At 28.6% G+C, this 72,089-nt stretch overlaps 1 protein-coding gene across 4 annotated transcripts; it reads left to right on the forward strand.

Moving 5' to 3' along the window:
• The first annotated feature begins 18,635 nt into the window (after nucleotides 1-18,635).
• On the forward strand, nucleotides 18,636-51,438 carry LOC105843519 (quinolone resistance protein NorA). Of its 4 annotated transcripts, none has more exons than XM_065795312.1 (2): nucleotides 18,636-18,725; nucleotides 49,964-51,438. In XM_065795312.1, exons 1-2 carry the CDS (start codon nucleotides 18,723-18,725, stop codon nucleotides 51,395-51,397), a joined length of 1,437 nt encoding a protein of 478 aa, XP_065651384.1. In that variant the 5' UTR covers nucleotides 18,636-18,722; the 3' UTR covers nucleotides 51,398-51,438. The 4 variants fall into 4 exon arrangements, 3 of the variants coding, with proteins under 3 accessions (XP_065651384.1, XP_065651383.1, XP_065651385.1); XR_010637987.1 differs by lacking the exon at nucleotides 49,964-51,438 and adding an exon at nucleotides 31,823-32,033 and having other exon boundaries at nucleotides 18,637-18,725; XM_065795311.1 differs by lacking the exon at nucleotides 18,636-18,725 and adding an exon at nucleotides 35,060-35,201.
• Nucleotides 51,439-72,089: the final 20,651 nt, after the last annotated feature.

Below are 72,089 nucleotides of genomic sequence, written 5' to 3' on the forward strand. Positions count from 1 at the left end.
CAGTCGCCACAAAAGAAGGCTTACTTTAATCCAAAATATGTATCTGAAGTGGATGTATTATTTCAATAAATAAAAAAAATAGTAATAGGATAAACTATATCTTTATTTTACGTTTTCATTTTAATTAGTATGTTTTTATACTAAAATTTAAAAAAAAATGCGTAATTTTATGTTTACAGTCAAGCGTACATTGTTGTTCTTATAGGTAACTGCCTTACATTGAATCTCACAACTTCAGCGTCAATGCGGCACGTGTTAATATTAACCGATTGAGCTGAAATTTGGTATATTTTCATGTCTTATTTAAAGGTACATTCTGACAAATAATTTCAAAACAATTCGAAAAAATTTTTTTACTTATAAATAAGGACCACCCTAATATAGATATATAGATATATATATATATATATATATATATATATATAAATATATTTAAATATATATATATATATATATATATATATATATATATATATATATATATATATATATATATATATATATATATATATATATATATATATATATATATATATATATATATATAGTATTTTGTTAAACAAAGTATAGTCTTAACATTAAGTTAGTATAATATCTTTCTTTTTTATTTCTTTTTTTAAATAAATATAAATAAATAAGATAAAACTTTTTATTTAAAGTTATTAAAAAATAGTTCATTTAACATTAGTAAAAAACAATTAAGAAACTAATATTATACATAGAACCTGGTAGTTAACCTATTAGTGGAAGTCAAAAATAAATAAGAACCTAGTATTAATCCAAATTAACATCTTCCAACCAACTTTCAAATAATTATTTTGAATTAAAAAAAAAAGATGAAATAACTTTAATCAATTTGTTTATTTATTTACTTTCTTTTAATTTTAGTTTAACTATAAATTAACTGTTTAATATTGTTTATAATACAATTTATGCACCTTTTAGTTCTTTACTACCCAATGCTGTGTGCTAGAAGGTTAATAACACAACTGCATGGTAGACAGCTAATATTTTCAAATAGATATCACATATTTACAAATGCTGCATAAACTCTGTGAGTACACACAACTCAGGGGTTCCTTCAAGAATTTTTACATATAACTATTTGTATTTTATTTTCTATTTGGTTGTACTTTAGTACTTTAACTAAAATCACTAAACATATATATATATAATATTATATATATATATATATATATATATATATATATATATATATATATATATATATATATATATATATATATATATATATGTATATATATATATATATATATATATATATATATATATATATATATATATATATATATATATATATATATAATCATTAATAAAAAAAACATTGATTTTTAAATAAGTTAAGTTTTGTCAATTGCTTCCGAAGCTTTTTTCCAGTAAGTTTGTCGGTTTGTTCTTTTCCAAGGTGATAAAGGCGTATTTTTACATAGTTTTCTGAAATGAGTTGAACCAGCGAAAATAAATGGTTATCACTTATTGCTGAGTATTACATATGAGAAGCTAGTTCAGTGAAAATTTTAGAGAAATCCACTTATCTCAAAAATGCACTTGCAACTGCTTTTTAATTCCTATTTCATTTGGAAGGCCATCTGTTGAAGCAAGCAATCTTTGGAAACACTTTTCAATTTCTTTGCATATGATAATAACGCTTGTGTTTGGTTAAATAAAACCTCCTCTGTCTTTGAATTTTAAAAAGCTATTTTGTTTTAAATGAAAAGGGAATACTAGTGCATTTTGACATTTAATGCGGATAATTTTTTTTAAGTCATTTTAGCCACATATCCAGCAATATATGAAATTGAAGCTTTTTTGTATTCAGATAGGTTGCTGAAATTCGGAATATCTTCATAATCATGATCACTAATAATTGATTTTCTCTAAATCAAATCGCATTTTCTTATTAATTCAATTTCGGTCAAATATATTTTAGAGCTGGAGTCAGAAAAAGAATTGTATAAAACATATAATATATGTGTTTTATCTCTGATGCTGCAGTTATCATTTGAACATTGAATGCTACTTCGCATCAAGAGTCATTTATATGAGGCTGTGAATTGTTGGCAACTGAGATTGTTGTCAAACATTCCTGCAGATTATACAGCACCAAAAAAAAAGTCTAGATTGTCTTGACTGAGCTTATATGTTAACAAACATTTTAGTAGTGAGCCTTCTTTTTCAAACCAGTCAAGAAATAAACCTTGAACAGACTTAATTGCTACCAAAAATCCAATAAAACCAGTTTTTCTACTAGACAAGATCATTTGCATACCAGTAGTATCTTTAAGACTAATGATATAATTATATGCTTTTTCAAGAAATGGAAACCAAAGTGCCTTGTTACATGTACGCAATGCTGACTAGTACCCTTTGGCAAATGGGTTTCTTGAATTTAATATGTCATACAATCGATCTATTATGCGAATAAACTCAACGGTAGCACCACATCCTTCAAACTGTGACAGTTTAAGATTTTCTGAGCAATAAAGTAAAGCATCAGCAACACTTGAACTGAATATTTGAGCAGCTAGGTTTACTTTCATTTATTGCAGTCTAAATTCTATATGGGGTAATTTTAACTTATTTTTCTTTCTAATTTGGATTGCAATTTTTCAAGTTCAACTAAATAATGCCACCCAATTCTATTATTATTGCTGTCCGCAACAATACTAAGATCTGGCAGTGTATTTCTGAGAAGTTTTAATATGTAACATACATCTAACAATACATACACTTTTTCACATGACTTACTTGGATTGGGAAAACTGGGTAATAAATTACTTGGTTTTAAAATTGCACCAAGTTCAGAAAGTATTGCAAAGGTGTATGATGGACCATCACAAGTTAGCGAAATAACTTTTACACCAACATCAAAAAGTTTCTTCAAACAATATTTAACTAAATTGGCACGTTCCACTCCATTAAGTCCATCAATAAAAAAAGAACCAAATGGTACTTTCCAATTACTATTTATTGACACTATTAGAAAAAGTACATCTCTTGCCAATGGTAAAGAATCATCATTATCAATCCCATTTTTAAAATCAACAAATCCTCTAAATTTCTTTCCATCCCACTGTACCTGCTTCTTTTTTGCCATCTCATCAAGCATAAGGGAGCACAAAATCTCACGACTTATTTTTTTTGAGGCACATACAGCAGCTTGCAGAGCAATAAAAGCAGCTTTAGTGAATTCAAGTTCGGTTGGTACTTTGGTGTACCAACAATTTATTTGAGATTGATGTGGTAGTGCCAATTGAAAAGTCTTTCGAACAATCTCGTAAACTTTAAAGGAATAAAATTGCTAAGTCATTGCAAAAGATCGCAGTTCGTCTGGAAATTTATTTCTGATACAATGTTGATTTTTTATTGATGAAACTCTTTTCATAATTTCTAGAGGTACTGAAATTGTTGTTGTAAGCATTTCTTCACATTAAGATGAAATTAAGTTATTACTTTTGAGGCATTGAGCAACCTTCTTTAAAGACTTGACTATTGATTTCAGGCGGCGATTATTTTGCTGTGCACTTTGTAATTTTGATTTAAAATTTCGAATATTATTCTCTTGCACTTTAAATGGTGAAAAGTTTCTATTCACACCAATTAATAAACTTTCAACACCTTCATTTTCCAGAGAAGCTAAACTTAAAAATGGTGCTTTTCTTTTTCTGTTTACCTGGCGATCCAATATAAAAATTATGCAAACTAATTGTGATTTTAAAGAATGGGAATAATTTTGTTGACAATATTACAATTTATTAGAAAAAAATAGTTGAGTTATTTTTGATTATAAGTTAACTTATACAAACCTTTAAAGATTGTTTTGGAAATGCAAATCTGTTGACTCAGAATTTTGCTTCAAACGAATTGTCTGTCCAGTCTTATCAAAACAAGATTTTTTAAAATGTTCTGAGCAAAGTGAGACATTAGAAGAGGGTATGTAATTTTCTTGCCCAATATTATGTATCCTTTTTTTTCTTTTTTATATCTTTTCGAAATCTAAAGTCATGAGTATTTATATTATTAAACATTTATATTTGAAAAAAATTATTTATACACATAAAAGTTTGACTTACTTGTGAAAAAAAAACTTTTCATTTAAATTGTTTTTTGATCCAGTTTTATTTGTACATTCAAAGACACAGCAACTTGGCATGTTTATAAATTTATTTAACTGCTACTTTACAGCTCATTAATATAAATAAGTCAACAAACCATAATATATAATCACAATAATTAACAGCAGGTAAACAGTATGTATAACTTTAGGTAAGAAGATATTTCAAAGGAATGTTTTGAATATTTCTATATTAAAATTTAATAAATACACTTTTGCAAACAGTGGGAAAGTGACACTTTAGAATATTTAATAAATAATTTATGCAATAATAACATTCAAGTATAATATAATCCTAGAAGGAACCCTGAGTTTGTGTGTACTCACAGCACTCAGTAAATAGTTCAAAATTGTACAAAATTGTACAATCTTGTTAAAAAAAAATTGAGAATATAAAATTGTAGGTAGACATGATTGCCGCTTACCATGCTGATATGTTATTAACCTTCTAGAATACAGCATTGGGTTACTAAGAACTAAAGGGTACATAATTTATACAAAAAAATTAATAAATTTGTAAATTTCTCTAATGTCATTTAATATTAAATTTAATTATTCAAAAAGATAACTTCTTTTTTATCTAATAAATTTGTAAAAATTACAAAAAAAATTACAAAAAAAAATTTTTTTTTTTGTAATTTTTACAAGTTTATCAGCCTTACTTATTTTTTTCTTTGTATTTCGGTAAAGCCGACATAGAATGTTTATTGATTTTAACAGCTAGGAATTAAAATCGCCGCCATCTCGGGAGGCTAATTTTGGCTTCAACTTTTTTTGGAAAAAACAATAGAATCCGCTATTTAGTTATAATTTGAGATCAGTTCTGAAATTTAGTTTCAAGTTTTAATTTTAAATAATATATGCCGACGCAAATGTACGAAACAGTTTTTTTATCCTACTCGATTTTTCTAACGCACGTTTAAGCATATAAGTTTTTAAGTAAATAAAGTTTTTAATAATTATTTTAAAGTTTCGAGGAAGGTTTCATTCTTCAAATATAACAATGGTTAAATAGACTTATTACATTTTTATTAAAATAGCATTTATTACATATCAGAATTTAAATTATTTTTTCATGATGTGAAAAAGCAATAAAATATTTTTTACAATGGAAATAAAAAAAAAATATGCCTATTGTATTAAATTATTATTTATAAAATGGCTAACTATTCAAATATTTTTTCATACTATTCGTCAAACAGTTAAAAAACAAGTTGATCTTATTTAAAAAAAGTATAAAACAACCTTCCAAACCGTACCAATTTTTGTGACATCAAGCAGCTGGTTCAGCATCTTAAAGTCTAAAGATGAAAATGTTTTGTTTAAACATTTAAGTAAAGTTAAAACATGATACCCAGACATCAATTTTTATTTAAGTAGTAATTTTACTTCAGATGTTGAAAATTTTTTAATTAAAAGATTCAAGTTTAGCTAATGGTAATGTTAATAACATTGGATAAAAGTCAAATGAATACGTTTCATCATCGCTCTGATGATCAAAATTAAAATATTTTTTCTACTGAAATCAATTAAATGCTTTTTGATTGGTGTTTGCAATATAAGATAAGTTGGCACTTGCACCATTTCTATGCATTTTTAAACCATATTTTTCACAATGTAAGGAAATATGGTTTAAGAATAGAAGTTATGTAAGAAGTATAATGCATAAAAATGGTGCAAGGGCCACATGAGTTGCAAAGACCTATTGCCAAATATGTTATTGAATTAAATGTGTAAGTTAAATAAATATTATATTTAAAATTTGAATTCTTCTTTACTTAAATGTTTATTAAAATTTTTTTTAAGTTATTTAAAAAAATAGATTGCGCTTTTATGAACTTTATTAATGACAACTCAGTAACAATTACACCATTGATGTGAACTGTCAGTGTGAGTTTATATTACTGGCTTCCTTATTTTGTAAGTGGATTAAAAAGTTCATTACATTTAAATTAACTTTGATTAACAATACATTTAATGTATCGAATAATGTTAACCAAGGTAAATCATCTTGCTCAAATTGGAGGAACGAATATTTTAGATACAACACGCAGGTTATTGAGAACAGTTTTCTTAAAAGGACTGATCTTTGCAGTTATAAGCTATTATAGTTATAAAGTATATATAGTTACTATAATAACTACATAGTTATAACTATGATATTTATAAAATATATATAGTTATATTATAGTTATAAAGTTATTAAACTTTGCTGGAAGGAGTGGAAAGGTTGGAATCAGCAACTCAAAAATAACTTTTCTTATTGTCAGTAAATAATTTTTTTTTCTTTAACCTGATTTCTCATATAAGAAACTACTTGTTAGTGTACACTTATTTTTTTGACATTGGCGAAAAAGGTATCAAATTTCCTTGTATGGTATGATTTTACATGCAGATTGGTATCAACAATGGTGCTTTCAATGTTTGTTGATGATGCTATATTTCAATAATAACACAGTAATAAAAAACGCCACCATATGTTTTCTGAAATAAAACATTTTGAGGAAAAATTTGTTCTGTCAAGCCATTTGCTGAACGAATTTTTTTTAAAAACCACTCTTCATTTAGCAATAAATAAGAAAAGGTCTTCCCAGCGGGCATACGACGTTGGAATAACGTTGAAATAACGTTGATCAACGTCGATCAACGTCAATCAACGTTATTTCAACGTTATTCCAACGTCGTGTGCCCGCTAGGTTTTTTTGTAGGAACCTTTCTTAAAGTTGTAAACATTTACTTCGAAATGATCAATACATATTCTAGAAATTTAGATGGTTTTCAAATAATTTTTTTTATAAACTTAATCCGGGAGCACAAACTGAGGGAAAATTAAATACTGTTTTAGTTATAAAACCTTCTTCGGTATCGATGTTTTTTTTCTTTTTGTAACCGCTTCTGCAAACAAGTACACAACACTACTTAGACATTTTGTAAGACAAACAAATAATATAAAAATAAAAAAAACAAAACTTTGTTTTTGTTCCAATAACTATAGTTACAATCATTTTGAGAATCACTTTTTGAAAACTAAGAACTCGACTAAAAACTAGCCTACCAATTATCGGACTTAAAAGCAACAAGTCCGCGTATTTAAGTAGGCCATTGTGTGACGACTTGATTGTAATTTTCAGAACTAACCTATTTAGCTTCGTTTGCAGCTAAACAGTTTTTTCCACAGAGGCACCAATATGAATTTTCAACAAAGTGGAAGCATGGTAATGCTTTATAGACAGTTCAGCTGTCCCTTTATAATTACATCGATTTTAGTTATATTTGTGTAATTTGTCTTTTCGGGCTGTCGGACAAAGGATCATGCTTTAGGAACACAGAATAAAAAGTATTTGAGACTGTTAATTACTAAATTAGTATCAAATATCCAAGTAGTTTAGACTGAGTCTTGCGGCTCACGGCAATTCACAATTTTAAAATAAGTGCACTGCCATTTTTGACCAATTATTCATTAAATTGCTACCTTAATTAGAGCAAGGATCATTTAAACTAATAAATTTTTTTTGTGTGAGCTGGCTCTATTATTAGGAAGGTTGGTATAAAATGTCAGTTCTAAATAATGAAAATTTCTCATGATAACATCTTTTGAAATATGATATGGTTTCTTTTCAAGTCCCAGTTTTTACTGTTTTTAATTGTATATTTATCTAAAATTTATCTTAAATACTCATTAATATATTTTAATACATAATACGTTTTATAACACATAAAAAATTTAGTTTAATGTCTCTTATAAAAAGTTAAACTTTTTTTTCCTTCAAAACTAGTAAAACACCTTGCAACTTTTCCTCTTTAATTGTTAAATGAACAAAGTCTTTTACCATTTTAATAGCTTCTTTTGCAACAGTCATCGACACAGACTAATTATTTTATTAACCTTTTTTTTTATAACCAAAATAATGCATATGCACCTACACAGCAAGACACAATTTTAGACCAGAATTCACTTTTACTGGACAAAACTAATCGTCGCTAATACTGGACAAAACTCGTCATATAAAGATGATTTAAGGACTATTTTTGCACAGTTTACGGATTTAAGGGTTTCTGTTTCAATGGAAAACCAAAGCCTGATTTAGGAGGAAAATCGAGCCCAGACTCAGGTGGAGCAAAGCCAGACCCAAACAGAGGTAGAGGCAAGCCCAACCAAAAACCGTATTGAATGAAAAGCAGAGATGGTAAGAAGCCAGAGAAGAGACACACTGCAACAACTTGCAAATGCATAAAATGGCTGGCTTTAAAACGCGGCAATTAAATTCCTTTAATTAGCGCTGTATTGCTATGTTATATAAAACAATGGGTAACGTTGCTTAACGGCATAGCGATAAATTATAAATCTTGCTTGTTATTAATTATAAATCTTGCTTTATTATTAATTAAAATGATTAATAAGTATAATAAAAGTGGAGTTAGAAATAGGCGCCGATAAAATATATAATTACATGAATTAAGCCGAATTGTACAGGATGGAAGAACATGAGCAATTGAAATAATAAATCCGGCTGCTGGGCATATTCCAGAAGTACAGAGAAAAAGGACTCTGTTCTGCAGGGTACAGAGTCTTGTCAGAGTCCACTCGGGTTTACACTATTTACATCTTGGAAACCCAGCCGGCTGTTAGATTAACAATTGTAGGTTAAACAGGAGTAGATCAAGAAGCACAGATTGAGTTCGCATTAGTTCCTGAAACTTATATCCAACGACTAAAAAACCTAGATAACCAAAAAGTTTTGAGCGATATCAGGCTATTCTTTCTGTTCAACTTCAACATTAAATTTCAAGTTTTTTGCCGCAGAACAGTATCTCTTGTCGAGTGTTCTTGCTTTAAGACTTATCCAACGCGTAAGTACAGCTTTTGGGCTAAAAGTAACCATGAGCGAGATCTCGTCTCGTTCTCGTTTCTCGTAAGAAATGGGACTTCTCGTGAGAAACAAGAAATTCTCGCGAGAAGTAGAACGAGACTTAATTATTATATTATTTTCCAAATTAAAAATTATTATAATTTACAAAATGCTTAATAATTTGTTTTTTTATTTATTAATTTTAAAAAAATTTAATTTTTAAATATTTTGACTCCGTAATTTTAATAAATCTAATTAAATTTTAATTAGATTTAAAAAAAAAATCTAATTAAAAATTTAATTTAAAATCTAATTAAAAATTTAATTTGTTTTTGACAAAAACAAATTAAATTTTTAATTAGATTCTTAATTAGATTTTTTTTTTAAATCTAATTAAAAAATTTTAATTAGATTTTAAATATTTCTAATTAGATTTTAAATACAAAATTTTTTTGTATAAAATGGTGCACTTTCGACTTAATTTTATTAGTTTACCAGTGAAATTCAACTTGACACATATTGTTCATATTGAAAAGAAATATTCTTGCCTCATTTCAACGATCAAAAATGTCACCAAGGAAAAACAAAATCTCGAGATATTTTCAGAAAACAAGTGACGGTGCTGAATGCAAGGCGTGAAAACGTCTTTGAAAACAAAAGATGGAAACACAAGCGGACTTCATCGTCACTTCGAAAAAAAAACAGCCAAGATTACGTTGAGTATTCTGAAAACTGACAACTGTCTTCTTCCTCCTCCTAAGAAGAAACAACGAACCATGGTCGAAATGCTTGAAACAAAGTCCAAATATGACAAAGACAATTTCATTTAAAAACAGTTTGACTCTGCAATGCTGGATTACTTTTGCACTGATCTGGCATCCTTTTCAGCAGTCGAAGGAAGAGGTTTCAAGAAGTTGTTTGACATTGCAAACCCTAAACTGAGCCTTTATCACGGAACAACATATTCAAGAAAGCTTTCAATTCGGTCAAGAGAAGTTCAAGCTGGAATGAAGAGCATAATAACGGAGATTAAGCTAAATCTAAAAAGTGCTGCATTAACTTCTGACCTTTGGACTTCTAGAGTTCAGGACAGCTAAATCTCTTGAACTTTTCATGCTATTGACGAAAATTGGAGACTACATCACTGGACACCCCATGTCCAACAGTTCCCAGGTAGACACACAGGTATCTTAATTGAAGGAAATCTGGATTCTTTCTTAGAAGAACTAAATTTGCCTGCTGATTTGCCAATGTACTGCTTAAACGACAAGGCAAGAAACATGAAACTTGCAGTCAAATTGTCAAAATGCCTCGACCAATACTTGTGCAACAATCATATTTTGCAATGTGCAGTTCGAGACTCATTTGGAATGAGTGCTGGAATGGATGATGCGTTGCAAACATGCAAAGATTTGGCTTCTTTAACTCACCAGTCAACAGTTGCAGCTGAGTTGCTTGAATCAGAATGAGACGCTCAAGGAATCAATTTTAGACAGTTACGCCAATCTGTTGACAAAAGATGGAATAGTGAACTGGATTGCATGGCTTCTGTCCTACATCTAAAGAGTGCAATTATCAGCTTATGTGCAAATGAAGATACTTTTTCTTCAAAGACCATCAGTGCATCACAGTGGAAATCAATCGAGGGAGCAATAAAAAATTTGGCACCACTTAAAGAAGCTACAGAAACGTGGTCGGCTGAGTCTATTCCAACAATTAACACTGTCGCCAATTCTCTTTATTTAATCCACGACAAAATTGATCAATTTATTGAGACGGATGGAAAAAATGGCTACGGTGTCTTGTATGCAAAAAACTTGAAAAGCTGTATTGAGAAAAGATTTCCTCTTTGTCACACTTGAAACTTATTGAGTGCTGCAGCAAACTACTTAAATCCTGCTTTAAAGGGACTTCACTTGAAGCTCTTCAAAAAATTTCAAACAACAAAAGAATGGTTAGCCTCACAGGTTAAGGATAATGTTGAGTGTCAACCTGCTGCCAGAGTCCTTTCAGCAGATTTGTCCCCTAATTCAAAACTGAAGCGCAAGTTAAACGTCAGACTTGAAACACAAGAGCCAACATCTGAACTGAATCCTATTTTGAGCGAAATGAGCCAATATGAATATCTCCCTGATGCCAAAAAAGACTTTCCGATTCTTGATTGGTGGAAATTGCATTCAAATGCATTGCCAGAACTCTCTTCATTAGCTAGACAAATTTTAGCTATTCCAGCAAGTTCAACTAAATCAGAGAGAGTTTTTAGCTCAGGTGGAAATGTCGTCTGATCATCCAGGCACAACTTACACCCAGAAAAGGTAGAAAAAATCATCTTAATCAGAGAAAACATTGTCTTTTCAGAAAAGTTTGGCAAAAAAATTCTGAATTAATATTTGAAAAAGTTGTTTACATTTGACAAATGTCATTTGTTTCTATTTGTCAAAACCATGTTTACATTTTTATTTTTACTTGGGTTTTAATAAATTTGTTTTCAAAAATTGTTAAATTTCTCGTCTCGTCTCGTTCTCGTTCTCACGAGAAGTACTAACTTCTGGTCTCGGTCTCGTCTCGGTTTGAAAAAACCTAGTCTCGCTCATGGTTAGCTAAAATCAATTTTTTGTTTATTATATATTTTCACTTCCAAAAAGGCTGCAAACAACCGCTATTAGAGTTACAATGAAATAGAAGAGAAAGATAAAGCTTATGAAGCAATATAACGATTATCAGACAACTTAAAAGATTTATATGAATCAGGAAAGCGAGATGAAGGAGGCAAATTTCAAGGAACTGATGTTGGAAGAAAAAAACTAGACGAATAAGAATTTTTGGAGCACTTATAACAATCACAGTAAAAGAATAAGACTTAATTAAATGACGAGTAACACAAGACTAAATAAGAAGATGGCACAAAAGATGCTAGCTCCTTAGAGTAGTATCTATTATAGTATTTATAGAAAAGAAAAAGAGAAGCAATATTGCGACAATTTAACAATAGGTAAAGGTTTGTTTAAAGAGCAGGTCCAACTATGTTTACAATGCGTTTTTGCACCTTGTCTAAAAGAAAAAGGGCATCACTCTAAGATCAACTTCAGATAGGATAAAATTATTACATTTAAGGACAAATTTAAGATTTATAGAGATAAAGAACATAATCCGGAGTGAGCAAGTGGCGAGCGCAAAAAAGAGATGCAACCATAGCAGATGCTAACTTTACAATCCATTTATTATATGATTTCCAAGAGGGATCGGAAGTAAGAGTTAATCCTAAAAGAAGAAGGATAGATGACTAAAAAGAACGATAATGTACTCATAAAGTAAATTATCGTTCAAAAATATAGAAGATCTAGATTGTTGCGATAACGATTAGTTGAAAAAAGTTTAGTTTTATCTGAATTCAAGTTCACCAGGAAATAAGAACCTCACGCTGTAGCAGAAGTAAGATCCGCTTAAATATCTTCTCCAAGTAATCAGAGTGTGTTGGTTTCCTATCAAGACAAGAATAAATGGTAGTATTATCAAAAAATACCATCTTAAGTGTGAGAATTTCTGGGAGATTGTTAATGTGAATTAAAAAAAAGTATACGGCTAATGATAGAACCTTGAGGAACCCCTGAAGTTACAGGAAATTATGAAGAATACTGTTCCACTAGGACAACCTTTATACTACAATCGGTAAGAATGGATTCAATAACTTTATGGAGAAGACTAGCATGTCAAACTTTATAAAAAGATTTAGAAATGTCGAGAGCAATAGCCTTAACCTCTCCACATTCATCTGATGCACGATAAAACTTATTAGTTATTTCTATTTTCAAATCAGCAGTAGAACAAGATGATCAAAACCCATATTCATGATCGAAAAGTAAGTTATCAGATTCAAGATGAGAGAATAAGTGTTTGTTAATTAAAGATTCAAAAACCTAACTTATGATAGAAAAAAAACTATTGGGATGGTAGTTAGAAGAGTTAGATTGCTCTCTAAAATTATTAAAAATAAGAATAACAGATGCTGCTTTCCAGCGGGCTGAAAAACAAGACTCTGATAAGTTGATGAAAAGTTCTCAGCAAACAGTTCAGCTTTGTCTTTAGGTAAGGTAACAGAATATGAACCATGCAAGAGAGGTGGAAAATTTAGATTTGCTCTTATAATAAACTCTGTTAAAGATTCTCTAGAAGTCTCTGGTGGAGACGTGCTGGAACCAGTTAATTTATTGTTAAATAATTGCTAATATGCGCTAGTTAATCAAAAGTTATTGAAAATAAAAGATTGAGAGTAACAGAAAATTGCAAAATAAAAAAAAAATAAAAAAATAGAGCTTCTCGACTGCAGTGTAAATAAAATAAAAAAATATTTTAAGTGAGACATGTCTACATTGAGTAAATAGGGCTTTGTGGTTATAGACAGCATAACACTTTTAGACTTACATCAAGAAGTTTATTGATTAAAGTTAAAACTAAAAGCAATCCTGTTAATAATATTTCGACACAATTTAAACATATAGTTACAGCATTTAAGATAAATGTTTATCAAAAAAATTTTTTAAGTTACCCAATGCTGGGTACTGCAAAAAAATGGCCGATTTTGGGTACCCGTAAAAACAGCCGAGTTACCTGGTCTTCAGGTCCGAACCGGGTACCCGGCCCATCACTAGTCTCTGTTTTTTGGAAAATTGTTTTGGAAATAGGAAATGAGGAGGTAATTGTAATAATCGGAAATTGAAGCAGTGCAATGAGAGGAAAACCATGAAGAAGAGTAAGGCTTGATTTGGAATCGTCGAGAGGGAATTTCATGCTAGTCTAAATCCAAGAAGTTACATAAGAAGCAAATTTGTCAGCAGGAAAACGAAAGATTTCTACCCAAGGCCCATCACAAAGAAAATCACAGAAAGCGTCCCAGTCAGCTTTTAGGTAGTTTTAAGAGGTACAACAGCAGGAGGATTCTGATGAAGAAAAATGAGATATTAGTTTTAGAGATCAAACCGTAATCAGAAACACCTTAGTGTGAATAAAGAGAAACATAGCCCTGACTAGGATCAGAAACAAGACATAAGTCGATTTGAGAAGGTAAATGATTCAGATTATCTAAAAAGCAAATTCAAAAGTTGACTACTTTTGATAGAGATTGAAAAAGGCAAAAATTGTGAGCCTTAACACCTTCAGAGTCACTGACACAAGAGCCAAGAAATTTAGTGTTATGAGAATTAAACTCACCAACAACAATAGTATTAGCAGAAGAATAAAGAGAAATGTCTTGATCAATTTGATCAGAATAATATCGAAAAGCACATAAAAGAATATCCTGTGGATTCAAACCTATTTTTCCGACAAATGGGTGAATTTTTACGAATGTAAGTGCCTAGGCCAAGCATATGATCATTAGTTTTTTTACGAACTAAAGGAAGATAACTATCAACTCTAAGATAACTAAATAAGACAGCTGAACTCAAATTAGTCTCACAAAGAGCAAGTAGGTCCGTTGAACTTTTTAGAAGGTAAGACAGATGAAAAATTATTTCGAAGACCGCGAATATTAGTGAATATTAGATTTAGAGAACTTGGTAATGACAACGGTTTTTTGTGTTTTGCAGTTTTTAATACTTTTGTTATTTTTTTAATTGATTAAAGAACTTGAATTAAAACAGGATAAGACTCAGTACACTATATAATAGTCTAAGCAACTACCTCATTACTATTAATATACCCTGAGTCCTAAAAAAAGACTCCATATGTGGCCTCAACAACGCACACCAACAGTACAAACAGGTACAACATATATGGACAATATTGCTCTGTTGGTACGCAGATATTTTACAGCTGTTGATGGAATCAGCCTCTATGAGAGCTACTATAGAGTTCGGAAAACCTGATTAATAGCCGGCCTCAGTACCATAAAACCAAGTTTTAGAGCTGTACCCTCATTTGGAGATTATTGAATGAGTTGCCTAGTCATAAAAACAGAGACATTAGCAAAATCTATTTAATGAGTCAAGAAGATCCTGCATTCAACACCTTAATACTAACAATAATGGAACAAAAAAGAAAGAGACAGATAGCAGCGGAATAACAAAGTGGACGAAAGTGGTAAGAAACAAAAAGATTGAAAAGAGGTATAAAGCCAGAAGAAGACGGTAAGAATTCATACGAAAGTAGTACGATAAAGTCCATAGACACATTTACCGACGCAAGCAATTACTCAAAAGAGCTTAAGGCTGTTGTAATAGCTAGAGGTGTCATTATTGCTCCATGGTATCCTATTAGATATGCAATCTCTTAGACGCATAGATAACTAAAACATCCAAACATCGAAAAAATGATTTCGCTTTTTCTCCTTATTTATGCAAGATTTTTTTGATTTTTAAATTATGTTATTTGAAAACATAATCCAAAATTTAAAAGTTAAATTTGTGAAAGAAATTATTTGAAAAATATTTTTACAAAACTACAACTCCTACGTGACAGTGTGGCTTGGCAGAAAGTTGTAGCTTAGTGTTCAAGAAGCCCAGAGTTTTAACTGGAGTAACCATGGCAACCATCACAATGCAACCATCATTACACGTCGTTGTATTATTAGCGATTAAAGCGAGCGACGTCAAAAACCTTTTTCGGTGTGTGTGACTGGCAACGACATTAGGCAAACTCCAAACGTTTATATATTTATGCTCTTATTAGCTGAAGATACTTTTCATTCAAATTTTTTGAATTCGGTAAGTAACATAAACAGATGACATATTGGTTGATTCAACATGCTAGATTAAATGTTAAATTGCCTTTTTAAAAGTTTTTAAAAGTCTTTATATATAAATAATATGAGTTGAACAATATACTGATTTATTAACCGAACTCCTTTGAGTATCTAAAAGAATGATAAAAATTAATACAATAGTAATGGCAACAGCAAATTTTAAAGAAAGTGTTATTTTTGACGCAAAAATCTAAACAAGTTATAAAAAAGCAGAAATTTTTTTTTATAAAATTCAAATTGTTAAAAGGTTATGCTTAGCTTTTGCTAAAATTTTAAGAATATTTTTTGCTAGAAAAAAATATGTTTATTTTTCGGTTTTAGTCTCGGATTATATTACTTTGACTTTAAATAAATATCATTTTTTAAGTATCAATCTTCTGATAACATATAAGCATTAATAAATATTGTTCATTAAAAACTTGGACAGTGACAGTACTAAGCTATGTGACCCAGTAAACCAAGAGCAAGCAATTCATTTAAGCGATTCATTTATAAAATTAGAAGTGGGAAAATGAGCATTTCCAATAACGGACTCTCAGCGTCATGACTTAATTCCTAACAGTCCCCATTAAAATCTAGAGAAATCTAATAAAAGTTACCCCGAAGACGCAAAAAAACCGACATTTTCCCTTGGCCTGGAAAATAGTAGAAACATTGGTAATTTTATAGACTTATTTGAGTTGTTAATAAATTTGTTTATCCAAATACGATCTGACGCTAAAGGAGCACTTACAAAAAATTAATGAAAAGTAAATTGCTCAAAATTATCTGAGCCACGATATTCAAAATGTTATTTACATCGATGTTTAAAACATTTATTGATGAAAGTATACAGAGAGTTAAACAAATAATATATTACTGTCTTTTTGCTCGATTGTACCAGAGATGCAAGTCATGTTGAATAAATGTCAATAATGTTAAAACTTTGCAATTCCTCAATTGGAGCGATAGAGGAACATTTTGTTGGTTTTATTGCCGTTACGGAAACTACTGGAAAGCAGGACCGTTCCAATGAGATTTTAGAGGAAGGAGGGGTGAAGTATCTGTTTTATGCCAAATAAGACCTAAAAAAACAAATTTACCGACTAAGATCTGTAAAAAAAAAATTTTCTAAATTTGCAGACTAATTAATTTCCTAGGGAAGGAGGGGGGGTTAGACAACCCCTAAGAACTAGTATACTCAACATTAATCCTAGAGCATTCTTCACACCGCGCGGATGGTGTTGGTGGAATTTAATTTCAATAGATGTGGCTAATTCTTCTACAACAGCTAAAACATTTTTCGGCTTTATTAACAAAACCTACGTGCTCTTTTAAATAACACAAAAAAATTTTTTAAAGACGTGATGGGAGAGTAGAATAGGAACAGTAAAAGCTATAGTTTTGCCATTTGATAAAACTATCGATGCAGACATTATCTATTGACAAACATAAAAGTCTGAATGGATATCGGACTTCCTAAGACATCTGGACGTCCACTCGCCATCCGTCAGACATCTTAGACTCCAATATCCACCGAGGTAATATAATACATTCAAGGATAATAAAAATGTATTGAATCGACATAATAAAATACATAGTACCAGCTGGAGCCATTGAAAACAAAATGGGGATAAAAAAACTTTTGATGTATTTATATAATTAATTATATTTTATTGGTAGTACAAAAAAAGTCAATTCTGAAATTTTTAAATAAATTACAGATATTAAATTAGATAATGAATTGTTATTTTTCCGAACATCTTTAAGTTGGGCGCAATAGTCTATTAAAACCACTACTACTGTTGCCATGGATGATCGCAGTTTTCAGTAAAGAGGTTTGCAGGTTTACTTACATCGTGTTTATGGAGATAATATTCACTTGGTGAAACTGTATTGATAGCTTCTTTGTTCAATAAATCTTCTAGCATGCATGGGTTAATAAAATTTCTCTAAAATATGCTTTGAAGATTTTAAGTTTGCGATGACATTTGCTTGTTTTATTTGACATATTCAAGTTTGCAATAGCATGCTTTCACGAGCAGATAATTTATCATTTGATTGTGGTTTAAAAATCTTATAATATTTTTCTCCTTCGTGTATTGATACATTACAGTAGCTGCGCTAATATTTTTTCCGTGAACCTATACTTAAAAAAGAAAGAAATTAGATATAGCTCATACCTATATGTTTAAGGTATGATCTATACATAAAACTTGTAATTTTAGGTTTTATAAAATAAATAAAAAGATATTTGTGAGCACATTAAGAATAATGTATACTATATATTTTTGCAACTAGAGAACCAAAACATTTTAGTTGAAAATAAATAAATAAATATGATGACATTCGCTACAATTTAGAAAGAACTAATTATAACATTTATATTTAGGCAAAATAAATTTCCTAAATAATGATAACAATTTCGTTGAGCAAAACCATAATCGACGGTTTCCCAAATTTTCTTATCGGCAAGGTAAAAAGAGGTCTTTTTTTAGCTTCCTTCATTTTGTTTTTATTGAAAATATTTTTAAACGGCGATAAGGCAGTCATAATAAACAAAAAAGACAAACTTGAATGCATGTTTTATAAAATGACGTCAGCCAATACCTTTAAATTTATTTGAAGGGCTTATTGTGAAACAATGACAAGCCACAAAAACAAATATTTGAGAAAAATGACTTTTAAGTTTTATTTAAATCTATAAAATCAGTGCTTACGTATTATTCTCTCAAATTTATACATCATAATGGGTATTATATATTGGACAAAAAAATAAATAAAAATTGCGTATACTATTTATGATTATAAAAATGATAACTCATTTTTGAAAAAAGTTTGACTTGCCATTGTTTCACAATAAGCCCTTCATTTTTGTTTGCTTAAGTTTGGTTTGAAAAATATTTTTTCTCAAAATCAACTGTAAATAGTTATTTTTGTTGACTTTTTTAATTTTTTATTTAAATAGATTGATTTAAAAAAGCAGAATATTTTCAATGGTTGTTTCCTAATCAAGAAAATGGTAAAAAATAAGTTTAAAAATTTTAATAATATTTTAAGTGTTGATGTTATAATAATTATTATTATATTGTTTTAAGAATAGCGCTTTTTTTAATTTAAATATTTTTGATTCAAGTAACACGAGATAATTTATATTTTTAGAATCAGCACCTAACAACATAGTTACGTAACATAAACTCATCTTATATGAAGATTTTTTAACATTTAAATTAAAAAAAAAAATAAGGAACATAAGAGACATATAGCTTACAGAACTGTATCAAATTATACAATTATATCAAAGCGTAATTTTAAAACTTAGTTAACCATCAAGCAAAAAATTATTGGAACAAAACGGAAATGTTTTTTTTAAATGAACTATTTAGTTGATTAAAGTAGCCGTGGCGCAGTGGTAGCGCACTCAGAAACGTAAGATCCCTAGTTCAAACCCCACCTCCTGGTAAGTTTCGCAACATCGGTTGGGGAAAAGGCATGAACTTCCCATTAAATGCTCTTCCCCGGTGCCCTGTGATAAGACCGTAAGGACTTCTTGGGGCACCAAATATTAAAAAATATATACATTTTTTATCAAAGTTCGATTATAAAATAAAAAGAATAATAAAATTAAAAAGTTTTATACGACAACACAACTATATAAAACAGATCACTTTTAAATATATTAAAAAATAAAAGGACCAGTATTAAACATTTTAAAGAATAAAAGGGCCACTTATTTATTTACTTAAGTATATCAAACAACAATAAACCTCTTATAAATGTATCAAACAATAAAAGGACAATTTATAAATATACCAATAAAATATGGATAACATAGATATATAAATTAAATAAAAGAAAACGTTGTGTACACTAAAAAATAAAAACTATTTAAAAATAATAATATTTTTTAGTAGGTTAAGATGGTACAACATTGAAAAAAAAACAAGAAAAACTAAATTTTTTTGAATTTTTTATTTTTATGTGGAATATATATAATAAGTTTATTAAAAAGCGTTTATTCAAAGTTTCAGAGCTTTTCTTTTCTTAGCGAAAAATATCTCAAGATATGAGCTCTCTGACCCTTTTTTTCTTAGCAACGGAGAAACTAAATTTTTAACTAGGTTACTCTCCCAAAAAAAAATTTCAATTATATAGCAGTTTTCAAATCTTGGATACTTTTTATTTCTTGATACTATATCTATATTTTAGGGTTTTATAGTTTTTCGAAGATATTTTTTTTCAGGTCATATTTATTTGCTTTCTCGCAAACTTTAAAACACAATTTTTTAGATTACCTTTATTGGCTGAAAATTGAAAGTCTAAAAATTTTAGTGCTTGATCAAAATACCTATTAAATTCATTTAACAGATGGATTTTTTTTAATGGTCTATAAACCTTTATTTTTCGATTTCAATCTCTGCAAACCTCAAAACTTATTATTTAGTTAGATATTAATAAGTAGGGAGAGTGGGGAGAAATGGTCCACCATTTTTACTTTTTTACTAAAAGTTACATAAAAACATAAATAAAAACAACTCAGGGATGTTTGTTATATTTCTCAATAGAGTGACCATTTATTTCAAAATATAGTCTACAAAAAAAATTAAAATTATCATACATAAGAAAAAATAAAAAATAAAAAACACCACCCCAATATGGGGAGAAATGGACCACGCAGGGCATTTTATGTTATTCACTGCAGCCATTTCAAGGGAAAGAGCACGAACACTTTTTGTTGTTAGGCCATAAAACATATTTGAGCACCTGGCCAGGTATGTTGCTAAACAATTTTTTTGCTCTGCAGTAAATATCAGGCTGTGCTGATATTTACTGCAGAGCAAAAAAATTGGCTAGTTTGGTTACTTTTTGCCTTTTTAATGTTGTTAATCAGTGTTGATCGGGCAACGTTAAATTCTTTTGCCGCTTGTCGAACTGTCATGCCCTTCTCAACAGCAGTTACAGCATCTATCATAACTGACTCTTGAACTTTGCCTTTGTCAGTCTTCCTTATTAAACTTGAGGCATTATAAAACGGAAAAAGAAAAAATATATATTTGTCATTAACTATGTTTTGACTTTTAAAAATCTAGATTAGATCTAGAGCTAGATCTACTTAAAATAGAACCAGCATTAATAATTAACAAATTTATTACAGTAAAGATAAGACATACATCTATATAGATTCAAAGTGCTAATTATAAGCATATCATCCCTATAGAAATCTACTGCCGTTCATGAGTCAAATGAATGGATAGAAGCGGACCTCTTGTGGACCATTTCTCCTCACTGGTACCTGAATTGGTTAAAACACTATAAAATTTTTATTTATTGAATTTGTAAGGCAAAAGTTATAAATTATTATAAACAAATGTTGGTTTTACAACAATACAAACTTATCTTGAATTCTGATGTAGATCCAATGAAATATAGACGTTCAAATTGGTTAAGAAAATACTTGTTTTGTGACTGAAAAATTTCCGTATGCAAATAAAAAACGTGCATAAGAATTAAGGAAAAGGAAATGGTTTTTTAAAAACATCTCATGTTACTGAAGTTTTTTTATTCTGGTCCATAACAATATAGTGTTTAAAAATTAGCTTTAAAAATAGTTTACTTACTTTAAAAATAGTTTACTTACTTTAAAAATTTAACAATATAGTGTTTAAAAACACTAGCTTTAAAAATAGCAGGGGGTATCCATTTCTCCCCGCTGTCCATTTCTCCCCACTCTCCCCTAAGTGTTCAAAATAATAAACCATGTTGTAATGACTAACTCAAAATTAACTCAATTTTGAAAAATAATCTATAAGGTATATTTTGAGGTAGTTTTTCGTAATTATGAATTTAATAATAATTAATTTTGATTTTTTTTTTGATTTTTTAGTTAAAATTCTTTGGGGTAATCATTATTTAAAAGAATTATGTTATTTTGGGAGTTGTACCACTTTAAATAATTTTATTCTAATATTGTGATTATATGAGACAGATTAAGAAAACATTGCAAAAAATAATTATTGCTACCAATAAATACATATTAGGAGCAGCAGTTATGGCGTAGTGGTTAGAGTTCTAGTTAAGAGCCAAGTGGATCGTGGTTGGATGCAAGGCTCTAGCCCAATAGGTGACATTTGTAAGGAAGAAGGCGAGAACTTCTTGGTTATATTCTGCTCCACGGTTAATTTCTTCTCTGTGATAAAACTGATATATCTTCTTGGAGCACCTTAGTAAAATTAAAAAAAAAAGTTTTGCATATATATGATGCAGATTTTCTAACACCTTACATATTTAGGTCTTATTTGGGAATATTAAATATTCAACTAAGACCTTTTAAATTTTTTTTAAAGAAGTGCCAAGCGACTAGTTATCTTTTTTGATGAAAATCTATAAAGTAAGCTTCACAAAGCGGAACTCATAAAAAGAAATAGAATTTAAAAAAAAATTTTCTAAATATATTTAGATCCCTTGAGATCAATCTTGACAATGTAAAAAAGGAATTTTATGACATAAATAATATTAGAAAGATATACAGCTACTTTGGGACTGAAATAGTACTAAATATTATTGACTATTCTTTTTAGGAAATGCAAACGTTTAATTTTATTATTTAGTTTTGTTAAAGATTTCAAAAAATAAAAGAGGAAATTACAAAAATTTAAAAATCAAATTAAATAAATTAGTTACAGATTACGGATAAAATTATCCCTGATTACTTATTACGGATGAAATATCTCCTGCACATTGCACGCTATTGCACAAACCGTCTCTGAAATTATTGAGAAAATCTTTTTTATAAATTTTTAACTTCTTATTTAAATAAGATGCCTTTTCTGAGCAACTAGCATAGCTAACTCCTAAATACAAAGTGTTTATTTCCATACTTTCTTCTTTTTTCAAAAGTACTAAAATGCGTTATGTACAACAGGATATACAATTATTTTAAAAAATATGTATGTTATTTATGTTAAACAGTTTTAAAAAAGTCACTTTAAAGAAAACTGTTTGATCTTACCAATGATATATTTAACGGTTTAAAAAAAATTTGGCTGAAAATTGTAATGCACAACTAGGGAGTGCTGCGCTTTAACTTAAAATTGTTGTTGTGTTATCTAAAAAATTGTAAAAAAGGAATACCTTATAATTTAATTGCCTGAGAATATAATCAAAAAACTCACGGTGTTCCCCGGATCAATATTTAAACCAATAATCAATATTTATTTATTAGTTGTTTTTTATCTAATCGTCTGAGCTGTTCTTAATCAACTTAACAAAATGATTGAAGTTTACATTGCTTCAAAGTTATGTAATTACACTTTTTTTGATGACGTTGTCTTTTCGATTTCAAATATAAAAAAGATGTAAATAATGGGTCTTAATAATTGGTTTATAGAAAAAAAAACTTTTCTTGAATATTGATAAAACAAAGTTTTTTAAATGTTATATTTTAATTTTACATAATCTTAGAAATCTGAAAAAATATTTACCATAATCAATATTAAAATAAAAACTTTATTTACAAAAAAAATATTTAGTTTTTTTTTACAAACATTTTATTCAAAATAATCAAGTTATTGAAAAACAAAATTTCAAAAAATTCGAATTTATATAGAAAACAAAACATCTTATGCATATAAATATGTATATAAATGTAAATAATGTGTATATCATGCAGATAAATGTGTTTGAGCGCTCGATAAAGTTTAAACGCCGTTCAGAAAAATTCAACTAAAAAAAATCGGCGAAAAACATAACAAAATAAACAAACGAGAAAACAACTATTTTTAAACTTTATTTTTTTGTAGGTTAAAAAAGATTAAAAGCAGTTTAATGATTTTAATGCACAACTGTTGCGTGATAGGACCATGGTCATCTCCTAGAATAAATACTCAATCATCTAAAACATAACCACCAACATCATCTACATCAACATTGCCATCAGAACTGAAGTTTTAATAAAAATTAAAATAAAAAATTCCAAATTATCATACTAGGAAATATATTTGTATTAAATAATATTGTATATAATTTTTAAATTAAAGTTATCGTGCCTTCATCAAATAAACTGTCATTGCTGGAACTTAAAAATTCTTCGCTGGTACAACTTTCGTCATCCTTACAACTTTCTTCACTGTCGGTCATTTTCAATGCCAAATATATAAAAACAATATACCAAAAGATAGAGAAAAAAAGTGCTCTATTTAATGCTACCATTTTTAATGAACAAACAGCGGTATTTTGCTGTAAATAGTCATAGTTTCAAGGACCATTTTTAAAGCTACGATCGTGGCTCTTCGCGCTCTGACGGTATAGCCACGATCGTGGCTCGTCGCGCTCAAAGGGTTAAAAATTCTTTTCGTTAATACATCATCATATTAACTAATATAGTTTTTCCCTTAATCCTTCCGCTAAAAAATATAATTATGTAAATAAATTTATACTAATCAAAACAAACATGTCAGCTAGTGTAGGGTGCAGGTGGACACGTTTATATATTTTTGGCTTTAAATTTTCAATTCAAAAGCATTTTTAATAAAAAAAAACCAAACAACAATTATTAGTGTCAGGAATACCGGGATCCTGGTATTGGGAACAATTTAGACTTGCCGAAATGCCGGTATTGAAAATGTCGAATACCGTTATTTCGGTATTCGAAATAATCTGACCATTCGAAATAATTTTACCAATATAATGCAATGTAATTTTACCAATATAACGTTTTCTATGATTTTTACAATAAAAAGGTATTTGCATTATTATTTCTTAATGAGAAAAAACAACAATCTAGTATTCAATGAAATATTTAAAAGTTTAATCAGAGTATGAGTTTTACATTTTATTACCGTGTTTCTAACTTTTTAAAAATTAGTATTTTATACCGATAGGAATATTCAAGATTTTGAGGAGCATTCCAAACCAAATGATAAAAATTTACCAAGGCTTTATTTTCTAAGAGAAATAGCAGAAAAGTGTGCTAAGTGCAAGTTGTGTAAGAGAATAATAAAACACATGGAGGTTCTACAAGCGGTTTTCATAACCATTTAAAAACAATTCATGAAATCAATTTACTGAAAAGAGATGTAGGTGGCACCACTTTTTTATTGTCGGTATTACCACTGATGGCGCTACAATTATGATAAAGGTTGGCAGGTTAATTGAAACACATCAACATCAAGCTATATTTAGCGCATGGAATTTAGTTGGCTGTTATCAGCGTAGTCTACAAAAAATCTATCAATGAAGTTAGCCTGCATAATGAAGAAGTCATTGTTACATCAGTACATCGTTACATCAATACCCAGATTTGTAAAAATGCATGATTTCACAAATAGCAACAAATTAATTGATGAAGATTACGAAAATGAATCGGTATTTTCTCATAATCTCCACTAAAAATAGTTCTTTTTTTCCTGGTAGATCAGCAATTAATACCATTAATTAAGAAAGTTCGTATTGTGGTCAAAATATTTCAAACATCGCCTACAAAAAATATAAATAAGAGTTTGGGAAAAAATTGTCTCTGGTTTCAAGACTCAAAAACTCGATGGAATCGTTTGGTGTCTATAATAGAACGTTTCAACAAGTTAAAAAGTTGTATTAAAAAGAGTCTAATAGATTTAAAATCACCTATTTTGTTTTCAGATGTCAAAATTTGAAATGTTGTTGGATATCCATTCAGTTTTACTTCCCATCAAGTCTACAGTTGAAGCAGCCTGCCGACGCAACTTTGTTATCTGCAGATGCTCCCATTCAATTCATGATGAAATCGATAACTGAATATTCATGTTCATTAAGTTATGAATTAAAAGCAGCTATAAGTACGTATTCTTGAAAGATGAATACGTGTTGAAAGAAATATCACGTGTTTTGCAATATTTACACAATGCAAACTGCAAGAAAAATCTAAACAATAATAAAGCCAATAGATATTATAAACTATTTTCAATCATTACCGAAGCTGCAATTCTAAAAGCTATTGTTCTACAGACACAACGTCTAGTAGTGACGGATCCAGGATTTTTTGATGTTTGAAATAGCTAACTCCCAGACATAAAGCAAACTCCAAACATTTGTATGTTTAGACTTATGTCAAATAATAAGGCTTTGCGAAAACGAACAAAAAAGCCCTTTAACTTTATCCCCTTCCCCCCCCCACTCACACACCCTAAACGTGAGGGGCAACAAGTTGATAAAATATTTTTTGTACTATTCTCAATTAGACTTATTTTATTGATAAATATTAAATTTCTTAGTATCATAGTATTATCTCTCCGCGTTCAAAAACTATGACCATATAAAGTTTAAACTCTCCTCAATTTTTAGGGGTTTCAAATTTTATATGGTCATAGTTTTTGAACGCTGAGAGATAATACTATGAAACTTAAAAATTATGGGTGAGTATAGGTCTAGTTATAGAGAATAGTACAAAAAATATTTTACCAACTTGTGGCCCCTCACGTTTGGAGTGTATGGGGAGGGGGATAAAATCAAAGAGTTTTTTCGTTCCCAGCCTCCAATCATCGCAATCTTTTATAAAGCCTCATTATTTGACATTAGTATTTACATACAAATGTTTGGAGTTAGCTTCATTCTAGAAGTTAGCTATCAACCACCAATAAATCCTGGATTCGTCACTGATGTCTGGTTGTGGTCAACTTGCATTATGAAGCTGCACCTGTAGCAATATCATCTACTTCAGCAAACGTTTCAAATAAAGATACAAACATGATATTCAATGTTGATGATGATAAAGATGATCAAAGAAATAAAATACCTCTGACTTTACAAGGAAAGTTGGAGAGGGCAACAAACAATTTGCACCAAATTACCTGAAAGTGAAATTAACCAAAATAAAAATGGTCTCACACGCTTAATAAAAAATAAAATGTCATTTTTTGGCAAATGGCATTAGAGGCAAAGACTTAACTTTATTATATAATTGTTTATTAAGTATTTAACCAACCAGTGTAAAATCGGAGAGAGCTTTTTCGGCAGCTGGCTTAATCTGAACCAGAATTCCGTCAAGGATGAGAGATAATTCGCTCAACAATATATATTTTCTGAGGTTTTATATCAACAACCAACTGGAGAAAAAGTAGAACCTTAAAATTTTATGTTTTCTTCCTTTTTTTTATAATTAATATATAACTAACATTTTACTGAGTTTTATGTCCTTATTTTTTATTCTTTAAATAAATAAATTTAGTTTTTTAAATTGCCAAACCATTTTTTAGTTAAATTATTTATTCATTTGTTTTATGATAAGAAAAAAAGTGGTACCGGTACTAATACCAGAATCCCAGTAGATTAAAAATTTTCAATACCGAAATAACTGTACTTGATTTTTGTTCCGGTATTCCCAACCGTAATAATATGTTTGCTGATGGTTTTAACTTATTTCTTACTTATAATAACATTATGACACTATTTAAACATAAAACTAGTCAAAAATTTTAATTGTTTTTAGATAAAATAAACTATCGTTAAAAACTTATAAAACTAAATGAACTTTTTTCCATCTTTATGGCAATAGATACCTACTGCCAATTATTGTCTTTTCGTTTTAACAATAATGTGCTTCTTAAAAAAGAGTTATATTGATTTTTAGATGTCTACATCTTATCTGGAATAAAAACATTGTTTTCTTGTGCGTAGTTATTTTAAATGGTATAGGTAGTAAACGTAACTTAAGTACGTTATTTACGTAAACGTTTTTTCTAAAACAAATCTTACAAAACTTACGAAACAACGTATTACCTTATTTTACTTCTCTTTAATTCATCGTCATATTGTTTATGCAATCGCTTTTTGGGTTAGCAATAATGTTACCTTGTAAACCCCAATGATTTCACAAGTCTTTTGTGGTCTTATAATTTTTAATAACCGTTTTGCTCATGCGAAGCCTTTTTTTGTATGAAATGAAAGCTCGCAGTATATTGGACCTTAATGCTTTTTGTTTCACGTATAAATGTAAATTATACCACCGCCCATTTCCTCAAAACATTAAGAAGATTTAAATTTTATTTTTTTATGTTTTTGTAGCAGAATTTTTTAACAGACTTAAAAATAAAGTTTTGTTAAGGTGACAGTACCCCAAAAAATGGGCAAAAAACTTTCAAAATTAAAACAATCAAGGATATCAAGCAAAATATATTCAGAATAAATATTCACACAAAAATTCTTTTTTAAAAAAAATGAAAGAGTGTATGTATTATTTAAATTAAGTTAGTAATTGTTTATAGTTCTTTTTAATATATCAATAGATCTTATATTTTACGTATTTGTGTCAAGAATCGAGTACCACAAGAGTGGCCTCTAACATGTCAGATTTTATAACTGATCTTAATAGAATGTAGTAATTACTTACAGCGTGTTTTGTTTCATATTTATGATTAATTAAGGACAACTACTTCATAATTGCGTAGTTTGTAATTAAGAATGTGGATGACATTATCAAATGCATTAGAAAATTTCCGGTGTATAACTATTGTTTTCAAAATCATTCAAAACTTGATTAGCAAGAATAATTGTTGCATGGATCGTGGAACGATTTATTTGGAAGCCAAACTGTTTATGATAATGAGAGTTTTATAAGAAATTTTTTTATAATAACTGTACAGCTCTTGAATTTTGGATATATATAATTGTCTGTAGTTTGATTATATATAATTATCGCTTTCATCTCTTTTATCTTTTATCGCCTCTTTTATATATTCTAATTATTTTTGCTAATTTTTACTGCTCAGAAAACATGCCGTTTTTAGGAGAAAGATTACAAATTATAAAAAGAGGCTTTTTAAAAATATCAGAGAACTCTTTTACACCATCAAAGTTTATTTCATCAAGACCCGTACTAATTTTTTTTCAGCATACTAAATGCTAACCTACTCTCATCAAAGAAATTTTAAAAACATGTCACTTTTTTCTATTTTTTTGTGATAGGCCTAATTTTATTTTTAAGGTATTAAAAAACAAAAAAGTTAAAATCATTGCAGCGTGTAACAAAAATATATGTTGAAATTTATGGAATTTAAATGTTGATTAGATAAGTTTGAATACTCAGGGTTGTTCTTTAACTTGTCTTTAATGAAGTCAACAATAAATTATCTTTTGGTAAATTTTATTAAAGAAGATTACTGACCAGTAGTCATACAAGCAGTTTGTAAATAAACATTAAAGAGTCTGGATGATCGTATCATTCTTGCAAATATAGTTCGGCTAAATGCTATATTTAGCCGAACTATATTTGCATTTCTTCAACAGAAAAGATAAAAGTATAATGTGCTTGGAAAAGTTTACAACGATGGAATAACAAATGGTTATTATACTTTTAATCAAGTTTTCCGAGTTTTTAAAACGATTACAAATAACTTGAGCCTCAGTGTGGCACTCATTGCAACCGATTTACCGGATATGCTATCATTTTCAAAAATTCCTTGTCGTTATATACTTAAATGTCCACATCATTTGAACAATAAAGTTTCAGGTAATTTAGAAATATTTTGGGGAAATTTATCCTAATATTAAAAAATTTGAAAAATAAATATATCGAAAAAGAGAAAAATCTGTTAATTGCAAAAAACGTTTGAAGAATGTTAGTATTTATGTTATGAATACAGGTAGGTGATTGTCGCGAAGATTAATTTTATTTGAAACTACGGTTGTTGATAAAAGTACAAAAATAAGCCGTCTTATATTTACAGAAGAATACCCTAATAATTTAAAAAAGTCCTCACAACAGTCCTCAATCAATTACAATGCACAGTGTGCCCAAAATGTGATTTTTTGTAAAAAATTTATAACTTCGTTAATTTTTTTTTTTAATTTCAAAAATTTAGTAAATTACTTTTTTGGGTCTATAATTCTGATTCTGAGGTTAAGTTTTACGTGTGTGCACTCTGACCCAGGGAATGGGGGGACGGTGGGGGAGGGAGGGGCGCCAAGTGTCATGGCCCCACTTTTCTAGATTTTTTAAATAAAATTGAAAATATAATTTAAAAGAATATATTTTTTTAAAAACTTGTCTCCAGCCGCTCCCACCCCATATAACAAATAGCGCCGGGATCCTTTTGACCAACAAGCTATTAGCAGGCTAAGTTGCTATAGGAGCACTTACATGATTCTGGCATGTGGTATGACTAAGATATGGGTAATCACTGACTTTTTGGAAAAAGATATCGTATCATATTTTGAGTTTAAAGTAGTTTAATATTAAACACAAATATGAAACATAATAAACACAAATATACACAGATTATTAGTCTTATTGATTATCTACATTCTTAAGTTACCATATTTTCATCAACTAAGTACGTTGTTCTTATCTACTTTACACCCTCTCGCGATATGTCTAACATTTTTTAGCATTTTCGACATTGCAAAAGTCTTTCTTAACTGGCTTTTTATCTCTATTGAATGCGTTCTTAATAAGTCTAAAGCAAATGCATTTACTTCAGATTAAATATTAAAGTAAATTCATTTACTTCAGAATAAATACACATGACATGTCACCTGTATTTATTTTCAATTTTATCTGTCTTTCCTTACAACTTGTTCATGATTTTTAAGTTTTTATCTATGGTGAACCCATAAAGTATGTATGCTAGGTCATTAGTATATTTCTGAAACGATTGCAGTAGTGGCAAAAAGCTCCAAAATCACCTACCAACAAATCTACTATTTTGCCATCAACCATACGCATCTCTAATTTTAAAATTATTTGTAAACCATTTTCTAAAAGAATAGGCTGAGTTTCATTTTTAGATAGTTAAGTCAGAGTTGTTTTAAAATACTCCTTTACAATATCCCTAGTTTTTTTTTGCTTTCACCAGAGTAAGGTCTGCCAAAATACTGGTATACGTGTACTGGTATTGTTGGAAGTTTTACTCCTTCCTCCTTCCCACATTTTTTTTCACAAGTTGGGACAAGTGATCTGACTTATCTACTCCCTGATTCCCTGATCATTTGTAGGTTTTAACAAGATTTATTGTAGGTACGTTTTTCGGGTTTTTCGGGTCACTGAATTAAATGATAATGTATTGCAAAAAAGTAAGAAAAAAAGATACTTGAAAAATTCAAACAAAGTCAACACCTCAATTTTTACCATTTTTATCTTCCGTGCTCCTTTAGCTTGTGTAATGGTGATAATGATGCTGGTGCAGGTTTCCCTGGTAGTTTTATCCTAGCTTCCTTTCTTTTTTTGACCACAAATTGATCGCAAGTTTATTTTGTTTCAACTTTGAATATTTTTGTCTTTCGATTTGCTTCAAAATTTTTTAGATGTTTTTTTTTTTTTTTTTTTATCTCCTAGAGTTAGATTCTATCTCACTTTGATTGTTTTTAGAATTAACTTTGATTTTTCCAATGAACATAATTTGATGTTCAAAGTTATTAAAATTCCTTTTAACCCTCTTTTTTTATCAATAACATTTTGACATAAGTTATCAATAGGTATTCTTGAATCATCCGTAAAAATTGATTTTCAAAATCACGCCGGACTGTGGAACTTTTACTCATGAAAATAGAAAGTCTATATTATATGAAATAACTGAGTTTATTTGCAGCCTTCTGTGGTCATTTTTTCCCCGTCATTTTGTTTATAATCAAAGAAATATATTTTCACATAATTTAGAATTTCAAGTCCAAACAAACCATACACAAAATATATGTTTATAGTTTAATTTTGTTTTTTATAATTCACAAACTAAATATCATTTCCAGATCCTGATAGAAATTTTTTTTTAAATTCATGGACTAGTTTTTATTGTATATCACTTCAAAGTTATTGTTAAAAAACCGTAGTGGTGCCATTTTAGGATATTTTGCTTGTAAGACAAATTATCATGTATGATGCCTAATTTTTTGTTTTATTTATAACCACACATAATGGTTATGCATTTTATTGATAAAACGAAAACAAAAATGTTTACCATAAATTCTGTTTTGTTTATATTTAACAATAATAATGGTTTCATTTAATTTAAAAATTGATTGTTTGTCAAAATAATCATTTTTATTGAAATTAAAGAAGAAGTACAGTCTTCTATAATAACAGGCTTTGATATCGCGGTAAAAACTATTAAATTTTCACTTTTACTTTTATTTATATGTCTTTATATTGGGTAGGGTGTAATGGCAGTCTACGTTTTCTAATAAATATCTTTAATAAAGACGAATATAAAAGGAAAACCAAAAATTGTTAAAAGATAATTATATTTTTCGTATTTCAAATTTCATTAAGAATATTAATGTAATATTAAATAGTATCAATAACAAGGAGAACCATAACCATAAAGTATATATCTATATATTAGAAAGATAACTGTACTTTTTTTTTGTTTTGCTTACAGAAAAATAACTTAAAAAAAAGGTAACAATAAAAAACACCAACAAAAATTGATTCACGCAATAAAAAGGTTTAATCAAAATATTTTAACAGAGTAAATATTTATAAATTTAAACATATTCATAAACAAAAAGGCTAAATTTCACATAAATTATGATAGTTTTAGTATTTTCGTTTTAGATTTCTTTAGCAAAATATTAGAATATATTCTGCATTGTTTTTTTGTGTTTTGAATTTATATTTAGCTGCTATGAATTGAAATTGAGTAACACAAAATGTTCTGCATAAAGGGCCAGATGCAACTTGAAAAAAAAAGGAATTTTGAGTCTGCCTCTGTTTAGGCTGTTCAGATAACTTCCAAATTTATAATAATAATTGGTAGCGTCATCGTAAATTTTTATTTTGCTTTTTTTTGCACATAGCCAGCTACGTAAACTATAGCCACTAATGTTGATAAATTAACTGAACTTTTAAGATCTTGTATATTATCCAGCAGTTCTTTTTCATCAGTAGAAATATCTCTACAACCTGTGTTACAAGTATGATCATCGATACCATCAACAGAAATGTCAGGAATTCAACATGCAAAGTTGTAATATCAACTTAGTATGTTGAATACTAATTTGTTCAATTACAGATCTAGGGTTATAAAGTAAGTACCTCCAGATCCCTGAAAAAAAGCTTTTTCAAGTAGATCTATTGAAAAGCTTTTTCAAGTAGATCTATTGAAAACCAACCTAATAAGACATACTTTGCTCCATTACTCAACAAAGTTTCTACAAGATCAATGAAGCCATAACATGTATGCATTGCTATGCAATGAAGCCATAACATGTATGCATTGCTAGTATCTAGCGTAAGCTGTTTTACACGCTTACCTTTAGGTTTCATAAAGTTTGACAGTTCCGCAATATCTCGTAGCAGTTGTAATTGTTGATCATCAACTGAGTGGATTTCTCCACATAATTTATTTCTAAACCGAATACCAGCACCAGGTGCTTTGACATTAACAACATTCCAAAAAGAAATAATTTTTTCAATAAATACAGCAGTACCTTCAAATGTTTTATTTTCAATCTCTGGATGTGTTCTTAATGCAGCTACTGTTTCTTTGCAAAAAACAGACAAACAAAACTTTACATATTGTCACTCTATTTGTTTTGGATAAACTGATTTAGGTGTAAGCTTAGAGAGTTTAAAAAGATTATTGCACTCAGCTTTATATAAAGTTTCTCAATCACTCCACTTTGTCAAAGCCACTTCCCATTGTTCAAAAATTAAAGCTCGCCAATCTTTTCTGTCAACCAATTGTTTCGTATAGATTTAATAGAGTCCTTAAGAAAACTGTGACTTATTTCGAAATATTTCGTTCGGTCAACGGCATTTTATTTATAATAATTTCACATAATACCAATCGCGTTTGAAAGTGTCTAGACTTGACATTTTAAATGATAAAAATAATAAATTCGATCATCAATTACTTATTTTGTGAGTAAAAGTGTGGTGTCTGCGATATCAATTTTTTAAAATTAAATTTGGTTGGTATTTAGAAAAAACAAATAAAAGTTGAGGTTCGGGTTTTTAAAAAAAATATCCATAACTTTGATAAAAATGCGATGTTAGAAAACTAACAGTGTTTTCAATAGAAGAAACTTTAAAGAAAACTCAAAAAATTTTAATTAAAAGAAACGCACTACAATAAAGCTAAACTATTCGACTAATAAAAAAAAAACACATACGAAATTTTTTAGTCCCTGTGTAATAAGGACAGTAAAAACAAATATATATTAAATTTATCTAAAAAATATCTTATTAATTAGTTATTATATTTTATCGTTACGATGGAAAAGAAAAATTGTCATGATTTTAAAAACAAAAACGATGCAAATAACAAAATAAGTAAATCGATTATATCAATAAACATAGTTCGCGATATATTTCAAGAAATGTTTGCCAAACAACAGAAAGACATCTTCAACCTCATAAGCGGAAATCTAAAATTAACAAATGATAGAATTGACGAAGTACTTAAAGAAGCAACTAAATATAAAGAAAGAAAGGAAATGATAGATAAGGAGAACCGAAAATTTAAAGCTGAGTTAAAAAAAATTAATGAGAGAATAAAAAATTTAGAACATATTAATAAAGATATTAAGTGAACTGGAAATAATGATAAAAAGTAAAAATAATAACGTTATCGATGATGGAGGTAAAAAAAAATTAAGACAGTAGGAGGACAGACTAACAAGAAAAATATTCGGATTGATGGAGTTATTGAAAACAAACTTTAAAATTGGGATGATGAAAGAAAAGTTCAAAATTTGTTCTAGAGTAGTCTATGTCTTGGCAATATCAACATAGAAAGAATTCAGAGAACGGGAAGAAAATGAGGAAAACAAGACCAGAACCATAGTTGTCAAATTACTTCGCTATAAGGACAAAGTAAAGGAGTTACAGGCAGCAAATAAACTCAAAGGATCGGGAATCTGTATAAATGTAGATTTTTCCAGCGTAACACGTGAAGTAGGAAAAAATTTACTAAACAAGATGGAAGAACACAGAAAGAATGGTAAATATTCTGTTATTACTTACGATAAGCTCATTGCGAAAGATTTTAGGAGAAAGCAAACCAGCGCTTTCTCGCATTTTCTACTTTTAACCTATAAATAAACACATTTTATTATACTTAATAAAATAATTACATTATTATTATTATTATTTTTTTTTTTTTATTTGATACATTTATCCTTACAATGAGTTAAAATACTATTTTCCAAAACACTGAATTTAAATCAATTCTAAATAAAAAAACAATATTATTGAATAAAGATTCTGATCTTGATATTAACTATTATAAAGAACAAATTAAAATTTCAATCCATTATACTATGATATTGATATAATATGATATGATAGAATTGGAAAACCTTATTGAATGTTTGGATATTAATTATTTTTCACTTTTGCACTTAAACATAAGAAGCTTACAAAAAAATTTTGAATTATTTAAGCAGTTTTTGTATAAAAGCAAAATTGATTTTAAAGTTATTTGTCTTAGCGAAACTTGGTGTCACAATGTTAATATTGAGAATGATTCAAATTATCAGTTACAAAGTTACAAAGCAAAAATTCATCAGTTTAGGAACTCTGAGAAGACAGGTGGGTAATTATGTATTTTTATAAATAACTTATTGTCATATATATGTAAAAAAGAATTATGCTCAACCACAAATCGCAAACAAAGCCTTAAAAATATTATTGTCTACGTTATATACAGGCCACCTTCTGGAACAATGAAACTATTTAAAGATTACGTAGAAAAGATATTGATAATATTAGTGCCCAAAAAATGAAAAGAACAACTAGATTAATAAATTAAACTAATATAAACTACTTTCATAACCAATTATCTTTTATAAATTGGAATCATCTTTTAAAAATTACAAACGTTAATAAAGTATATGAAATGTTCCTTAAAAAGTTTATAACAAAGTTTTTCCGGAGACTAAAAAATTTGTCAAAACAAAAACGCTACTAAATCCTTGGATAACAAAAGGTATTCTAAAGTCGTCCAAAAAAGAACAACGTTATATAATAAATTTATCAAAAAAAGAACACTTGAAAATGAAACCAACAATAAAAACTATAAGCGTCTTTTTGAATCAATTTTAAGACATTCTAAAAAATATTATTATTCTGAACAGTTAAGTAACCACAAAAATGAAATGCAAAAGATCTGGAACATAATTAAAGAAGTAATTGGAAAAAAAATCTTGATTGTAATAGCCTTCCAACCAATCTTAAATCAAATAATGAACTTATTACAGATAAATCTTTAATTGCAGAACAATTTAATTAGTACTTTGGTAATGTAGGTTCTAACTTAGCATCAAAAATAGAAAACACAAAAGTAAAATTCGAATCTTTTTTAAATTCTAATAATACCAATGTAATGGACAATAATGAACATACGGAAAGAGAACTGTTGGATGCAATGTTTTTGTTAAAACCTAAAAAAAATTTAGGATATGATGATACCAGTGGTCGCATCATTATAAAATCAATAAAATATATAACTATTCCACTATTGCGCATTTTTAATCTATCTTTAAAACAAGGCATTTGTCCTGAAAAACCTAAAATTGCAAAAGTTGTACCAGTTTTAAAATCTGGTGATGTTTCAAACGTTGTAAACTATAGGCCGATCTCAATTCTTCCTTGTTTCTCAAAAATACTAAAAAGAATTATGTACAATAGACTTTATTCCTTTCTAAATAGTAATAACACTCTTTACAACAAACAGTTCGGATTCAAGTCAAGACATTCCACTGACCATGTTATTATTCACCTTATTCATGACACAATTAAAGCGTTTGATGAAAAAAAATATACAGTAGGAGTATTTATAGATCTCAGCAAAACGTTTGACACAGTTGATCATAACATTCTTCTAGCTAAACTAAAACATTATGGCATAAAAAACTCAAACATTGATTGGTTTAAAAGTAACTAAACAAATAGAAAACAATATATATCGTATAACGAAGGAAAATCAAAATATACGACAGTCACATGTGGTGTTCCTCAAGGATCAATACTTGGACAATTACTCTTTCTTGCGTATACAAACAACTTACATAGGTTTTCTAATATTTTAACTTAAATTTTATTCGCCGATGACACAAACTTGTTTTACTCTAATAGTAACATCGATTTCTCATTTGAAGCAGTCAATAAGGAACTCACAAATTTAACTGAATGATTCAAGTCGAATAAACTATCCTTAAATATAATTAAAACCAAATACACTCTTTTTCATAGACTCCACAAAAAAAAATTATTTCATTAAAACTTCCCTATATTTGTATTGATAATTCTATTATAAAAAGAGAGCACTCGTGCGCGTTCTTAGGAATATTGCTAGACGAAAATCTTTCATGGCGTGAACACATAAGTATAATAGAAAACAAAATAACAAAAAATATTGGCTTATTATATAAAGCTAAAAAGTTTTTAGACTAAAACTGTTTAAAAAACATATGCTTTTCTTTTATTCACAGCTACCTTAATTATGGGATCATTGCTTGGTGCAGCACCAACGCAACCAAGATAAAAAAACTACTCAGTAAACAAAAACATGCTAAATGAATTATTTCAAACGTAAACAGTTTAACGCCCTCAAAAGGTTTATTTAAAAAACTAAATATACTCAATGTTTATCAACTAAATATATTTCTCAGATACTTACTTTTATGTACAAAGTTGATAATAAAATGACACATCTAATATTTAATACCTTTTTTAACAAAATAAATCATGTTTACTCTACTAGATTTTTAAATCAAAACTACATTCAACCCAAAACCTATTACGGCCACCAAATTCTCTTTTGCAAATAGAGGACCCAAATTATGGAATTCTAAATTTAAAAACGACATCAAAACTACTACTTCTTTTCACAAATTTAAAATAAAACTTAAAAAAAAATTCTTACTATTGACAATAAATTAAGTTATTTCTAAAATTTTTTGTTTTTTTGTTTTTAACTTTCTTTTTATCTTCTTTATTATTATTATTATCTGGTTTTCATATTATTTTATTTATCTTTTAAATTTCCGTATGCGAACAAGCCACCTGGTTTGCTTTTTTCTGTTCTTGTTATTATTAACTTAAACAGTGTAAAAAATAACTCTTAATCCTATTAATAATTATTGATTAACAATCAATAAAATTATTTCAACGAATAGTTCTTTCTATAACTTTATTTCAAATCAGCTCTTACATATAATTTTGTTTTGTTTTGTTTTTTGTACACCTTGAGGTTTTTATTGTCATTCTTTTTTTGTTGTTGTTTTTTGGCTTTTGTTAATTAAATAAAAATATATTTCAATTAATTTTTAACGGCATAATAAAATAGTGATCTTATAAAACTACTGCTTTATAATGTAAAAATACGATGTAAACTACTAATAAAGTTTGAAAAACGTGGTACGGAACTCAAAAAGAAATCGAAGAAATCGATATCGTAAAACATTTATACACACATACTTACATACTGCTGTATAGTCTAACAATAAAATCAGTTCTTGCGATTACATCATTCCATCTTTTTGTCTCCTCTGGATTCTTTGGGAATTTATAAATTGATATTTTTGTAGTAGTTGATTGATAGTTCGACTTACAAAGAGGTACACAGCTTTTTAAAGGTATTTTAATTAATAAAATATCTTATTGTTAGTTCGACCTTACAATGTTAAATTTTACCTCTTGAAGTTGCGCTATCAAATTTATAAACCAATCGAATTTAAAAGATTTATTAAAAAAGCGCAAATACAAACTTTCGTCTCATGTTAAAAGATGAAAATGTAAACACAGTATTAGAAATCGGCCTTCAGTTAAACATCTTTATGGCGCGATGTCAAGGCCTGTTATTATAGAAGGCCGTGAGTAGAAGGCATTTAAGGAGTTTAAAATCAAAATTCAAAATTAAAGAAGGAATTTAAGTAACTTAAAATCAGCATAAAAATTAAATAAGAAAAAACGGTTAAACTACACAAAACCTAGAAAAAGTAAGTTTTGAAAATAAGTATGATTGAAATAAACTTTTTAACAATGCCTTTGCTAAAGAAGTTCACATTGAATATATATAGATGAGAAATATATAATTATTCCCATGGTCATCTATTACTTGTAATAAGAAATACATAACCAATTCTAGACCTCTGTGGTGATTGGAAGTGCGCGGATATATAACATTTTGCAAAAAAAACATGTTCTTCGCGACATGTTTTTGAAAAACATGCCGCCGACCGAAAGAAGTAAAACGTTTTATTCGATAAAAGCTTTTTGTCATTATGGGATGTTGCTATGTTTCTTTCGAAGAGTTTTTCAATTTTTGTTTGTTTTGTGGACTCTTGGTTTTTTATAATCATTGGTATTTCATACATAAATTAAAATTATGTTCATTTATCTAAATAAAGATGCTTCGTAAAGCAAACAAAGTCAAGAAGCTTTTTTCTAAAAAGCTTTTTTCTAAAAACCTTAGGTGAAACAGCTAATTCATGCAGTTGCAAATATTGTGGAAAAGGTTATTCAAAGAATACACATAATTTACTTATTCATGTTCATAAGTTCAGCAAAATGCCAAAAGAGTTAAGAAACGCTGTTATGAAAGAAAAAATAGCAAGAAAAAAAACAAAAATAAAAACTGATAAAGCTACATTTAAGCGGTCTAAAAAAATTCTATTTTTTCGCTTGTTGCGCTCTCGCCAGTAGAGGCTTTTTTAACATTAGGAACAATAATTGAAATAATTACAGAAAGGTTGTTACCCCATGCTGAATCCTCAGTCGATGTAGCGGCATTTCCTTATAGCAACAGGCTATGAGACAGTTGATGTAGCAAAACTTGTTTTGGACCAACAAAGGACCAACAAGCTTGTAACAAACAACTTGTTGGTCCTTGAGGGTGTCTTTCATTCGCAATTTATACAAATTTGTCATTAATATTTTTTAGACTTTTTATTGAATTTATACATAGAAATAAAGTGTTCTAAAAATAGAGTTATTAAATATTGATTTTGTATTTATCACTTGCATGTCCTCTTTTTCTTTTTTCTTTTTTCCATCAATTGTTTTGTTTTTTCTTAAATATTTTACAATATTAGTCGTTTTCACAATTGTAATAATTTTAATAGTATAATAAAATGATTACAAGATTAATTAAGTTTGTAAGAGGAAGAACGCGGGATCTCATAGAAGACCTCAAGAACCGCTTTGTTTTTCAACTACATCGTTACATTTATTGAGTTAAATATATATATTTTCGTCGAAAGTAAAAATAAATAAACGTTGAAGATATATAACATTCATATATGTAAATACTAAGAATTGAATTTTAAAAACTTTACTTTATGAAAATTAAAATTATAAGAGTATGTTATCGATAGATAAAATGTTTAAGTTTTCTTTTGAATGTGTTGTAATTCCACTGTTGAGTAAAATCAAAATATTTTAAAACTTTTTTGTTCAATAAAAAAGCTCCTCGATAAGAGAACTACCAAAATTTGTATGCGAAAAAGGTTGTTGGATAAAGTTTTCATTTTGAAGATAGTGTTTGTTTGTTTTTTTGTTTGTTAGTTTTACATTTGTACATAAAGCAAAGAATATTATATACCTTATGTTGATATACATTAAGAATATTCATTTTTAGTAAAAGAGGCCTGGCATGAGTAAAACGGTCTTTAAAGTTTATAAGACGTGCAATAGAAAGAAGTTCTAGTGTACTTTTATTTACACCACCCCATGCAGGATTACAATAATTAATATGGCAATGAATAAATGTGTAATATAATTGGAATAAAGTATATTTATTTAAAAAAGGTCTAGATTTTTATAGCATTCCTATACTTCTAGCAATTTTATTGTTTAAGTTGTTAACATGATTTTTTCATGTGAGATTTTTATCAATGTAAACACCCAAGAAATTAGTAACTTTAGCTGTCTTTATCTCAGTATTATCAATATACGAGGAAGCTATATTCGAAAGTTTTTTTTTGAAGCTAGGTAAAAGAGGATTCATTTAGTTTTTTCGATATTTATTGATGGTTTGTTTGACTTAAACCAGTTAGATATTTTAATGATTTAACTATTCATTTTGTAGAATAATGTTGTTAAGTTATTGTCAGTTAAAAAAAGATTTGTGTCAAAGTTGTTGCAAAATTTGTTGCTTTATAAAGATCATTAACATAAATCAAAAAAAGCAAAGGTCCTAGTATGGATCCTTGTGGAACTCCGCATGATATATTTAATAAATTTGATGAGGTTGAATCTGTTTTAACAAACTGTTTCCAATTTTTTAAATAGTTTTTTAATAATAATAATACATTCCCTGTGATTCCATAGTTTTTCAAAAAGTATTTGTGATCAATAGTGTCAAAAGCTTTTGATAAGTCTATGAAGATGCCTAGAACATTTTGTGATTTTTCAAATGAATTTGCAATACTTCTAGTAATTTGAAGTATTGCATGTTCAGCAGAATTATTTTTTTTGAATCCTAACCTATTGTTGTTTAATATTTTCTTATAGTTAGATTTAGTTATATATTCTATTATACAAAATTCTTTCCAAAATTTTTGAAAAAAGAGCGAAAACTGAAATAATTATTGAGTTTATTTAGTTCATCTCCTTTAAAGATTGGAGTTACTCCAGCTATTTTGAGAGCATCTGGAAATACTGCTTGTTTAATTATGTAACTAAAAATCTTAAAAAGAATATTTTTAATGATGTCATAAGAACCAATAACAATATTTCCATTGATATCGTCTGATCCAATCGCTTTATTAAGTTTAATCATTTAGTAGGCCAATTCAAATTCTTCAAATATTGTTTCAAAAATATTTAGAGAAGAGTTTAAAAAAGAGGGAATGTCACTTGCTAAATTAATGACAATAGGGATATTTTTAGCTAAGTTGGTTCAACTGATACGAAATACTTATTTATTTTGCTTGCTATTGGAATAGGATTATTTAAGAGTTTGCCATTTATTTCAATAACTTTGGGCCGAGAGCATATTTTTATTTCATGATTACTGATGATTTCATTTAAACATTTCCATGTTTTTTTAGAATCATTTTTGTATTTTTCAAATAAATTGGTGTAGTAATTTCTTAAAAGACTTTTTCTTTGTTTTTCGAATTTTTTTGCCTTAGTTTTTTAGAGTTATTAGTTGTTTTACTATTACTTGATTTTGTAGAGGTAACAATTCAGTAGTTCTATTAATAAAGAAAAAAATGGGAAATTGATCAGATGAATCACTTTTAATAATTCCATTTTGAGCAGTTTATTTGAAGTATCGGTTGTAAAAATATTGTCTATTAGTGAAGCTGGTTTTGTTGTTACCCTTGTAGGTTTATTTATTAAAAGAATTGCTCCATTTTCAAACAAATCACTATAAAAATTTTTAATGTTGTTATTTATGTAATAGTCAAAAAAGAAGTTTCTATGAAAAAAATTTTTTTTTTCATAGAAACCTTTTTTATGATATCATTAATTAAAAAATTATTTAAACTTTTAATTGCGCCTAATGGTGGGCGATAGCAGCAGCTTAAATGTCTCTCATTAACAGTTTTGAACCTACATATTTATATGTATATATATATATATATATATATATATATATATATATATATATATATATATATATATATATATATATATATATATATATATATATATATATATATATATATATATATATATATATATATATATATATATATATATATATATATAATTTTTGTTAAGCGATTTTCTACTAATTATATATATATATATATATATATATATATATATATATATATATATATATATATATATATATATATATATATATATATGTGTGTGTGTATATATTTATATGTAGTTGATAAAACTAGTTTTAAAGAAGTAACTTGGTACATCAAACCAATTGTTTTATTAACTTTTGATAAAACTTTTGTAGGAAAGTCACGATAATATTTACTTATAAAGAATTCATAAAATTTTAAACGCACGACTTTTTTAAAATTAGTTTATCATTTAAAATTAGGTAAATTAATAACTTTAATTGCTTTAAAAGCAAGAGTTCGATACGAGCTCTGGACATATTTTGCGTCATCAGTAAGAACGGAATTCCGTTCTTACTGATGACGCAAAATATGTCCAGAAGAATACAATACCGTGTTAAATATATAAAATCTAGATGGCTGGGCTTAAAAGTAGACAGTGTTTGCCTCATCACTACTCCCCGACGTGCTCTCATCAACAAGCGTGCACAACCATTAAGAGATAAACATGCAATTACTTTGTACCATTTAATAATTATATATAAGTATTCATAGGTATGTTAAGATTATTACTAAATGTTAAGATTGGTTACTAATCTATAATCGAAAGTAAATAGTAAAAATAAATAAAAAAATTATCAACTCTAAAAACTTGAGGAAGGGGAGGGTGGGTAGGAGTGAGCCAAGGGTAGGAGTGAATTGTTGATCCTACAGCTAAAACGGGAAATTAAAAAGTTTCAAAATTTTCACCAAGCACTTACATACAAATTGTTGTTAACACGATCCAATTTTTTTACCACTTCTTGGTGCGGGTGTCTCCGTTAACGTTGTCATCCACTTTTTTCTGTGCAAAAGTAAATTTTTTGTATTTTTAGAAACTTCTTTAATGAGCATACCGGCTGTTTCGAGACATTAGATAGTAGTTGAAAATTTACTAATAAACAATGCAGTTTTTAGAACAAAGTATTTTACATGCATAAACCACGTACTTATTGCACATTTAATGTTTTAATCCAGTTGCACAGCTTGGGGAGGAATGAGCCATTCCTTCACGGGTGGGATTGAACCGCAGCTCACTAATACTTCACGTTAAAAAAGTTTTGACTTCAGCGTAAAAACATATTTACATTTTATATCTTAGTATATCATTAGAAAACTCATGTGCAACATTATATTTATTTTTACCATATGTTATAATGATTCGAGTCTATAAAAGAACCACTTCGAAAGCAAAAACTTCCAGTAAAGATATGAAAGATGCATCACATTTAATTGAAAACGGAAAAAGTATTAGAGAAACTGCAATAACTTCCAAAATACCCTATCCAACGCTTCGTCGTTATTGGAAAAATTTTTTGCTTGATGAAAATACAAGACTTACCCCGAATTATTATGTTAAAAGAATATTTACAGACAAGCAGGAATTAGAATTAAAGGAATATATTTTGACTTGTTCAAGAATGTTCTATGGCCTTCCAATTAAAGAATGTCGGTGTATAGCTTTTGAGATGGCAACCATTAATAAAATTAGTATTCCACAGAGGTGGCACAAAGACTCAATGGCAGGTATTGATTGGATGAATAATTTTAGAAAGCGACATCCAGATTTGTCTCTTAGAACACCAGAAAGATGTTCTCTCTCTAGGGCAACATCATTTAATGCATATAATGTAAATATATTTTTTGATAAATTAAAAAAACTTTTTGCTAGATCACCAGCATTTGCAAATAAAACTCGAATTTTTAACCTTGATGGAACTATTACCGCGCAGAACCCACAAAAGGTATGTTAATCTTCAATAATAAGTATATTTTTCATGACATATTTATTTCTTACATAAAACATCTAAATATTTAGGTTCTTGCAAAGAAAGGTGTGAAGAGTGTCTGCAAAGTCACCAGTGCTGAAAGAGGAACCCTTGTCACAACTTGTATAATAATCAGTGCTTCTGGACAATATATTCCACCAGTAATTATTTTTCCAAGAGTGCATTTCAAGGAGCATATTTTGTCAGGAGCTCCTTCTGGATCTCTTGGACTCGCATGTAAAACAGGCTGGATAAACGGTGAATTTTTTTTAGATGTTATGAATCACTTTATCAAGTTTTCGTCTAGTACGAAAGAAAATCCATCATTATTAATATACGACAATTTCGAAGCGCACTAATATATAGCAGTGTTAAATTTAGCAAAGGAGCATGGAGTGACCATTTTGATATTACCGCCTCATTCCACGCACAAGTTACAACCACTTGATGTGGGAGTTATGGAGCCATTTAAAACTGCATGTAATGCAGCAATTAATTTATGGATGCTCGACAATCCTGGAAAGCCATTTACAATTTACCAAGTGGCTGCATCTGTAGGGCTTGCTTTTCTGAAAGCCGTAACACCTTCTAACATTGTAGCTGCTTTTAAAAATACAGGTATACTTCCTTATGACAGGAACACGTTTACAGATATCAATTTTATGTGCAGCTTTGTGACAAACAGAACTTTTGATGTCAACAATACTTGCATAAAAAATCATGTAAGCATTACTTCTGATAATTTTTTTTAACCCTCATGTGTCATCAAATGCAGACCCCACTACCCCTACTATTATAGATATAATAATAATGCCATCTCCGCTAACTATAGATACAAACAAACTAGTTACCAATGATAAAATGGTTGATTTGTCTACATCATCAGATTCTTTTATCAGCTATAAACAGTTCAGAGTTTTTCCTAAATCTGGAGAAAAAAACAGTAAAAGAAAGGAAAGGAAGAAGGGTTACTCTATGATTACCTCAGACACTCCTGAGAGAGACCGATCGAGAAAAGGCTCTGCATTAAAAAGTTAGTCAAACTTACAAAAGAATTAAAAGCAAATTTACAGAATATTAACAAAAAATTACTTAAAAAAGAAGATTCTGTATTGGAACATTTGACAATCACAAATGAGAAAGGTTTAATAATCCTAGAAGATGATTTGGGTGCTTGTGATATATATCCTAAAGAAGATGATTTTGTATTGGTTAAATTTGGAACAGCAAAAAAAAAATGTTCTATGTTGGTAAGGTATTATGTGTAAACTCTGTAAAAGAAGAAGTTAGAATTAGTTTTTTTTGGAAAAAAAGTGATATTTTTAAGATGCCTAATTCACTAGATATTGTGACCATCCCTAGAATGGATGTTAAATTATTGCTACCTCGGCCAACTTTTTCTGGAACAAGTAAAAGGGAGCATTTCCATTACAAATTTGAGGTTGTGTTTGACTATATCAGTATTTGCTAAATATTATTTTTATTGCCAATATACTATATGCCAATATACTACTTTCATTACATATATATACTTTTATTATATCTTAATATTTGGAAATAATCATTTGTCATGGCAGAATTTATTGTTATTTATGTTACATTATTAATTAATTATGTTATGTTTAATTATAATGTATTTATTACTTACTTAATTTTCAATAAATTAGTTAAAGAAAATATCTAATTTTAGTTTTCTAGTAATCAAAGATAATGGCTCACTCCTACCATTTGCTTGGTTCACTCCTACCCATTCATGGGTAGGAGTGAACCAGTAGCAACACCTGCGTTATTGTTCAAGTTATTAAAAATCTGAAGATATTTTGATATTTCATGTATTACTATATCAAACCTAATACATTAGGCTACTTTAGGCTCCTTATCCTATACTTTTTCAACTTTTGGTTTTCTTGATATAATCGATTTAAAAAAAAGTTGCTCACTCTTGGCCATCCTCCCCTAAGTTACAAGGATAGTTTTAAGAAAATTTAGAGACAAGTTAATAAGATAGTTGTTAAAAATAAGAAAAAATTTATATAATTGGAATAAAGAAAAAAAAAAATTTAATTTAATTCAATAACATCATTTACAAGTATTTGTTTGAGTTTTTGTTTAATAGGAAAACAGTTAAATGTTCTTCCGCGGTGCTCTGTGACAAGACCGTTGGAACTTCTTTGGGCACCTAAAACAAAAAACAATTAAAAAAAAAAAAATACTTTTTGCTTTATGCAGAATGAGTGTTTATTTGATTTTAACAAATTATTAACATTAAATAATTTAAAATTTATGCTAAAATAAAGTGTTAAAAGTAAAATGTTCAAAATTTTAAGGTTTACTCATTTTAATTATAAAGAGTTTTAGGTAAATTTCATTTAAATGTTTTTTTTTAAATTTAAGTAAATTTTGAGTAAAAAATATTTGATTCTAACAAAATGTTTGTTGTAAATTATTGAAAATAATTATAAATATCTGATAATATTATTATTTCTGAAAATTGAGTATACCTGTGCCCAAGATTTTATAAAAACATTTATCAATTTGTTTGAACTATTGTTTTTATAAACTTCAGTTTCGAAAATGATCTATTAGCTGTAGTTACTATGACAAAAATTGGTGACGTTTGCGTTCTTTGTCTTTATTATTTAATATTTTTTATTATTTATTTTTTTATTTTTCAGGTTTGAAATTTCTTTTTTGTTTAATAATAATATTCAAATTAATCTTGTTGCTTATTAATAACAAACGCAGCGCTACCGTTTATTTTGGTGTTTGAGATGGCACCACTATTTTTTCGTGTTTTTCTGAGATTTTAAAACAGTAATTTTGAAATCTCAAAATTACGAACATCTAGACATACAGCAAACTTAAAACAATTTTATGTTCATTTTTATGTCAAATAAGGTGCTCTACAACTGACTAGGATGATTGGAAACTGGGAACCAAAAAGCTTATGAAACATTTTTTTTAACACATATATCGAAAAGGCAGCCAATATCATTGCAAAAATGGAGTGCACTAAAACTGCATAGAAAAAGTTTAATTGTTTTAGTAAAATTGATATACTTTTAAACTCTTTAACTTTAAGATAAACTTTTGCCAAAAGTAAATCAAAAAACAATTAAAAAATTAAAGAACCAGATTTGCCAGACCACAAGTTAAATTTCCTGATAATATTTTGAATTCTATTTCAATGAATGCTTCACTAAACTACAAGTTGGATTACAAGTGCTTTGATATTCTGCAGTTTGATATTCTGCATTTTGATATTCTGCAATTTGATACTCTGCAGGATCTATAAGATTTCACTTCTTTAGACGTTGTGACAAAAGCCCTTCACCAAGTTAAATACTTAATGAGTCATCAATTTCTTATTAACTAAAAATATTAATGAATTTTGATCCTCAAACTCAATATCATCTTCCAGTTTTTTTTCAAGGGGTATTAAAATGACATACACATGTGCATCATTAAGAAAGGGTAGAAACAGGAAGTTAATTATTATGTAAAACTGGAACAACGTGAGGACGTATGGGTAGTAAATAGTTAACCTTTACGTTACTTTTCATACTTTGAAATAACTCCTGAATACAAAAATCATCATAATGGTTAATTGTTTCTCTGAAATTCTTGAAATAGCAAATGGTATTTGTGCAGCCGTGGCGCAGTGGTTAGAGCGCTTGCTTTCAAAGCAGGAGATCCAGGTTCGGAACGAGCTCTGGACAAATTTTCGCGTCACGGTAAGGAAGGAGGCGTGAACTTCCTGGTTAAATGCACTTTCGCGGTGCTCTGTGATAAGACCATTAGGACTTCTTGGGGCACCTAAAAAAAAAAAAAAAAAAAAAAATTGTCTTTAAGTTCCACTCAGACAACTCGGTAGAGTTTATCTGTTGCTGTTATTAGTCTTGTTTGATTTTTAAATTTCATGTCAAATAGTTTTATGTCAATTATTTTGAGTATTACAAAATATGCATTATAAACTGAATAGATTTTTGTTCCAGCGGCATTTTTCTTTTATTGACAAAAATCCTCCTGACAACGCTATTACCGACAGCGTTTTTACTCTTTGACTTGAACCAGTTTCAAAATTAAGAGCTTAAGTTGGGGTGCAGGATATAAAGCTCTGCATTCATGAGTGCTGGCTCTAGTCAAAGTGTAAACAAGCGTTTTCAGTAGTATGAGCTTAAACCACAAACTTAAAAAATATTTTAAGCATGATTAACTTTTAAAAAATTAACTAAATTAAAATATTTACTTTAATAAAATATGATTTTAATTCAACCGTAACCATTTTTGTTGAATAGTCAACGACTTAGTTTACGTACAAAACTAAAATGCGTTACCTTTTTTTCCAAATCTAGATTCCGTATCCGATTTTTATTATTTTGGGATCGCATCTACATTTTTAAACTTTTTAAAAAGAATCCTAGATCCTCAATGATTTTTGTATCCTTTTTTTTTACTTCTGGCTATTAAGATGCTTTAATAAGTAGACCAAAAAATATCTGAAAAACATTTTGTAAGAAATTTTATGGCTTTTTTTTTTTAGCGATGTTTTCTTGCTTTCTAAAGTAATATAAAAAGATCTTATGAGTATGGAGGCTGAATCCGGATTCACTTTTTTCTTATTATACTCATTACCTCACTTTAATGTATATTTTTATTTTGTTTTCAAATAAAGATAAGTTTCTGTTATATTTTACTATTAGTTGCATCTTATTATTTCTTATATCTTCATTTTTTTTTATTGAATTAAAATTAAATTCATTAAAGTAAATGATGTCAGCTGCAGAAGAAATTGGCTTTTCTGCAATAAGACAGCAACACAACATTAAATGTAAAATATGTTATATGTATATTAGTTATTATTATTTTTGATAACGCCTCATTCACTCAGTCTACTAACTCTTTGATAGATAAAGGTTTTTTATTGTCTGAACCTTTTTTGTAACCTTGCAGTTGTGCTTCCAAAATGAAACCTTTTCTTATCTGAGCTTGAGACAAGAGCTTAAATTAAAAACGAGATCTAAAAGAAACGATTAAACTAAAGCTTGCTGCTGGTGAAGTATTATAACTAATTGAAACTTCTGTAATATGACTAACTGACTGGTATATGACTACCTGGCTGGCATATGACCATTTTCTGGCAACTGACATTTTTTTTGATCATTATATTAAGATTCTTTTTTTTAATCTTTTTGCTAAGATTTAAATTTAAAAAAACATTTAACAACATTTGAAAGCTTTTCTCTTTTATTTTCTGATTTCTTCTCTACCCTGACTTAATGATGATGATTTTCTTTTAAAATTACTATTTAATTTTTTTTTTTACTTTTGAACTGATTTTATTGATTTGATCTATTTTTAAAGAAACATTTGTAATCCAATGTGTGTGTAATAAGCACTTTTTTAAATTGAGTTTTACTGTTTGATTTTTTCTTTTTCAAGTTTAACTGTTTAATTTTTTTTTTTTTCTGAAATTAAGTTTTTTTCTGAAATTAAGTTCTGAAATAAAGTCTTTAAAGTGTTTCCACAAAAAAGGCCCGGGATTCTGAATTGAATTACTCTGACAACAACAACAACAACAACAACAACAACAACAACAACAACAACAACAACAACAACAACTACAATAACAACAATGCCAATAACAACAAGGACGACGACAACAAAAATAATTATATCAAAAATAGTAACAATAACAACAATTATCAATATCATTATTTTTACTGTTGTTTTTATTATTACAATTAATATTATTATTATTTTGTTTTTTATCAGTACTAAAATCATTTAGATAATGCAGGAAGATTCAGAGCAAGCTTTACAAGTTTCTTTTCAGAAGAAAAAATGGATTTTTAAAAGAAAACTCACTATTATTGCATTTTCAATTCAAAGTATAATTTTAGGAATGGAATACAGTCTTACATTTTTAACTCTATGGTTATACATTAAAGAGATGATAAACACTAGTTATCCTAAATTTTATTATACTTTGGTGTCTATATCGTATTTGTTTTCGTCAGCAATTATTACTCCCATTATTGGTAGAATAGTTGATAAAACTCGCCTTGTTTGTTTAACTTTTGTAATTTGTAACTTATTTTTGGTTGTTGGAAACGTATTATACAGCATGCATTTCTCTCCGTGGTTTTTAGTTGCGGGAAGATTTTTGTCTGGGTGTGCTGGTTTGAGATCTGTTATGTGCGGAGAAATAGTTCGTAGTTATCCAGTTGACGAAACAAATTATAATTTAGCCCTACTATCAATTACTTATAACGCTGGATTTATTTTCGGTCCTGGAATTAACTTTTTATTTACGTACATCGATTTTTCTCTGGGAGTTTGGCATTTAAAAACCGTAAATTTTATTGGAGTTTTTATGGCTATTTTAAGTGTTGTCATGTTACTTTTAAGTGTGACCATGGTTCACAATTTATCGAAAGAATTTGACTTAAAGGCACACGAAGAAAAAAAAATTAAAGCAGAGGTTTACGATAGATCTGAAACCAAGCCACCAACATTATCTGATACTTCTAATGAAAATGTGCCATTAGTTGGCTATACAAAACAATCTCAGAAAATATATCTTGCATCATCGCAATCACACATCAGCGTATTTAAAGTCCTCAAATTATTGCTGACATCATTCGATGCTGTTTTAATACTTGTTTGCACGTTTGCTATTATATTTTTTATTGTCACTTTTGATATGTGGTTGCCATTACTAATTATAGATACATTACATCTCACTATTCTAGAACTAAATGTTTGCGTATTTGGCACTGGAGCCACTAGTGTTGTTATTTTATTTATATACATGTGGAGACCCGTATCAGAAGTAAAACTGTTTTTAGCTGTCATATATGGTTTAGTTGGTATTTGTTTAGTGGACGCAAGTTTTATTTTATTGAAGTATATTAATATTAGAGTGCTTAATATATTTTTCGGCGTTTTGTATATGATTTGTTTTGCTGGAGCAGGAATTATTCCTGATGTATACCTAACGAACACATTATCAAAGCTTGTTAACTCAAAGGTGCAAACTTTCGTTGACAGTATTCGCAATTGTATGTACTCTGCTGGAGCATTGGTAGCATTGTCAAGTGCGGCGTTCACTTTTGAATATGTTGAAGTATTTGCTGGAGTTTATATTGGATTAACATTATTGTGTATTTACTTACTTATTGTAAGAAAAAAGAATTTGTTAAAACCAAAGTTAATATTTTAAGTATTATGTAAACCAAATTTTTAAAAACATATTTTATTCTATGTTGTTTTTTATTAAACTTTATTCATAGTAAAATAAAGTGCTTTGAATTAAAAAGTTCCCGCTGAAAACCTTAAACACATCATGAAGACTATTTTTTTAGTTTAAACAGTTCAGGTTGATTCTTTGAACTAAAAAATAAGTAATGCAAGTATCTAAAAAATAACCGTGATTATGTCAATGTTCATTAACATGAGCGGAAAGAAAAAAGCCTTGTGACAGATATTAGAGCAACCATTACGCAGCAGTTTGAGAGCAGCCGTAGGGTGAGTGTTTATAGCGCTTGTTTGAGATAAGAAGTATGATATGTCCTTACAATTCTTGTAAAAAGGTATAATAAAAGATAACCTTTTGGTTTTTTATTCAACCGCTTGTCACTGCTAAAACTTGAAATATGTTTATATTTTTGCTTTTGTGAAAAAATAGCTGAAGGAAGAGTTCGATCAAAAAGTGTTAAAGAGTACATTGCTGGTTTTCTTTCATTTAGATAAGGACTAAAAAAGTATTGAAAATTACTTTACTCTTTTTTGTTTACTGAATATAGTGCTCAAAAAGTATTGCAGAAAACTTTGCTGTTTCTTTTTCACTTAGAATAACGCCCTAAAAGTGTTAGTTATTAAATTTTATAAAAGTCTTTTAACTTTTTGGTGAAAAGTAACAATCTTATTGTTTTTTAAGTGATAGCTTAAAGTGATATCTTAAAGTGATACCTAGGCTTTCTTTAAAATGTTTAGAAGATATTTGATAAATGGATCATGATGGCTCATTGATTCTTTTATGCCAAAAAAAATACTATTTACTGCAAACCCAAAAGCATAATTTTTTTTCTCTACATTTCAAAGTTCCTCTCGTTTCCCCTCTTTTTCTCTACATTTCAAAGTTCCGCCTCGAAAAAATTATTATCTAAAATTCCGCCTTGAACCTGTTTCCAGAACGATGCTTGTTTCCTAATTATTCGCATCAATACATAATATGAAATTAGTCAAGCGGAGCTTCGACTTGAGTAAAACTTATGTCAAAATTTTGGTTTAATTTTGGTTCGATTTTGACATAAGTACTACTATGTAATACATAGTAGTACTTATGTCAAAATCGATTTTTCAATGGCGGGGTGAACTTTTTTCAAAAGATAAGCAAATAATAGTTCATTTTGTGCTTTTTATATAAAAGTTCATTAAACTACAGTACAGGAGCATGGGGTTGAAAAAAGTCATAACCCTAGTGTATATGCAAGTCTTTTGATCACAGAGAATATTTCTTTTTTAGATTTATTTTTTGGATTTTTTAGTATAATTATACATTAAGATGTATTGAAATGTATTTACTTGTATGCAGTGGTGGGATTTAAATGTTTCAGGAACCGGTTCTTAAATATGAGAACTACAATCGTTTTTTGGTGCATGATGCATCCAAGTACTACAGATTTGCAAATGTATGTATATGCATAGAAAAAAATAAAAATAAAACAAATACAGCCCTTGAAACAAATACACATATTTATTTCAAGTCATTTCAAATAGCAGCTTGAGTTTCATTGCAGATTTTCAACTTTTTTTTGTTATGGGTTCTACCAAGTTCATGCACTAGATGTGAACCTTTATCATTTTCTCTACTTGAAAAATGGTTGAAATCCATTAGCCTCTTCTGCATGTTCTGGATTACAGAATCCAACAGCTTCTCTCTTGGCAAATTGACAAATTTAGAATTGTAAATTTAGCAATTCTTGTTGTGTGACAACTCCGAGTAATTAAATATTGCGAGAGTGCTATATTTCGTTACAATTTCCGAGGATTTAGTAAAAGGTTTGTAGAGTATGTTACTGTCCAGGAACCGGCCTTGAGAACCGGTGCGTATGTATTTATCATATACATTCATCATTTTTATGTTATTCATCGTTCGCTTTAATTTCCGTATTTAATTCTGGTAGCATATTTAAAATATCATTGTTTTCTAAAATTGTACATTAAGTATTTTTCTATATATCTAGTGGAAAATGTATGCCTCTGTTTAATTTATTTGAAAAGATTTGTGATGAATTAGAGCAATCTTTTGTTTAGAGAATTTAAAACAAAATCCAAAATAAGATTAGCAAAATTCGCTAGCAATAAGATAGTTGGAAGTTTTATGAAAAAATTTGTCTCAATTAAAAAGCTGAAAAAGTATTATAGTTCTAATGGACGTTGAGACACTCAAATCAAACTTTCTGAACGGGATACTCTTCCAAGCGTTACCTTGTTACAGTTCAGAATTGAGTATTTGCTTGTATAACTGTTGGTTAGATTACCATTTAAGATATACAAACCCAAAATTAAATTGAGGATTTAGTATCAGAGCTTACTTTTTCTTTGGTAAAACTGTCTTAACGACGGTTACAACACTACGAATCTAATAGCACTATAAGATTTTTTATTTGGTTGCTACGAATACCAATGATGTATCACAACAATGCATTTTGCATAACTATAAATCTAAAGAGACTTTCTTAAAACATCAAAGTTATTAACTAGACTGGTAATAATTCTATAATGCTGTTTTATGTATTTAAATAATAACGCAAAACAACAAATTAATAATTTTTACTGTTACTAACAGTAACTGTTAAATCAAATAACTGGTTTCTAAGAACCCAGGAACTGTTTAGAAACAAGTTATTCAATTTTTTTTGAAACTATTGCACAATTAATAAAAAATTTGAAAATAATCTTGACCATATAGGTTTTAATTAATTGTATCTATGTAGTTCAATTGTCCTTAGCAACTAAATAAAAATTTACATGGCTTCATGCAAATAGAGTTAGGACTGGTAATGGATCAAGTCTGGGTCGGGTATCAATGGATCCAGACCCAACTTATGTAAAAGGGTCTGAGTTTGGGTTGAATTTCAACAGACCCGACCCGGACCCAGACTCAATTTAATAAATGGGTCTGGGTCGGGTCTAGGTCCCAATGATCACAACCCAACCTCACAATTATTTCAAAAAAAAAATTGCGCATTTTTTGTTTAAAAGCGCTCTAAGAAGTCCTAATAGTCTTGTCACTGAACAGGATTAAAGAGTTGGTATTGGTCTAATAAATGCAAGTATCATCATGGCCACCAATAACTGTATGGTAATTAAAGTAGTTTTGTTCAATAACTATATTGAGTGGAGCGTTGTAAATAACAAAAATATTGAAAAACTAAAGTATTTAGCTATTAGAATTTCCATCGTATAATGTAAGGAGGGATGATATTTATGCGTAAGGATCTTTGAATGCCTTTAGAGCTTAGATTTATACCCGTGCAACCACATACCTGAAACAGAATACGTTGGAAGTTTTATAAAAGAGCAAAACAGTAGAGTATGTCTACTGATGCTATGGAAATATTTAGGAAATTTTTATGCATTAGAGTGTCTGAAGGCTTTCGTGGCTAACTTTTTTTAATTTTAATACTATCTATATTAGTTTGAGAAGGCTCTGCTTAGTATGCTTTATGACAGATACCTCATGCGAGATGTTTTTCCAGTGTTGCTCGTACTCAAAAATCCGAAAAAATCTTTCAGAACTCTTATTTGCAACTTTGCACCACGTTGAATCCACCACGTTAATATACTTCTTAGATTGTAGTTGTACATATTTATCTGACCTCTCTACTTTTTTTAATATCCATTTTTGTTTTTCTTTGAGCATTTGATTCACGTTTAAATCAGGCGTGGGTCTCAAACTGAAGGTCTTAGAATGGTAAGACCATAGATTATGCGAGCTCTTCCGTTGTAGGTCTTATAATGTAGCATTCACACCCAAAGGTGAAAGATTTTGGTCAATAATTGAGACTCACAGGCCAACAATCAAAAGGCATTATTTATTACCAATGTATTTACTTTTTTATTGCCAGTGTATGTACCAAAACCCCTCCTATAACGTGTCATTTATAATAGCTAAAAACCAGGATCCACGTTCAAAGACTTAACGCTAATTTTTTATATTCAAAATCAAAAGCTTTACTCGATTTTGTTAAAAAAATACTAATAACGTGGTTGGATTTTTTTAGATTAAATTACATTTTAAGATGACGGTAAGTGAAAACTTCAGAAAATAATAACATAAAACTTTAATTTAAAAAAATAATTTTTCAAAAAAGTTATATGTTATTATTTAGAAAATAACGACATTTTTCAGAAATAAACTTTTTTCAGAAATAAATGATTTTACAATAACGGTTGATAGCAAAATTTTATTAATAACAATGTTAGATGTAAATTCCAAACAAAATCTTGCATAAGTCTTCATATTGACAAAGGTCACTAGTATTTTACTTTTTTCCTAAGAAATTAGAGCAGCTTTGTTTTCATTTTCATTAATAGAGATCGCAGTACCGTTTTTTTCTTTCAATTGAAAAATTAAAATTAGTAAGTAAATTAAGTAAATTAAAATTAAAGGCTATAAACTAAAATACCTCAAAATTCAGATTTTAACCAATCTTGTGAGCACTTAATGGCTTCCAATCGTATCATGCCATTACAATCATTCCAATGTGCTTGGAATCATAGAACTATGATATTTATCAAGAGCACTACCAACTAACCCTAACCCTGACCCTGACTCTACCATCTGAGCTAAAGACTGACTTAATAGCAACAGTAGACAACGGAATCGACAAAATTTCTTTTGCTAAACATCGTATAACTAGAATCTGACTCCAACATGTCTCCACAATTCCAGCATGTCGAATCCTTCATAATCAACAATCAATGGCTCATCTAATTAAAAACGTAATTCATTTTTTAGTTCCAATGAATATTATAAGGCTACATGTTTTTTGAATTTCTCAATCCTTTTTGAATATAAGAAGCAGAAGAAAGAGGCTGATTTGAAAAACTTTTCTTTAGCACTGGAGTGTTTACAGTGTTGAAATATTTGGCAGCGTACTCGTTATACATCTTTTTTCATAGTCCATTAATATTTTCTAACTTCTGTTCACTTGCGGCACCATAAATGATCAATTTATAACCAATAAAAAAAATTTATTGGTTGGTTTTTAAAATTATTGTGTGTTTTTACGGACAATTAGTAACGCTTTTCATAATGCCAAACTTTTTATAGAATGCGTTTTTGTAAAGTTGTTTAAATGTATTCGTAAAAGTTTCTGAAGTTTTTAATAATATAATTGAATATCCACTTTATTTTTTCTAGATACTTTTTTACTTCAATTAAAGTTTGGAATTACTTCATTAAAGTTTGGAATTACTTGTTGTTTTGAACAAAGAATAAAATTTAAAAGTTATAACTGCTTTATAAAAGTAATGACACTATTATAGTTTTATTACTTTTATAATGCATTATAAAATTAAGTGTAGTGTGTAACTTATGTTTTACTTTTTCTTAAAAAATAACACATAAGTTACACACTACACTTGATGATAATTAGTCTATGATGACTAATCAATAATTAATTCTACAAAAATCTTCTTGGATTTGTTGCGTTAAGTTGAATAATAATTTCTACCATTTTGTTTAGATCATTTATACAAATTGAAAAGGGTATTATGCATCATTTTAAAACTGATAAACCATGCATGATAAGTTAAAATTTAAAATTTGAATTATATTTGTGAAAATTTCACAAAAGAGGAGATACCGTTACATTGTAATCATTGTTATCAATAACTTTCAAAATAAACTGCTCAATTCTTATACACCAATTCTAAACAATATTACATTTGTAAACTTAAAAATCAATATTACTTACAAAAGAAGTAAAACTTGCATCATTACTTAAATCGCTATTTAACTTATGAATAGGGAATACAAATTTTGACGAAAATAAAAAAATCGGAATTCGGAATTAAATTTTTTCGGAATTCGGTCGATTTCCAACAATATTTTATATTTTTTTATGTCTTCAAAATTATAAAATTAACTTATTTGAGATAATTCATTGTTCTTTATTGCATAAAAAAATACTTTTAAAAATAAAAATTGAACATAAAATTATACCAAATTTAATTAGTACAGAAACATTCTAATATGGTATATCATTTAATAATAAAAAATAAAAAATTATTGTTTTATTTACGTAAAATATGCCTTCAGGAAGCAAAGATCACTTAAAGCTGCGTCTCCGAGTCTTGTTCGAACTTTTGATTAAAAGTTACCAGCAATTGAGAAGGCTTGCTCAGACTCCACGCTCTATGGCAGAATCAAAATCAAATATGAGTAGACGGCCTCTAATATTTTGCCACGAACACCGTTCTCTTCAAAAAATTTCATTTCAGATTTAATTTTTGAAATTAAGCTCCTACTTATTATTTGTTGAGTTGAGTTGGACGTTATGTTGGATGATAAATTCAATTGAATTTTGTTCTCCAACATTTGCATTAATGTTAAGGGCTTAGTTTGTTCTTCCAACATCACTTCTATCACATCGTCAGCTTCTGACTACTCGCCTGAGGAAGTTTCCATGTTAGTGTTAAATATCAATCTCTGTGCAAAGTTTTCAATAACTTTGGCTATTGCTTTTTTCAATGGTCTAGTGATGATAGAGTAGATGATAGAATGATGCGTGAAACTCACTTTTTCCGCCATTGTGTAAATACTGGAGAGTTCCTGGCACATTAGTTCGTCTTTGACTTATTCGGACTCCTAATTTCTTCTTTAATTTTAATGAAAGGTCATCAGATCCGAAATTCTCAAGCATAAAAGAAAATGCCGCATCAGCAGAAAGCAGATTTGCATCTTCTTGACAAAGGGCTTTAACAGTAAGCTTCACTGGGAGAAGTTCAGAGATTATGTCTTAAATCGACAAAATTTCAGCATCTAGAATAACGATATCAGATGCAATGTCAATCAATGCTTTTCTAGCACAGTTTTTTTAGCTTGTTAAACCTTTCAAGTATTTCGACTAAGCTATTCCATCTTGTTCTAGTGTCCATATTAAGTTTCAGTTATTTTTAAAACTCTTGTTTCACGTATACTTAAAGAATATTATTTGACGTTCTCGAAAAACAAAATTTCTTTACAATCGAACAAACTTTTTTGATGAGAAAACTAAATCCAAATTCTTCAGTTTAAACAAGCTCAACTTCATTATAAGTTTGTTCAACCAAAGCAATATTTATATCTTCAATGTATTCCTCATCCGATTCATCGAAGTCACATTTTCTGCATATGTGTGAGTCACCAATTCAGTTGAATTAGAATTCAGAAGCATAACTTCTGATTATATGGTAAAAGCTATCCAACTTTTTGCATCACAGCTGCCCCATCAGTTGTTATAGACGTAATATCTTTATCGATGTTTAGATTTTTGTCTTGCAATGTAGTTTTCAGGGCCGTAATACATTTCTCTGCAGGAAAACGTCCTTCAACAAGTACTAGACCTAAATTCTAAAACTATTTCTTGCCATGGGCATTCAGCATTTAGTTGGATAACATTGATTTCTTGAAAATGTCCATTCACCTAGAGTTGATCAAAATCTTGTTCCATCTTCTTTTAAATTTTTAAAATCCTGCATCAATTTAGCACGTATTTTTTATGCGTATTCTGAAAACAATTTGCAAATCGAGTTAGGTGGTTTTGGTAATACATAATCTCGAGCGTCTCTAGCCAAAAACAAATTTCTCAAATTGATAGACATACAGAAAATTATAAATGGCATATTATCTTAGATAAAAAAGAAAACTTTGAATGACATATTATCTTAGATAATATGTCATTCAAAGTTTTCTATATGTCTATTGATTTGAGAAACTTGGTTTTGGCTAGAGACGCTCGAGATTATGTATTACCAAAACCACCTAACTCGATTCGCAAATTGGTTTTAGAATACGCACAAAAAATGCGATAAATCATACATTTGTGATACAATTGCAGTGATTTATCTTTTTTGTTGAATAAATAGTTTGTAATCATCATTTTTGATGCGCTGCTTTCTGGACCTTTATCGTGCACGACATTCTGTTTTAATACATTAATATTGTGTATTGTTCTTAAATGCGTGTGGCTGCGGTGTTGTCGTTAAACCAGCGGCTTTTAGTATTTCATAACATATTTTACATTTTGCTGTTAGATTTTTTGATCCTCTTAAAAAATAAATCCAAACAGAATTTTGATTTTTATGTGGCTTTAAGTACTCCGAATAACTTTCTTTTGAAGACATTTTAGGATGTAATAATTAAACTTGTTACACAAAACGAAATTAAAATTAAATAGTTATCAAATAATGTTGTTAAATTAAAACTGCTAGTATTCCTGCTATTACTTGCTTGCCTATTTAAAAAATATTGATCCAAATAATTCAATACATCCAATAAGCAAATCTCAACACTGTTGAAAATCGTAAAATATAAGACACGAACACGAGGTTATACCAAATATAAAAATTATTACATGTGGATAAAAAATGAAGACATGAAACCGTTAACTGCAATAACGTAATAACGCAATAACGCATTAACGCAGTAAACAAAACTCAACAAATAACTGCATGTGGATATGAAATAAAGATATGAAGCCGTTAACTGCAATTTAGGAATGTTATCTTTATGTCTACTTGTATTGTGCAGGATAACTGTAATTTACAATTATTTTCTTTATTTCTTCTTATAGAATTAGAATTTAGAATATTTATGTGTACAGAAACAAAAACACAATTTAAAAGTTGGAGAGAGCACGAAAAAATAAATTTTAATTTCGAAATTCGCTGGAAAAATTTTCGGAATTCGAAACTATATTATGAAAACGAATTCCGGAATTCTCGAATTTCAAATTTCTAGATGCAATCCCTACTTATGAAGTTCTTCCATAGAATTAATATGGCAAAATTTGAAGACTTTGTCATTTGATGGCATCTGTGCTTGAGTTAAACTGCTGCAACAGCAAATTGTGACATCTTCAAGTTTGTTTGAAGTTTTTGTTAAAATAATAATCACGGTTTTTTAAAATAAAAAACCGTGATAAATCTTTTAACACAAAATCTTAAAAAGAATTCAAATGAATGGCTGACTAGTAAATGGCTAAAAAATGCAACAAAACAAAAAAAAAGATGTAAAATGTTATGATTATAAAGAACAAATATTAGTTATATTTAATTATTAATTTTGTATTATATATAAAATAAAGATGATATTGTAACGATTATGTAAAAGCATAAACTCGAGTTCAAGTTCAACTAAATCATCATTATGAATTCACTTCCTTAAATAAAAAAATATTGCTACATATACTTTGTTTAACACTTCCACTAATGTTGTATTCCTAAACAAATAAAACTCTCATTTGTTAAGGGATAGTTATAGCCATGTCTACGTTTAACCTCTGGATGTGTGATTTAGTTTCCGTGCTAAGGAGATTGAATAAAAAAAATGTAATAAAGTATACAAAAAAACTAATCGTTCGATGCAGAGAATTTTATTATTGATTCATATAAACAAACAATTTAAGAAGTATAAAAGATAATATTTATAACAAAAATAATAAATAAAAGACAACAAAACTAAAAAAATAATTGATATAATCGCATGTTGAGGATAATTATAATAGAGTTAGTTAAAATTAAGTGTCATAAAAGAACAATCAGAAGTTTCAAAAACTGAAAAATCTATAATAAAAAAAAATAACTGTGTTAGATTTCTTACATGGTATTGCAATCTTCCTCGTGCTTTTTAAACTTGATGGTTCTTTTCCGTCACATTGATTTTTTCATTCCGTATTTTTTAATGCCACAGGATGTTTTTAATGTTGATAGCTGGGGTTTAGAAATTAGAGTAAATTAGACACAACACTTGGAAATTCGGGTAAAACAACTAAAAAAATGTACTAAAACCAGTTGTAAAATTATTTGTGACAACTATTTAAATATTTTTAAGGTACCCTTTATTATTTTAAAAATAGCTTTTTAATAATTTAACATTTAATATATGATATAAATAATATATAATATAAATAATATTTTTTAATAACAATAAAACATTGAAAAGCATAAGTTAAGTTTTCACATATTATCTATAACATACTATTATCTTCTTCATTAGAACTTTCTTGCAAAGATTCTTCGGAAGCACTTTTTTCGTCCTGTGTTATTATGAACTCATAATCATGACGTGTTTGTTCATCTAGAAGATAATCAAAAAAAACAATTGTAAAAACTCTGCAACTTTTAATTCAGAGTTTACAAAGAAAAAAGTTGAAGGTTAATAATTTAAATTCTTATTAGTTAACTTACAAATTATTTGTGGGTTTTCTGTTTATATAAAGATTATATTAAAAGTAGTTTTCAAGAAAGAAATAATCTACCAACCTCCGACACACTTTGTTGACAAATATTTGTACTGTTTCCATTTTGTGATATCCGGCTTACTTAAAAGTTGGAAGTGTCTTACTACAGATACACAATTGGGCCAATACAATTTATTATTAATTATCCAGTTACATGAAATAACGCCTTCTGTTTCAATACTATCTTCCATCCAAACACCACGACCATAACACATTATAAGATAATAATTTTTAATTGCTATTGCAAAAATTAAATTGGTTAACAAAATCTTAATTTTACAAAGTTATTTTTCCATTAAAAAAAAGACTTAAAAATACAATTTTTGCGCAAGTCAATTTTATTTAAATTTGAAAATAATTAAGCAATTTTTTTTTCAATTATAAATATTTTATTTCCAGTTGACATCGTGAAGAAGAGGAATAAATATTAGACCATGATCACCGTATGGCATAACAACAACTTTACACATAATGTAATCTCTTTCAATCAGTATACGTGTAAGATTAAGTGATCTTTCTTTTATAAGTGCAATATTGAAATTTTCGGAATCACAGGGTTCAAGAAAGACACTTTCCATCTTTTCTATAAGTTTCACATATATAAATATTGTTGTCATTTATTTCTTTTATATTAGTATACTTGCCACACTTTAGTAAAAACCAACTATCTTTATGCTTTATACTTATTTTAGTGTATAAAGTTTTTTCAGGATATCTAGAATAGCTTCGCAACTTTCCAACTCATGTGTTAGCTTGATAATTTGACTTCCAGGATTTGTGGCATTACAAACAAGTTTCATTAAGATTTGGTGGTGATTTTTAAAAGCAAATGCAGAAATTGAATCAAGTGGTAGTTGATAGCTAGGTACGTCATCTTGGAGATGAATTAGATTATGAATATTGTATGTAGTAAATATATTACCATAAATATTTTTTGTTGTAGAAACAAATACGAGCAAATGATGAGAATATTCCAACAAAGAATTTCGATACTCATTATTTGAACTCAGAATAATTCTAATAGCTATTAAAAGACAGGAAATGGGCGCAGACTTCTTTTTTTAAAACCCCTCGAAGTCCAATAGGACCACTATATAAAAGAAATTCCCTCAATTCGTTGCTTTCCATCGTTTTAAGTACTCTAGGGATCAAGGTTGACGAGCAAATTCACTAGGTATTTGATTATCTAATAATATCATACTCTTTGATACACAATAAATTCACTGTATTGATAGTTTACACAATCTTGGACCATTGGTCAGAAAGTTCAAAGTTCGTCTCTAACACCCAAACAAACCAAATGCATATAGTCTAAGACAAATCAAGTAACAGTAGGCGAATTATAATCAATGAGAGGAGATTTAGGTTTTTGGTGTTTATCTTCATATTTCAATAGACTAAAATCTAGGTCATTTCTTGCAACACAATTATTTTTGTGAAAGACAACTCGTCCATCATATGACCCTTTAATTATGCATTGCTCACAAAAATCCTGTATAGCTTTGGATACACTTAATGAATGCTCTAGCAGGTGCGTCGCATACAAATGTTTTATTAGAGACTGTGTACCTATTGTTTTTGTAAAGAAATCCTTCAGTCTTTAATAGCTGGTATTCCAGTAAAAATAGTCTTTCAAAAATTCATTGATGGAATTAGAAAACAATAAAAGGTTTCAAACCTTTAAAACGACAAAGAATTGGCCTCAATTCTAAACCTGAAGACTTGAAGAATGGAAGTCCATCAATGTTTACAATTAATTCAATATTTTGAGTTACTTATCTAGTTATAACTATACTATCAAAAATCTTTTTAATACCAGATTCAATACTTAAATAAAAAAAATCTCCACCACACTTAGAAAAGGAAGTTGGAGACTTTGGTGTTTTTAGCAATGTTCGCGAATCTTTCGAAAGTTCTGAATGCCCGTTTTGGATGCAAAGATTTATAAGAAGCTGGTTTAAAGTATTTCGTGTAGACATGCTGGAAGTACTCCAAACAGCAAGTTTAGTCTGTAAGTCTACAACATTTTCATTGTTATGATCTTTTTGTAGCTCAACACTGATAACAAAATCAGACTCCAAATTTTCCAAAAAGTCAGAATGATGATCAAAATAATGATCAGAATAATGATTCTAATGATCATCATTTTGTGATTCATTTAATTCACTCCTATCATCAGTAGAAACCTCATGCGAATTATTGAACTGAAATGAAATAGATTGTTTTCAGAAGAAGAGGATGAAACAATACTTTCCACTGCTGATTATAAAAATGCTTTTCTTTGTCTATGCTTTTTAACTCTTTCATTGGAACTCATATTTTTATCTCGTGGTGAAAATATTTTTTTGCCGCAACGACTTCTGGACTTTAAAAAACGAACTTGATTTTAACTTGGCCTAAACCGAGTCGAAATCAAGTCGCACGACGTCGCAACTTTAAATCAACCTAAAATCGCCGTCAATAATGCGTCGAGTGCCGGCTGGGATAGCATGCAAGTAAGTTCTCTAAGAATTTCCCACATGCGTTTACAATTATATTTGTTCATCTCAAGTAAATTTGAGCAGTACAATTTTTTTAAATTTTTCCTTTGTCTTTCTAATTTTTTGGCATAATTTTTGTAAAGAATCTTAACTTCGTTTGTTTTGGTTTTTAAGTATTTTATAATTTTTTAAGTACTTTATAATTATATAATTTTTATGTGTTTGTAAAAGATAGCTGATTTGTCTTTAAACATCCATCTCTATCTAATGCCCGATAAAACCTATCGGTTTTTACTGTTTGCAAATCAGCTGTAGAACGAGAAGATCAAAATCCATATTGATGATCAGAAAGTAAGTTATTAGATTCAAGATGAGAAATTAAATATATGTTAATTAAAGATTCAAAAACCTTGCTTATGATAGGAAGAAGACTATTGGGAAGGTAGTTAGCGAGTCAGATAGCTCTCCAGAATTTTTGAAAATAGGAATGACGCTTTCCAGCATGCCGGAAAACAGGACTCTAATAAGCTCTTATTGAATAGTTTTGAAAGTATAGATGACAACTCCGGAGAACACTTCTGCAAGACTACAACATGTTTGTTGTCTGGACCACAAGCTGTAGAAGAGCTTAAGCAGGAAATCATTTTAGATACTGAAACTGGAGTGATACGAATGTCAAGCAATGGATCAACCTGTTTGACGGCTATATTAGGTAGAACGCAACTAGTGGAAACAAGAGATGATATTGATGAAAATGTTTTAGCAAACAATTCAGCTTTATCTTTAGGTGAGGTGATAAAGTCTGAACCATACAAGAAAGGTGGAATAACAGAATTGCCCTTATTATTGCTACTGTTAAAGATTCTCCGGAAGTCAAGAGAGCCTAATTTTTGTGATGAAATACAATTTTTAGACCTGAGAAAAGCAGACTTTGGCGTTAGACAAAACCTTTTTAAAATAGTTTCTAGCAATAGTAAACAGACGTCTGTTTTCTGAAGAATTTTTCTGCTGATAGATCTCGAAGTAACGGTTTCAGTTTTAAGCTTGACCTTGAATCGTCGAGAGGGAATTAAAGATTCCATGCCAACCAGAATTCACGAAGTTATGCAAGAACCACATTTATCAGCAGGAAGACAAAAAGATTTCTACTCAAGGGTTGTCACGAAGAAATTAACGGAAAGAGTCTTAGTCAGCTTTAAAGTAGTAGTGGTTGTAAGAGGTACGATTATAGGGGATTCAGATGGTAAAGAAGAATGAGATAATAGTTTTAGAGAGATCAAACCGTAATTAGAAGCACCTAAGGGTGAATGTGGAGAAACTGAGCACAGACTAGGATCAGAAACAAGCCACAGGTCGAGCAGAGAAGGTAAATGATTTGGGTTGTCTGGGAAGTGAGTTGGAAAGTTGATTTTTTGAGTTAGGAAATGAAAAAGACAAAAGTTGAGGGCCTTAACGGCAGTAGGCTTACTAATACTAGAGCCAAGCTATTCAGTGTGATGAGCATTAAAGTCACCGACAACAATATTGACTGATGGATAAATAGAGAGGGCTTGGTCAATTTGATCAGAAATAACATCAAAAATAGTCTTAAGATGAAGGAGAGAGATATAGAACAAAGAGAAAAGCGATGATGTAAATTTGTGCTAAACAAAAGCACATAAAAGAATAGTCTTTGGATTTAAACCTAGTTTCGCAACAAATAGGTGAATTCATATGTAAATGTAAATGTAATTCAATGTAAATGTACAGGCCAAGCATGTTACTATTTGAGTCTTTACGAATTAAAGGAAGGCAACCATTGACACTAAGATTACAAGATGAGACAGCCGAACTCAAATTAGTCTCACAAAAAGCAAGTAGGTCAGGTAAACTTTGCAAGAGATAAGACTTAACAGAAGTAAAGTTACTTCGAAGATCACGAATATTAGTGAATGATAGGTTTAGAGAACTTGGTGATGACGATGGTTTTTTGCGCTTTATAGTTTTTAGTACTTTTATCATTTTAAATTTTTTAAAGAACTTGACTCAATGCATAGATAGTACTCAGTACACTATTTAAAATTCCAAACAATTGCCTCATTACTATTATTAAACCTTAATCCGTTACAAAGGGCTCTAAATGTGGCCTCAATAATGCACACCAAAAGTGAAAACAGGGACACCATCCATGCGCAACATGGCACTATTATTACTCTGATATTTTTTAGCTATTGATGGAATCAGCCTCTCTGAGAGCTACCACAAAGTTTGGAAAACCTGACTACCAGTCGGCCTTAGAATCATAAAACTGAATTTTAGAGCTGTACCCTCATTAGGAGATAATAGAATGAGTTGCCTGGTCATCAAAACAGAGGCACAAGCAGAACCCATGAATTGAGTCAAGAAGATCTAGCATTCAACATCCTAAACTGGAAACAATGTATTATAAATACATGTGCGCCAGCCTAATAGATGAAGAAGGGTTGCAAGGCTTGTCAACAGATAGAATCTGTTTAACTTTTAAGTCTTTGTCTAGGAGGCCTTCTACAACACAGTAGCCGGATGCGTTTAATATCTGCCCAAGATGAGTATTTTTACCGAGACACCATCTCTAGCCTTTACTCATAAAGAGCTCCAAGGCAGTGGGTGTTTTAGGTCGGAGCTGACTTCTCCTAGTCTTTGCCTAAAAAAGCGTATCCTACAAAGCAACAGGACATGAAGCAGGTTGTACTGGGTTATATGTTACAAGTAGCAGAATAACCTGACCTGACATAAGTATAAATATATATATATATATATATATATATATATATATATATATATATATATATATACATATATGTATATATGTATATATATATACATATATGTATATATATATATATACATATATGTATATATATATATACATATATGTATATATATATATATATATATATATATATATATATATATATATATATATATATATATATATATATATATATATATATATATATATATATATATATACATTTATAATATGTATACATATATTATTTTTTGAGCTAAAGTTATACATTTGTTTTCAATGAGCGTAATTTAATTAAAATTTTTTCAAAGAAGAAATTGGTCAAAAATAAATTTTTTTTTTATATGTTGAAAGTATTTATATTAAATGAGTAGCTTTGAAACGGTTTTTAAAAGATATAACAAGTGCTTCTGATGACGAAAAAAAAAGGGGATTTAATTTACTGTTCTGGCTACTTTTTCAAGCAAAATTAGCAGAGACGTAGCTACCAAGGCGCAGTTGGAGCAAATGCTTTGAGTGCATAAATTATTTGGGCGCAAATTTTTTTGTTACTTCTTTTTTTGATTATTTTGGAAAAATTTACAAGGATCTTGTCATTTCACAAGCAAACCCAGTCAGAAAGTCTGTTAGCAACCCCAATCCAACTATGTAATTGCATGAGCACCGTGCGAGACAACAAGCGGGATTAGACCCTTCACGTAGCAGAACATATTTTATGAAATACCGCGTAAAATCTTAACTTAAAGTTATCTAATCACACTCCACTTTTTTAACAAAATTATACAATCATATTTTTTTAAAAACGTCATAAGCAATCAAAGCGTAACAAACAAAAGAAAAAACGTTCTAAAAATATTTTCATATTCTTATATTTAAAATATTGCTGCAACAATTAGCCTCAAGCAGATAATCTGTTTGTTTTCCTCAAAAATACTTAAGCAATTAAATGACATCTTGGAAGTTTTAAATAAGCTCCTGGTCAAAATATCGTTTTTTAGGAACGTAATAAATATATGAATAAGTCCGGACATACAAAACGAACTAATTAATTTGGTTGCTGATGAATTTAATGTCTATATCAGCGATGGCCAGAATTTATGACGCGAAAGCCGCATATAAATACCGACGTGTGTCAAAGAACAGCAAAAAAATGTTGCTATGGCAACTTCATCCTTTAAAAAAAATAATTGGCGAATGTAAATTTTTTATACAGCAATATTCAAGGGAAATTGTAGGGGAAGGTTGTGTATGTTGAGCATGTTAACAGTGTATTGTTTTTTTGTAGCCGAAATATTATAATATTTATATTTATTTTTGCAGGTTATCATAATTTAATCTTTCCTCTCGAAAAATATAAATGAATAGTTCATTTTAAAAAAATCTTTGTGCCAAAAATTGCGTTATCTTCAACACACAACAAACAAAACTAGTTTCCTAAGATGAACTTTTTTTAATGGAACTCAAGAAAACTTAAAATAACAAAAAATAATCACAAAAAAAGTTTAAACAAAATTGTATCTTCAAGGACTATACTTAAGTAAAAAATAACAACCATAATATGAAAAACAATAAATTTTTTTTTATCTCTAAGAAAGTTTTTTCAAAAAATAGTATCGTTTAAGTTAAACGATACTATTTTTTGAGAAAACTTTCGCTCTTGAAATAACGAAATAAAGCTCCGCGGAGAATAACTTTAAAAAAATGTGCTTTTCTTAATAAAAAGCCCATCTCATCTTGAGCGTCTAAAGACGTATCATCTTAAGCAACTTTACCATGTACTATCATAATTTAAATAGCATGGCAACAGCTTATGTATTATCTCATGTATTGAGGATGTAGTAAATTTTTGATAAACTTGATTCGTTCTGACGTAATTACAAAATATTGAATAATAAAAAATTATAACGGGGATGGTATATTTTTTTAACAGTAAAACAATCAAAGAATATTAACTATACAACCAAAATATTAAAATAAATAACACCGTCGAACTTGTATAAATATCCTTAACCAAAAAAGTTCGCGAAAAATCATTAGTCTACTCTATATGCACATCACTGATGATTTAGTATTGATCAGTGATGATTAAATGGTGATCACTAGTGATCGCCACTCAATCGCCACTCAATCGCCACTCGATCACCACTAATGCATTATTCATTTATACGTAAAACTCAAATTTTCCGATGTGCTTATCAGTCACTACTAAATACGCATTGAATCACCATTTACATAAATTTTAGAATTTATGTAAGTGGTGATTTAATGCTTATTTAGTAGTGACTGTTTCGTGTTATCATAACATGAAGTTTGTACTGATTTGTCTTAATCAAATATGGCATACAACAAGCGCGCTATATAAAAAATTACATTAATGAAATTTTTTATATAGTGCTTGCGCTTGTTATATATTATTTGTTATATATTCTATAATCTCTAATTAGAGATTATAGAAGTTTTAAAAAATTATTTACAGAAGATTTTTTTTTTCCATAGGTCAGCAGTTGAAAATAATATACGGTCTAAACCGTTGAATGAGCTTTTGACACATTTAAACTCTTTCATGAAAGACATTCCTAAAATTGGAACAACTTTAAAACATATTTTATTTAAAATTATATTACTTTAAAAAGTGCACTCAGCATTTATGTAAAATGCTTCAGAAAGTCAACAGAGTTTAATCTTATTGTAAATGTTGATGGCACTCGAATATACAATAGTGAAAAAAACAAATGTTGTCTATATTGTGTACTGTAAACTAACAAGGTCCATATACAACTGCTTTATGGTATGGTAAAGAAAAACCTACAATTCTTAGAGAATACCTTGAAAAATTTTACAGAAATTAAATTCTTTTTTTATAAATAGGTATGACGGCTTACTGGTGATGGTTAAAGCATTTGTATGTGATGCACCAGCTAGAGTATTTTTAAAATAAAAGGACATTTATAAAGGACATAGTGGATATGACAGCTGTGAAAGATGCCAAGAACATGGTGAATATCATAAAGACATAAGAATATTAGGAACTAAATCTTTATTAAGAGATGATAAAAAATTTAAAGAAAATTTTTATTTAAAACACTAGATTAGCAAATCACCAATATCGGAAATTGAAATTCAAAAGGTGACTGGATTTATACTTGACTACATGCATTTAGTTTGTCTGGGCATTACAAAAAAGCTTATGAAAAATTATATTACCAATATAGGTTCTTTTGTATGCAGCAAAATTTCATCAGAACTGCTTGAAATTCGAAAATGCACATCATCAGACTTTCAAGGTTGGCTAAGAATTTTAGATGAATTTAATGATTTTAAAGCAATGATTTTATTATATACAGGAATTATAGTTATGAAAGGCAAAATATTGCATGATTAACTTTTATCGAGTTTATCAGTTGCAATGCACATTCTTTTATCTGAGACAATGGTTAAAGATAACTCAATGGTTTATAATGCTAAGGACTTATTAGAATGGTTTCCAAAAGAATCAATTGTTTTTCACGGACCATTGTTTGCATTATATAATGTGCATAGTATAATTCATTTAGCTGATGATGTAATAAACCATCAAGTATCCTTAAATGAAATATCTGCTTTTCCTTTTGAAAACTACTTTGGAAAAATAAAAATAAAAGTTCATAGTGGTACATATACAGTTGCTCAAGTTGTTAAAAGGCTTAATGAACAAAGTAAAGTAATACATTAATTACCAACAAAAAGATTAGTAATCTTTAATAAAATTTTAGAAATAGAGTTTTTATTTGAGCAAAATAGGTTTTGTAGTAAAAGGATTTGTGCAAGACAAATATTGTAAATTGTTTAAATTTTTAAAATTAATGAATTTTTTTAATAGTCCATTACAAAGTTCGGTCATTCATATATACCACTTAACCTCACTATTGAATTGCATAGAAATTGAACTTGAAATGCATTGCTTCACAAAGCCATCATGATAAAGGAGGTTATTCCTCTTCTTCATTGTGACCTTAATGACGACTTTACGAAGCTATATATATATGAGTATATATATATATATATATATATATATATATATACTCATATATATATATTTATATATATATATATATATATATATTTATATGTATATATATATATACATATTTTTATCTATAAACATATATATATATATATATATATATATATATATATATATATATATATATATATATATATATATATATATATATGAGTAAATATATATATATATATACATATATATATATATATATATGAGTAAATATATATATATATATATGAGTAAATATATATATATATATATATATATATATATATATATATATATATATATATATATATATATATATATATATATATATATATATATATATATATATATGAGTATATATATACAGTAGCGTACAAAGTAACCGGACAAGAGCATAACTTGAGATAACTTTTGAATGAAAAGTCCAATTTCTTTCAAATTTTCACTGAAATGTCAAAAAATTGATTACAAATCTAAAAAGAAATGGATTTTTACTAAATTTAAGCAATCTAATCTTAAAAATGCATTTAATTAAATTATGCAAAAGTATCCGGACAGAAATAAAAAAAATTGAATTAGATTTTTTTTTAAACATTTTTAAAATTAAAAATGCTTTATTTTAAAGTAGATTACTTTAGTACTTCGTCGGGAAGTCTTTAGCATTGATTGCTGCTAGAGAATGACAAGACTTTGAGTCCACCAGCTTCATAATCACAATAATTTTGATTTTTCTCCATTCTGGTTTCAGAGTATTCAATAAATCATGTTTACTTGTTGGTTTTCGACCTGAAATTTATTGATCAATGAGCGTACATAGACATTCAATAGAATTAAGGTCAGGACTTTGCTAAGTCTATTCGATTAATCGAATTTCTTTGGTTTTGAAAAAGTTTTTCACAAGGGTTGAAGTGTGCTTTGGGTCATTGTACTGCTGAAATATCCATCGTCGAGCCCTGAAAAATGTTCGACGCAAAATGCTGTCTTGGTAAATGCTGAAATTAAAGAACTTTATAATGTAAAGTGTAGTGTAGACACAATCAAATGTCTTTTGAGGTCTGTAAATCTATTTGGAAGACGTCCTACAAAGAAACTTTTTATTCATATAAAGAATTGAA

The sequence above is a fragment of the Hydra vulgaris genome, chromosome 04, assembly GCF_038396675.1.
Source record: "Hydra vulgaris chromosome 04, alternate assembly HydraT2T_AEP".
Taxonomy (NCBI): domain Eukaryota; kingdom Metazoa; phylum Cnidaria; class Hydrozoa; order Anthoathecata; family Hydridae; genus Hydra; species Hydra vulgaris.

Excerpts from the sequence above, each read along its gene's own strand:
- LOC105843519 (XM_065795311.1), top strand. The coding sequence starts at position 35,118 with ATGTTAATATTGAGAATGATTCAAATTATCAGTTACAAAGTTACAAAG. Across the intron at positions 35,202-49,963 it reads TAGGAACTCTGAGAAGACAG|ATAATGCAGGAAGATTCAGA; the intron begins GTGGGTAATTAT and ends AAAATCATTTAG.